The sequence below is a fragment of the Ylistrum balloti genome, unplaced genomic scaffold (genome assembly GCF_031769215.1).
Source record: "Ylistrum balloti isolate Yb309-2 unplaced genomic scaffold, AGI_CSIRO_Ybal_v1 Utg369650, whole genome shotgun sequence".
In the NCBI taxonomy this organism is placed as follows: Eukaryota; Metazoa; Mollusca; class Bivalvia; order Pectinida; family Pectinidae; genus Ylistrum; species Ylistrum balloti.
In genome coordinates this window covers 505,579-577,667 of record NW_026781906.1, presented here as the reverse complement: position 1 = coordinate 577,667, position 72,089 = coordinate 505,579, and the positions used below count along the sequence as shown (strand labels likewise).

Sequence of the window (72,089 nt, the reverse complement as noted above, 5' to 3'; positions counted from 1 at the left end):
TCCACGCCTTTTCTGGCGTTGTCGGGCGGTAGTATGCACGTAGTATATTGTAGGGAAACACTATAAATCATTGATTATATGAGTCTCCCGATACTTTGGACGGTCATGAAAATCCTCCATAGCTTTATATCTGAAACAACGTATTAAGATAGCCAACTGCAATTTGCTACAGAATGATACATGGAGACTCCCTCTGGCTTCCCGCTGACTCCGGGAATGAGCAGGACATTAGTTTTGAGAAAGTTACCGCTCAAAGGAGAATTATTTTATAACCGTGTCCAGGCTTTGTAACATTGGTCTATTGCTGGTAGCTACAATGGATTCAACATTTGTCATTGGGGAAATGTGGTAGTGTGTCACATCCACTTATTTAGACAAGCACCACGTCCTTATATACACCTTTAATGTCATATCAACTTATCGGGACAAGTACCACGTCCTTATATACACCTTTAATGTCACATCAACTTATCGGGACAAGTAACATGTCCTTATATACACCTTTAATATCAAATACATTTATCAGGACAAGTACCACGTTCTTATAGCACCTTAAATGTCACATCCACTTATCGGGACAAGCACCACGCCTTTATGTATACATTTACTGTCACATCCACATACCGGAACAGATACCACGTCCTGATATACGCTTTTAATGTCACATCCACTTATCGGGACAAGCACCACGCCCTTATATACACCTTTAATGTCACATTGACAAGAACTTGTAAAGGCACTTAATGTCACATTGACAGGACAGGTAGCTAGATCTTGTAAAGTCCCTTAATGTCACATTGACAGAACAGGTAGCAAGAACTTGTAAAAGCACTTAATGTCACATTGACAGGACAAGTAGCTAGGCATTGTCAAGTATCTTAATGTCACACTGACCGAACAGGAACCAAGACATTGTCAAGTCTCTTAATGTCACATTGACAGGACAGGAACCAAGACATTGTCAAGTATCTTAATGTCACATTGACAGGACAGGTAACAAGAACTTGTAAAGGCACTTAATGTCACATTGACAGGACAAGTAGCTAGGCATTGTCAAGTATCTTAATGTCACACTGACCGAACAGGAACCAAGACATTGTCAAGTCCCTTAATGTCACATTGACAGAACAGGTAGCAAGAACTTGTAAAAGCACTTAATGTCACATTGACAGGACAAGATATTGTCAGGCATTGTCAATTGATATCTTAATGTCACACTGACAGGACAGGTACCAAGACATTGTAAAGTCTCTTAATGTCACATTGACAGGACAGGTAACCAAGACATTGTCAAAGCATCTTAATGTCACATTGACAGGACAGGTAACAAGAACTTGTAACTGAGGCACTTAATGTCACATTGACAGGACAAGTAGCTAGGCATTGTCAAGTATCTTAATGTCACATTGACAGGACAGGAACCAAGACATTGTCAAGTCTCTTAATGTCACATTGACAGGACAGGAACCAAGACATTGTCAAGTATCTTAATGTCACATTGACCGAACAGGAACCAAGATATTGTCAAGGCATCTTAATGTCACATTGACAGAACAGACACCAATACCTTGTCAAGTCCCTTAATGTCACATTGACAAGACAAGTAGCAAGAACTTGTAAAGGCACTTAATGTCACATTGACAGACCAGGATCCAAGATATTGTCAGAATCTCTATTATCCAATTTACATGTATCGAAGTTCCAGTTTCTTTATATGCAGCCTAAACATTAAAACTTGAGAGCTATTGTACTGTTGTATGTAAATAATGGGGAAGAAAGGTAACCAAGGTTGATTAACCCGGCCTTGACCTCGTCGGGATATATTTCAATACCTTTCACACCCGTGTCCTTACAAACAGTTATTGTAACTCTTTATCTCTCTCGTATTATTCATCTTATATACACTGATGTTGTTTTCCCTTTACTCTAATCATTGACTTTAATTTGTACACATTAGCACTTTTATTGACGTATATGTGTGTGAGACTTGGGAGACTTGACATGGACCTGGGAGACTTGACATGAACTTGGGAGACTTGACATAGACTTTGGAGACTAGACAAGGACTTGGGAGACTTGCCATTAACTTGGGAGACATGACATGGACTTGGGATACTTGACAAGGACTTGGGAGACTTGACGTAGGACTTGGGAGACTTGACAAGGACTTGGGAGACTTGACAAGGGCTTGGGAGACTTGACGTTGGACTTGGGAGACTTGACAAGGACTTGGGAGACTTGACATGGACTTGGGAGACTTGACGTTGGACTTGGGAGACTTGACAAGGGCTTAGAAGACTTGGCATTATCTTTGGAGACTTGACATGGACTTGGGAGACTTGACATTGATTTGGGAGACTTGACAAGGACTTGGGAGACTTGACAAGGACTTGGGAGACTTGACATGGATTTGGGAGACTTGACATGGACTTGGAAGACTTGACATGGATTTGGGAGACTTGACATGGACTTGGGAGACTTGACATGGATTTGGGAGACTTGACATGGACTTGGGAGACTTGACAAGGACTTAGAAGACTTGACATTAACTTGGGAGACATGACATGGACTTTGGAGACTTGACAAGGACTTGGGATACTTGACAAGGACTTAGAAGACTTGACATTAACTTGGGAGACATGACATGGACTTTGGAGACTTGACAAGGACTTAGAAGACTTGACATTAACTTGGGAGACTTGACATGGACTTGACATGGACTTGGGAGACTTGACAAGGACTTAGAAGACTTGACATTAACTTGGGAGACATGACATGGACTTTGGAGACTTGACAAGGACTTGGGAGACTTGACATTAACTTGGGAGACTTGACATGGACTTGGGATACTTGACAAGGACTTAGAAGACTTGCCATTAACTTGGGAGACATGACATGGACTTTGGAGACTTGACAAGGGCTTGGGAGACTTGATATGGATTTGGGAGACTTGGCAAGGACTTGGGAGACTTGATATGGATTTGGGAGACTTGGCAAGGACTTGGGAGACTTGACATGGACTTTGGAGACTTGACAAGGGCTAAGAAGACTTGGCATTATCTTTGGAGACTTTGCGTGGACTTGGGAGACTTGACATGGACTTGGGAGACTTGATATGGATTTGGGAGACTTGACATGGACTTGGGAGACTTGACATGGACTTGAGAGACTTGACATGGACTTGGGAGACTTGACGTGGACTTGGGAGACTTGACATGAATATGGACGTAACGGCTAGTAACAGTGATAATGACAAGACGCTCTCTTTACTGTGGCACCTGGTCTTTTTTCCTTGTTGAATGTAATATTTTCTTGAGTAAAACTTAATGTTATATTTATTTTGGCCAATTTCAATAGAATAATCATGGTTTAATGATGAGGCGTTGGGCTGGTGATGAAAGGGTCACTAGTTCGACTCCTGGCACCCCGTTATTTAGCTCTCTAGTCTCCAGTCGACTCGGCAGTAAATATAATGCGTAGGTTACGAAGAATTTTACACTAGGCTTACGCCGTTTAAGCGAAATATATATTTAGGATGCATGACTAGATAGATAGCAATCAAGACACAGAGAATGAATATCAGGAAAATTCTAGACATGAAGAGATATTCGATCCGAACCCCGCGACAAGATACAAATCGGGACTATCTGTCGACAACGCCACGTTTTATTGTTTAGTTTTATTGTCAAATAAATAGCCTAATGAATCGCCGATAACAAGACACGTTATTTCATGATTGTGTAACGGACATTAACAGGAAGGCTTTCCTCACGCGACAATCATAAAGACGTGAGGGACATGCTAAGTACGTCCTTAACGTAAATCAAATCTTACATCTGTAGTACCCGACTAGTCTTCAACACGCAACAACATAATCCAGCCTAAATACCATAAACTGAGACAGATAAAAACCGCGCACATATGCTGCCTCGGGAATTAAATATAAAAAATTCGATAGTTTTTAAAAAGCAATATTGAGAACAAGCGTCTGAAATTGATGATAATATACCACATTATTTAGAAAACAACCATCAAGGGCCTATCATCCACAACTACACACCTGTTCCTCTATCATCAACTCTAAACACCTGTTCCCCTATCATCAACTCTACACACCTGTTCCTCTATCATCCACAACTACACACCTGTTCCTCTATCATCCACAACTACACACCTGTTCCTCTATCATCCACAACTACACACCTGTTCCTCTACCATCTACAACTACACACCTGTTCCTCTATCATCCACAACTACACACCTGTTCCTCAATCATCCACAACTACACACCTGTTCCTCTACCATCCACAACTACACACCTGTTCCTCTATCATCCACAACTACACACCTGTTCCTCTATCATCCACAACTACACACCTGTTCCTCTATCATCCACAACTACACACCTGTTCCTCTACCATCCACAACTACACACCTGTTCCTCTATCATCCACAACTACACACCTGTTCCTCTACCATCCACAACTACACACCTATTCCCCTATCATCAACTCTACACACCTGTTCCTCTATCATCCACAACTACACACCTGTTCCTCTATCCATCCTCTACATCCACTACACACCTGTTCCTCTATCATCCACAACTACACACCTGTTCCTCTATCATCCACAACTACACACCTGTTCCTCTATCATCCACAACTACACACCTGTTCCTCTATCATCCACAACTACACACCTGTTCCTCTATCATCCACAACTACACACCTGTTCCTCTATCATCCACAACTACACACCTGTTCCTCTATCATCCACAACTACACACCTGTTCCTCTATCATCCACAACTACACACCTGTTCCTCTATCATCCACAACTACACACCTGTTCCTCTATCATCCACAACTACACACCTGTTCCTCTATCATCCACAACTACACACCTGTTCCTCTACCATCCACAACTACACACCTGTTCCTCTATCATCCACAACTACACACCTGTTCCTCTACCATCCACAACTACACATCTGTTCCTCTATCATCCACAACTACACACCTGTTCCTCTATCATCCACAACTACACACCTGTTCCTCTACCATCCACAACTACACACCTATTCCCCTATCATCAACTCTACACACCTGTTCCTCTACCATCCACAACTACACACCTGTTCCTCTATCATCCACAACTACACACCTGTTCCTCCACCATCCACAACTACACACCTGTTCCTCTATCATCCACAACTACACACCTGTTCCTCTACCATCCACAACTACACACCTGTGCCCCTGTCATCAACTCTACACACCTGTTCCTCTACCATCCACAACTATACACCTGTTCCTCCACCATCCACAACTACACACCTGTTCCTCTATCATCCACAGCTACACACCTGTTCCTCTACCATCCACAACTACCCACCTGTTCCCCTATCATCAACTATACACACCTGTTACCTTATCATCAACTCTACACACCTGTTCCTCTATCATCCACAACTACGCACCTGTTCCTCTATCATCCACAACTACACACCTGTTCCTCTAACATCCACAACTACACACCTGTTCCCCTGTCATCAACTCTACACACCTGTTCCTCTACCATCCACAACTTTACACCTGTTCCTCTACCATCTACAACTACACCTGTTCCTCTATCATCCACTACTACACACCTGTTCCTCTACCATCCACAACTACACACTTGTTCCTCTACCATCCACAACTACACACCTGTTCCTCTATCATCCACAACTACACACCTGTTCCTCTATCATCCACAACTACACACCTGTTCCTCTATCATCCACAACTACACACATGTTCTTCTACCATCCACAACTACACACCTGTTCCCCTGTCATCAACTCTACACACCTGTTCCTCTCTCATCCACAACTACACACCTGTTCCTCTATCATCCACAACTACACACCTGTTCCCCTGTCATCAACTCTACACACACCTATTCCTCTATCATCCACAACTACACACCTGTTCCTCTATCATCCACAACTACACACCTGTTCCTCAATCATCAACATATACACACCTGTTCCTCTACCATCCACACTATCACTACGACACTGTGAGATAGATATGACCGTGATTATAGACGTTATATAGAGGGTAACACTATGACACTGTGAGATAGATCTGACTGTGATTATAGACGTTATATAGAGGGTAACACTATGACACTGTGAGATAGATCTGACTGTGATTATAGACGTTATATAGAGGGTAACACTATGACACAGTGAGATAGATCTGACTTTGATTATAGACGTTATATATAGGGTAACACTATGACACTGTGAGATAGATCTGACTGTGATTATAGACGTTATATAGAGGGTAACACTATGACACTGTGAGATAGATCTGACTGTGATTATAGACGTTATATAGAGGGTAACACTATGACACTGTGAGATAGATCTGACTGTGATTATAGACGTTATATAGAGGGTAACACTATGACACTGTGAGATAGATCTGACTGTGATTATAGACGTTATATAGAGGGTAACACTATGACACTGTGAGATAGATCTGACTGTGATTATAGCCGTTATATAGAGGGTAACACTATGACACTGTGAGATAGATCTGACTGTGATTATAGACGTTATATAGAGGGTAACACTATGACACTGTGAGATAGATCTGACTGTGATTATAGACGTTATATAGAGGGTAACACTATGACACTGTGAGATAGATCTGACTGTGATTATAGACGTTATATAGAGGGTAACACTATGACACTGTGAGATAGATCTGACTGTGATTATAGACGTTATATAGAGGGTAACACTATGACACTGTGAGATAGATCTGACTGTGATTATAGACGTTATATAGAGGGTAACACTATGACACTGTGAGATAGATCTGACTGTGATTATAGACGTTATATAGAGGGTAACACTATGACATTGTGAGATAGATCTGACTGTGATTATAGACGTTATATAGAGGGTAACACTATGACATTGTGAGATAGATCTGACTGTGATTATAGACGTTATATAGAGGGTAACACTATGACATTGTGAGATAGATCTGACTGTGATTATAGACGTTATATAGAGGGTAACACTATGACACTGTGAGATAGATCTGACTGTGATTATAGACGTTATATAGAGGGTAACACTATGACACTGTGAGATAGATCTGACTGTGATTATAGACGTTATATAGAGGGTAACACTAAGACACTGTGAGATAGATCTGACTGTGATTATAGACGTTATATAGAGGGTAACACTATGACACTGTGAGATAGATCTGACTGTGATTATAGACGTTATATAGAGGGTATCACTATGACACTGTGAGATAGATCTGACTGTGATTATAGACGTTATATAGAGGGTAACACTATGACACAGTGAGATAGATCTGATTGTGATTATAGACGTTATATAGAGGGTAACACTATGACAATGTGAGATAGATCTGACTGTGATTATAGACGTTATATAGAGGGTAACACTATGACAATGTGAGATAGATCTGACATTGATTAATGACGTTATATAGAGGGTAACACTATGACACTGTGAGATATATCTGACATTGACCGTGCGTATAGACGTTATTTAGAGGGTAACACTATGACACTGTGATATAGATCTGACATTGACCGTGATTATAGACGTTATATAGAGGGTAACACTATGACACTGTGATATAGATCTGACCGTGCGTATAGACGTTATATAGAGGTAACACTATGACACTGTGAGATAGATCTGACTGTGATTATAGACGTTATATAGAGGGTAACACTATGACACTGTGAGATAGATCTGACTGTGATTATAGACGTTATATAGAGGGTAACACTAAGACACTGTGAGATAGATCTGACTGTGATTATAGCCGTTATATAGAGGGTAACACTATGACACAGTGAGATAGATCTGACTGTGATTATAGACGTTATATAGAGGGTAACACTATGACACAGTGAGATAGATCTGACTGTGATTATAACCGTTATATAGAGGGTAACACTATGACACTGTGAGATAGATATGACATTGACCGTGCGTATAGACGTTATTTAGAGGGTAGCACTATGACAATGTGAGATAGATCTGACTGTGATTATAGACGTTATATAGAGGGTAACACTAAGACACTGTGAGATAGATCTGACTGTGATTATAGACGTTATATAGATGGTAACAATGTGACACTGTGAGATAGATCTGACATTGACCGTGATTATAGACGTTATATAGAGGGTAACACTATGACACTGTGAGATAGATCTGACCGTGATTATAGACGTTATATAGAGGTAACACTATGACACTGTGAGATAGATCTGACATTGACCGTGATTATAGACGTTATATAGAGGGTAACACTATGACAGTGTGATATAGATCTGACCGTGCGTATAGACGTTATATAGAGGGTAACACTATGACACTGTGAGATAGATCTGACCGTGCGTATAGACGTTATATAGAGGTAACACTATGACATTGTGAGATAGATCTGACTGTGATTATAGACGTGATATAGAGGTAACACTATGACACTGTGAGATAGATCTGACATTGACCGTAATTATAGACGTTATATAGAGGGTAAAACTATCACACTGTGAGATAGATCTGACGTCGTTATATAGAGGGAGAAGGATATCTGGCATTAACTACGGTTACAGTCATTATGTATTGTGACAGTTTTCCAATTTTAAGGAGACCTCGTTGACTATGGTTACAGTTGTAATGTAGAGTGTCGAGGTTAACAATATCATAATATGTATTGCGAATAATATAATAATACTGCATATCGATACCGGATGCATGACACAAAGTGAGTTCATCTTCTGATACTAGACCGTCGAATTGTTTAATTTTGTACAATTTCATTAATTAATGATAAATTCTCCGGTCATGAAAGACAATTCTAGATTAACCTAATGGCTTTCACCCTAGGGATCACACGCACTAAATGTTCCAAACCAATCACAATGGAATTCCCTGTACAATTTCATCTCTATCAATAATACATGTTGATTTCGTCACGGCATTGCGTAAACACTTAACCAATTCTAACATATAAATCATTTCATAATTCCGTTAATGAAAACACGTACAGGAAATAGGGAAGTTTTTTTCTCAATAAAGTGTAGTTTCCGCTCTACATAGAGGTGGAGACACTGTTATCTTAGATCTAACTTGTTTTTGTTCTTCATGGAACAGACATTATTATCTGATAAACTGCTAAAACGTACATTTACCTTCAATTCAATGGTGAATGGTCAATATTATATGGGATAGAGTAAAGGAACGTTAACAAAGTACAGAAACGGTAACGAAGGGAAAGAACGGTAACTTAGTACAGAAACGGTAACTGAAGAATGAAACGATAACTACGTAAAGGAACGGTAACTAAGTAAAAGGACCGGTAACGTAAAAGGACCGGTAACTAAGTAAAAGGATTGTCGAGTGCAAGGAGAATCACGCATTAATCACACATGTTAATCACTTTGTTGCATTTTTCCATTACCAGATAGTTCAAGTCCTATGAACAATTATCTGAGCAGATGTTTTATTTACAATCATATTCTAGTTTCCTAAACTATCACTCGGGTTTTTCTGTATACATACGGTGATGAAGTTCTACACGTTCTTTACACGTCACAGTACATGCATGTGCCTGACTAACCCCAGCCGTCGACAGGTGTTAGTACTATGCACATGCCTACCTTCATACCACCATACGCATTCGTTTCGTCATCGTATGATTATATCTATCTATCTATCGATATTTAAGCTCGAGGAACAATGCATACTAATGAGATAGGTAAACACTTACACATACGCTGTTTATTGGTTTAGCTTAGACATGTTTTCTGGAAGATCAATGCACGTGAGATTTGAAATCCATCCTCAAATAGTTAACAACATACAGCAGAGATATCAAGAAAGACCAATAATAGGGATATGATGATGGTCTGTGTAAGATCCATTAGCTTTCCTGTCAGATCTGGAAATAAATATCGTAAAAGAATTCTCCGTAGCTTTTGTAACACACTATACATTATCCCTCTTCTACAACACTATCTATTTCAGCAGTACCCCTACATCCTCTTACAGACTGGCTTGTGTGCATGCGGCTTTTGTGTTTAGGTGTAGGTTCGAAGTAATTTGACTGTTTTATACGTACTAAACTGCTACTGACAAAAACAAAAAACAAAAAAACAAACCAAAAACAAAAAATAAAACAACCAAGAAAAAAATCAAAAATTTTCTTCATTTCATGTATGACATCATACAATATTTTCTTTGTTAATCACGCGTGACAAACGAGCATAAGCATTTAAACAGGCATTCTTTACGCCACCTCATGCAGCCAATAGAACCAAACCTTCCCGGTTAACATGTAAGATTCCACTTCAGATTCCTCCTGTTCTCGCCTAACTTTGACATATATACACAGCTGGTATTAAATGAATTATAAGATAGCAGCCTACAATGATAAACTATTTGTCATGTAATGGTAGTAAAATTTTGGTTGTAGTTTGACGGTGTTAAACACCACAAGGATATACAATGTACCGGTACAACATACGTTAGATCAAAAAGAAAACTTAAGTTTTTTAAAGCACTATAAAAATTTTGTCTTAGAATTGACTTTAATATTCAGGTTTATCCATAATATTCTCATCTGGGGTCATTGTTGTCTCTTCTGGAGTAAGTTATCGTCTCTACTGTAATCAGTTCTTGTCTCTTCTGGAGTAAGTTGTCGTCTCTACTGTAATCAGTTCTTGTCTCTTCTGGAGTAAGTTATCGTCTCTACTGTAATCAGTTCTTGTCTCTTCTGGAGTAAGTTATCGTCTCTACTGTAATCAGTTCTTGTCTCTTCTGGAGTAAGTTATCGTCTCTACTGTAATCAGTTCTTGTCTCTTCTGGAGTAAGTTATCGTCTCTACTGTAATCAGTTCTTGTCTCTTCTGGAGTAAGTTATCGTCTCTACTGTAATCAGTTCTTGTCTCTTCTGGAGTAAGTTATCGTCTCTACTGTAATCAGTTCTTGTCTCTTCTGGAGTAAGTTATCGTCTCTACTGTAATCAGTTCTTGTCTCTTCTGGAGTAAGTTATCGTCTCTACTGTAATCAGTTCTTGTCTCTTCTGGAGTAAGTTATCGTCTCTACTGGAGTCTGTTCTTGTCTCTCCTGTAATAAGTTCTTGTCTCTCCTGTAATCAGTTATTGTCTCTTCTCGCGTCAATAACTGTCTCGTCCGTAGTCAATGACTGCTCTACTGGTTCAACAATTTATTGAGAAGTAATGAATTGTCTATTCTGGAGTCGATGTTTGCTTCTTCTGAAGTCAATGATTGTCTCTTTTTAAATCAATGATTGCCTTTTCTAGGACTAACATTTCAATATTTGTTTTTTTCGCACGTCGTGACTTTTAGGGTCGCTGTTTACCTCCTTTGGGATCAATGATTGTCTCTCCTCTTGTGTCGATGGTTATCACTTTTTGGGTCACTTTTGTCTACTCGGTGTCAATGGTCATCTCCTCTGTGGTCAATAATTGTCTCCTAGGTGAGAAATAGTTGTCTCCTCAGTTGTCAATAGTTGTCTCCTCAGTGGTCAATAGTTGTCTCCTAAGTAAGAAATAGCTGTCTCCTCAGTGGTCAATAGTTGTCTCCTCAGGGGTCAATGGTTGTCTCCTCAATGGTCAATAGTTGTCTCCTCAGTGGTCAATAGTTGTCTCCTCAGTGGTCAATAGTTGTCTCCTCAGTGGTCAATAGTTGTCTCCTAAGTAAGAAATAGCTGTCTCCTCAGGGGTCAATAGTTGTCTCCTCAGTTGTCAATAGTTGTCTCCTCAGTTGTCAATAGTTGTCTCCTCAGTGGTCAATAGTTGTCTCCTCAGGGATCAATAGTTGTCTCCTCAGTGGTCAATAGTTGTCTCCTCAGGGGTCAATGGTTGTCTCCTCAATGGTCAATAGTTGTCTCCTCAGTGGTCAATAGTTGTCTCCTCAATGGTCAATAGTTGTCTCCTCAGTGGTCAATAGTTGTCTCCTAAGTGATTACTAGTTGTTTCTTGTAGTTGTGATTTCTTACCTGAATGAATGCCTCGTTACGAGTCAATGGATTTAATGGCGTTTTCTTTAAGTAGTAAGTGATTGATTCTAAGCCGTGAAAAGTTAATGCTTGTTTGAGCAAGTCTAAGAAAGTCTTCTCAAATTCGTAAAGGCCTTATGTTTTGTTATTTTAAAGCTGACAAAAGATAAGAGACCTAGAAAGAATCAACAGCTGAATGATGCAGTTTAATTCATTATTTTGCTCCGCGGTACCTAATTCCAAATCTGTATAAAAATGTGTTATTTACTTGTGTGTATTTGTACAATTTTCAATCACAATGCACTTCCATACACAACAGCTCTCAGTCTTATCTTTCTTTCTAATTCCAGTTCTATTTTCCAATATGTCAACATGTCCTTTATACAATCTTTGTGATTGCAGATTTTAGACACCCGCGACGGACTTTAATCAGCGCAATTCGGTATTACTAGCATTCTTTTTTTTTACTTAACTTTTAGTTGTGAATGCTTCACAATACACCTATTCTTGAAATTCTTTTGAAATAAACCTAAGATGAAAGTAGTGAAATCATTTCGCTAGTACATCTAGACCCTGACATTTTGTACGGTCGATTTGGATTTCCCTCATTCGTTTCCAAGGCGTCAACAAGTTAGGCCTTATTGTCATCGCCGAATCCCAGAAAATCAAAGCTGCAATTTACTTCATAATTTGGTCCGCTGTCTCTAATTCTCAATCTGTATCGAAATGTGCCGACCTATTCATTGTGTTTCTTATGTAATCCTTTCCGAACTTTGTATTAGAGAGCAGCCATTCAGTCATATCCAGATCAACACTAGTTACAGATTAGAGATCAAGCGTGCTCAACGACGCATTTAATTCTTCGTTTTAGAGTGTTGTTCGAAAATATAAAATAAAATAAGCATGAGTTTGAAGTTTTGTGTTTTTGTTTTTGTTTTGTTTTGTTTTTTTTTTTTTTTGCAAGGATAGTTATTGAATGGAAATCATTTGTAGTAAATCTTTTAAATTACATGTAAAAACCTCAAATATCACTCGTTTCCCTGGTACAAATTCTATGCATTCTGTGGAATGTTATTGTAGACATTGCGATAATAGAGAGTGACCAAAAAGTGCGAGGAACATCGTTGGGCACGGGCACTTTTTGCGACGAATAATTGGTAAGAATGGTATAATGCATTGGGTGCAACCTGTGGAACGGGATAATTACTCTAAACAACGGACTGTCCTTCCGGACCGTTATCTTATGTAACTCCACCATAGGACCTCGAGGTCTTAGGATTTACTACGTTGCAGACGGTTCTAGGGAAACGCCATCAAGCATTCTAGACACGTGCGCTGCTGACTGGGCCACCACCGTTATATATATAGGTCGTCTCGATGATCAAATTGGTATCGAACATAATCGCCTCGAGTGACTATATCAAACAGCTCTATTCTAAAACACTATCAGCGGTTTTACCCCGACATCCTGTTATATAAGGAAGTAATTTTCAGTGTAAACGGCGATTATTTTCCCTGAACCCAGACTACTGATGTCAAAATCTGTGATTAAGTGATCCCCCTGAGGGCCCTGCTTTCTCTACAAAAATATACAAATAAGATTCATATAGCATTACCCCGATGATTGTTTTTATTTGTCTGCCATGGAGGCCCGTGTCATTGCGATAAGAATGAAATTCTCTGATGCGATTGTCATAGTAATGATGTAAGATTAATTACATCAATTACTGAAGTATATTCAATTAAACTACTCAATTAAAGATGATTAAAACATATATCAGACCGGGACGTGTTAACTTGGCGGTGACTGTCGACATTCACAGTCCGAGGGGGAATTTATTTCTACGCCAACATTCATTATGTTTATCAGAAATCAACAATTCCTCGATTTTGAGCCAGCAACATTAGTAATTGTACTGCCTGACATGGCCCTTCGTCCGACCATATCGAAGGTTACAATAACAAAAATCAATATTTATTGTTTTTAAATTTCTGCCTGAAAACAATAAAGTTTTCTACGAACCCTTTGTGATGTAACAAATCTATTAAATTTAATTCAACTTAATTTATGGGCCTTCTAGTTATTAATTACACCCGTTTACACACCAGCTGTACTAATGTCGTTTGACATAACCGAAGTTTGCCTAGAGCGTTATTGAATAAACATACGACAGAATCAAATTATGTCACAATATACATAGTGTGGCAGTCAGCTGTGAACACCATAACTGTCCATAAGGCGACCATGTTGTTACGTCATATATTCATCACAGAAAGGAGAATTCCTTTGGAAATTCCGTACCAGCAATTTAATTGGTAAAGTGCACATGGATGGTCCTGTGGTAAAGCACCATAATTAATATTACTCGGGAATTAAAGCTATATATGGCTTCGTTGATGTAAACTTGGTTCGAAATTATAGTAGTAGTATTTTTGTATTTTCAGAATTCTTTATAAGAAATATGAGAATGTATTTCACTGATGATTTCGATTTTAGAAACTTTACAAATATCAGCTGTATAGTTTCAAATTCTACAGGTTGACTCAGAAATTTGTCAATTCGCTTGGCCGTGCTGTCGTTAATACTTCATTGATCATATATAATCATCTGGGCTTAATATTGATATCATACTTATCTCGGCGGTTCATCTCAGAACCTGGCTGTAAATCTCAGCAATGCGAATAGTGACTTTTGTTCAGAAATGTTTGGTTATTATTCGAGGTGTCGAAACAGTCCCCTTTCAGACAAAAAGTGGAATCATTTGGAATTGAATATCAATTTAACAGCTTTTCGTTAATCTCAAGTCTCTTTGGAAGTTCGCGTGAAAGTTTCTCACCTTACTTGTTAGGGCGTCCATTTACACCTCTTCAGTGGGTTAGGTTGTACTTTTATAGAATGGGTCGGGGTTAAAGCAAACATTTCGATATTAAAATATAACAAATTAAAGCCACATACAGATATAAGGTTAAAAGAATCATGTTTATTCTGTGACAATTTTTTTTACTTATCAAAGCTTTGAAGAAATGATGTAAGAAAATAACGGTTAAATCCAAACGGAGATGATTTGATCAAAATTACGTCTTTCTCCTTCCATGAAGTCGCCATTTCCCTTTGATCAATGTGATTTTTGAAAGTCACACGGTACAATGTATACTTCTATCTAAAAGGACTACATATTACATAAATTATTGACACATCCCTCTCTGGTTGCAGTCATTGAATGTCTTCGTTTGATACACCGTCTTTATAAAGTGATCGAGTCAGATTGTTTGTTGCCCAAATTTCCCATCGTTCTCGCTACAGATTCTCTTTGGATCATTCTCTGGTCGGGTTCATCGAGTAAATTTGTTACCCCTCCTTTACTTCCTTCGCTGATCGGGTTCATTGAGTACATTTGTTACCCCTCCTTCACTTCATTCACTGATCGGGTTCATCGAGTAAATTTGTTACCCCTCCTTTACTTCCTTCGCTGAACGGGTTCATTGAGTACATTTGTTACCCCTCCTTTACTTCATTCACTGATCGGGTTCATTGAGTACATTTGTTACCCGTCCTTTACTTCATTCGCTGATCGGGTTCATTCAGTACATTTGTTACCCCTCCTTTACTTCATTCGCTGATCGGGTTCATTCAGTACATTTGTTACCCCTCCTTTACTTCATTCGCTGATCGGGTTCATTCAGTACATTTGTTACCCATCCTTTACTTCATTCGCTGATCGGGTTCATTCAGTACATTTGTTACCCATCCTTTACTTCATTCGCTGATCGGGTTCATTGAGTACATTTGTTACCCCTCCTTTACTTCATTCGCTGATCGGGTTCATTCAGTACATTTGTTACCCATCCTTTACTTCATTCGCTGATCGGGTTCATTCAGTACATTTGTTACCCGTCCTTTACTTCATTCACTGATCGGGTTCATTGAGTACATTTGTTACCCCTCCTTTACTCCATTCTTTTGTCGGGTTCATCGAGTACATTTGTTACCCGTCCATTCTATGATCGGGTTCATTGAGTACATTTGTTACCCCTCTTTACTCCATTCTTTTGTCGGGTTCATCGAGTACATTTGTTACCCGTCCTTTACTTCATTCACTGATCGGGTTCATTGAGTACATTTGTTACCCGTCCATTCACTGATCGGGTTCATTGAGTACATTTGTTACCCCTCCTTTACTCCATTCTCTAGTCGGGTTCATCGAGAACATTTGTTACCCGTCCATTCTCTGATCGGGTTCATTGAGTACATTTGTTACCCCTCCTTTACTTCTTCTGATCGGGTTCATTGAGGGTTACCCGTCATTCATTCGCTGATCGGGTTCATTCATTTTGTTACCCCTCCTGTACTCCATTCTCTAGTCGGGTTCATCGAGTACATTTGTTACCCGTCCATTCTATGATCGGGTTCATTGAGTACATTTGTTACCCGTCCTTTACTTCATTCACTGATCGGGGTTTATTGAGTACATTTGTTACCCCTCCTTTACTTCATTCTCTAGTTCATGGAGTACCTCCAGTTATTTATTGGTCAATATTGTAAAAGCAAGCAATAAAAGCTCACACAACTGTCAGATATTTCAATACATGTCTGTTCTGTTTCAATTGTGTGCTTGTACAAATGTTTGTTATTTAACAAGCAACAGTATCATATCAAACGCTCCGAAACCTCTACAAACAGTATAGAGGAAGGCGATCGGCTTCTGTTGCTTAGCATGTTAGTCGACCATGGACGGCAAAACAATCAACTCCCTGCGGTAAAATAAGTCTTAGAGAGGAGACAGCTAGTGGAAAACAGATGTAGAATATTTCACATTCTCAGGTTTAAAGTAATGTGCATCTTTGATCTCCAGGTACATATCATATGAGAAATCGATCGCCTTCAGTGTAGTTCTTTTTCTGTTGGAGATTGATATTGGTCGCCTCAATGAAGAAAAACCCGTAAAAAATCTTATCCCATGAAGTATGGAAACGATATGTGCACATTTCGTGTCGTTCAGCTGAATATAATTCCCTGATTTCCCATTGGTCACGTGGTATGGTCGCCCCTGGTCATATTTCCCTGATTTCCCATTGGTCACGTGGTATGGTCACCCCTGGTCATATTTCCCTGATTTCCCATTGGCCACGTGGTATGGTCATCCATGGATATGTCATGAGTTATTTTCAAGATACGCCACTTATTTTCCGGAGGGGAACATTTCCCTGATCTCGCATACATTATATTTTGCACTGGGATAATGTCCTCTGCTGGACTAATTCACTGATGTCACATAGATTATTTTACTTACATGGGTATGAGTGAAATAAAGTGAGGACAACCCGATAAGAACGATTCGTATACGGGAATACTTTCTCTCAAGGGGATTAACTGTTTTTCATTTTTCATAACCTTCTCTACCAGTAAATATTGCTGATATTGCAATGCTTAACAATCCTTAATCCCCGAGATCACGAAGTTACACCCCGGGTTTCTTAACATCTGGGGTCAAGAACGTACACCCCTCTTTCCTAAATCCCCGACGTCCCATAAGAATACCCCTCCTTTCTTAATCTCTGACATCCCTATGGAACACCCCTCCTTTCCTAAATCCCCGACGTCCCTAAGGAACACCCCTCTTTCCTAAATCCCCGACGTCCCTAAGGAACACCCCTCCTTTCTTAATCTCTGACATCCCTAAGGAACATCCCTCATTCCTTAATCTCTGACATCCCTAAGGAACACCCCTCATTCCTTAATCTCTGACGTCCCTAAGGAACATCCCTCATTCCTTAATCTCTGACATCCCTAAGGAACACCCATCGTTCCTTAATCTCTGACATCCCTAAGGAACACACATCGTTCCTTAATCTCTGACATCCCTAAGGAACACCCATCGTTCCTTAATCCCTGACATCCCTAAGGAACACCCCTCCTTTCATTATCCCTGACATCCCTAAGGAACACCTGTCCTTCCATTATCCCTGACGTCCCTAAGAAACTCCCCTCCTTCCTTAATCTTTGACGTCCCTAAAGAACAACCCTCCTTCCTTAATCTCTGACATCCCTAAGGAACACACATCGTTCCTAAATCCCAGACGTCCCTAAGGAACACCCCTCCTTCCTAAATCCCTTACTTCCCTAAGGAACATCCCTCCTTCCTTTATTCCGTACGTCCCTAAGGAACACCCCTCCTTCCTTAATCCATGACGTCCCTAAGGAACATTAATCTCTGAATGTCCCCAAGGAACACCCCTCCTTCCTTAATCTCGGACGTCCCTAAGGAACACCCCTCCTTTCTTAATCTCTGACATCCCTAAGAAACACCCCTCCTTCCTTAATTCCTTACGTCCCTAAGGAACATCCCTCCTTCCTTAATCCCAGATGTCCCTAAGGAACACCCCTCCTTCTCTAATCCCTGACGTCCCTAAGGAACACCCCTCCTTCCTTTATTCCTTACGTCCTTAGGGCCCGCCCCTCCTTCCCTAATCCCTGACGTCCCTAAGGAACACCCCTCCTTCCTTAACCCCTGATGTCCCTAAGGAACATCCCTCCTTCCTTAATCCCAGATGTCCCTAAGGAACACCCCTCCTTCATTTATTCCTTACGTCCCTAAGAAGCATCTCTCCTTCCTTAATCCCAGATGTCCCTAAGGAATACCCCTCCTTTCCTAATCCCTGACGTCCCTAAGGAACACCTCTCCTTCCTTTATTCCTTACGTCCCTAAGGCACACCCCTCCTTCCCTAATCCCTGACATCCCTAAGGAACACCCCTCCTTCCCTAATCCATGACGTCCCTAAGGAACATCCCCCTTGCTTTATTCCTTACGTCCCGTAGATATCATTCTCCCTGGGATATTTTCCTATACAGTTGGTAGCAGTGCTTTCTGTACCCCCATGGATTTATTCCAGTGACATATCGATCGTCCTTCCAAACCTCCGTCTTGGCACACAAGTCAAATTTTGATGAAAATCGGCAAACGAGTGTGAAATGAAAACATGACGGAAGATTGTTTAATATAGAGTTCTGTCAATATCTGTATCTGAATTCTGCATATATATATGACTATCTCTCCATCACGCTTGAGGGATATATATATATACATATGGTGATTAGGTCATTTCCTTACAAATAATCTGCAGTTATGACGAACCATACACGTTAGTCAATCACAGATCGTCGGCGTTTCCGATTTAGAAATTAACTATTTGTGTTTTGTATCAGACAGCATGCTGATCTGCTGCTAAAATAATATAAATATCCACGCTAGGTCGACTAAAGACAGAAACCTTTGGGCAATGACTAATGGAAAGTTTTCACTTAGATGAAGATAACCATCATAAGTTAACACAAACCAATCAATAACTCTGTTAAAGTTTAAAACCTTAGCTACCAAAGACAATTTTCATTTTGTTACCCATTAATCGTCAATTTTTTTGTAGTTACTATTAAGTAATTGATACGTGGCGAGATATCGAAGTACTACAATACGGCAAATGTGTTTCCAATAAGACGCACTACTGATGACCATCAGTTGTGTGATAGATATGTAATGCATTAGCTCACCTGTTCAGTGTGTTTTATTTTCCTGTTTAACGAGATCATCGATCGAACACATCAATAGATTTGACGGGAATGCAGACGCCGATCTACCGTTCCAATATACCATACATTACTCATATAGCGGTTGACATCTGTTGCTTGCACTCACAACTCATTCACGCCCATCCCTCCCGAGGGGGTTCCTAAAGTACCGACCATTGTATCCAGCGTGTGTTAGTATTCAGGTAGGTAACCAGCATACCATTGTGTCTGAAACACCTCAAATGGAAGAGTTCATCCAACTAAGCTTCACTCAGCTGACATCAAAATCGAAAATCGCCGTAGTGCTTAAAGGACAGAATTTCAACGGAGCTGAGAAACAAGTTGGACGTATGTTCTGGCGTGAAACTGAATTATGACATTATACGGATCTACAATCTGGAGAAAGTATTGTTAGGATAATAGAAATCAGTGAACGCCATTCACAATACTGTGTTCAGCTTTCTAACCGAGGCCATGCAATCCGTTTACTTTAATCAAACCCGTGTGAAATTAGTGTCAGGAAACGTTTAAAGACGTTAGTTGTAGCGACATGGTCAACGGTAGTGTCTGTGACGGCATTCTATACACAGATATGCTTTCAAATAATTCAATAAGATATATCGTTGATAGAAGAGTAGAGAGTATGATGTAGACTTTCGTACCCGCCACCAGCGTCATTGACAACTAGAGCAGTGTGCTATTCAGATGTACGTGCGAACGGGGTTGAGCAGGACCCTGGCTCTAGTTGTGCTTCTGTGTCGTGGTGCCGTTCACAGCAGCGCGCAACATGAAAGTACAAGTTTCGTTCTTCGTGTTTTACGTTTCAAGCTCATGCAAAAACTTATATAGCAAAAAGTATCCTTCCACGAGCTATGGAAATAACGTATTTCAACCAAAATGGCCCGCGATCTGTGTGGATTAAAACTGCTATTGGATTACATATGTATCTCTTTGGCGATCTCCGTTTGTGGTGTTTGTTCTCAAATCAGAATTCTAGGAATCTGTGATCAGAAATTAGTAAGCATGTGTTACGGAACATTTCAAAGACATTTCCAAGAGAATGTATACTCCTCCACAGGAGTAAATATTACATGGGAGGTGTTTGAGGGCAGTGATGATTTTGATTATAATTTGAGGAGTCTCGCAGGATTAAGACTACCAGGTGTTTGGGATGTAGCATTTGCGTTTGGTAATAGTTCTGTTGTCAATGCGGCGGCGACATTCGCTAAGTCTGATCAAATCCCGCTTTTCGTTTATGATACATCAAACACGAAAACGCCGGTAAGTGACTTTTTAAAAATACTTTTTAATAATTACATATTTTAATTATCTATATTTCCAGTCAGCATTTGTAATCACCATACCCCAGAATGCACTAAAGACGTTGTCGTTACCCCATAATTGGTCGCGGTGGGGGGATGTTAGATTTATATGAAGAAAGTTTTATTAATTGATATACAAAATGGTGATGTTGAATCCATCATAAAAGTTCTGAAAAAAAGAAAAGTTTAATTTTAGTTTCGTTCGCGCACTTATGATGATGAGGATACCATAAAAACATTAACATTTTTACATAACAATCATTTCACGTTCAGCTTAAGATATCTCGTGTTTGATATAGGCACATTGTCTTATACAAAAATAATATGTTTATATTTGATATTATCATTAAATTAAATCAAAACTTCAAAGCAAAAGGTATATTGGGAATTAAGAATGTTTTGAACATACATCACGATTCACAGTGTGCTTGGTGAGCTACTCGGCGAGCTTTCTGCAGTTTTACAATTTTGTCGGGTAAGAGATGTTGTCAACAGGATCATGACGTATTAAGCTTCAGACAAATCTGTGGTTGTGATAAGAATTATTTTTAAAACAAATTAACCCACAGTGTCCTTATCGGCGCCTTGACAAACATCTACGTTTTCATTGCGTTGATTGGTAGACTATAAAGTTAACATTCCATAAGACAATAGCGAGATATATGTATCACTTTAAATAAGTGTTTTTAAGTATTTGTATTACAAAATCATCAAAATAAAATACTTCACTGATAATAAAATGTAACGACTATGTTAGATCATAATTTATAATATTTTATCACGTGTTGGTATAATATAAAGACTTTGTCACAATATATCTCTCAACATTTTATCACGTGTCGGTATAATATAAAGACTTTTTCAGAATATATCTTTCAACATTTATCACGTGTTGGTATAACATAAAGACTTTGTCAGAATATATCTTTCAACATTTTATCGCGTGTCGGTATAATATGATGTTCTTGCTGTTTATTGTACAATATATTCATAAGGAATTAGTGCAAACAATTATAGTAGTCAGATTTAAAGCAGCATTTGGTGGAAACACTTTGCTACATTAGATCCGTCAGAATAAACGGTCGCATCGTCCTTTATCAAAACTATAGCACGTGAATGTATAGCTAATGAACAACTGGTGTTTGTGAAGTCTACTCACATTTTACCTGTATCCCATATTTACAACTCAGTATTGATACTGAAACGTGAACACGCCAAGTCATTCTGGTAAAAAAATTGTCTACTTAAACTTCCGTTGATCTTAAAATATATGTTTTTCGCGACACTTTGTTTGGAGATTCCAAACTCTTAAAAACCGTTCGAGACCTCTCGAGACACATGGTAACAATGACTAACGTACGTTCCTTGAGAGAAAAACTGTTGTGAAAAAAAATCTTGAAATTTTTCAGAAATTCTTTATCGGACATGGAATATCCGTTCTCTCGATCTTTCTTTTTTAAAGCGATACCGAACATTCTAAAAAAGACATTCTTTAGTTGACAACATTAAATAAACACATGTATCCGAAACGAACGCGCCCACGTCACTATCCACGTTTCTCGAGAGAAGAGGTCGGGCTGTTATCAAACGTAAGACTTCGCACTCTCTCACGTGCTGACGTTCAAATATATTTAGTACGAAACATCTGGTTTGGAAGTTCATGGAGTCTGCTAGTGTAGGTATTTAGCGTTTCAGTAAACTATCATAAAACTAACCAGAATATTTGTGATAAAACTTGTTTGCGGGAGTGGGCATGTTGTATGATGGATGTTTTCAATGTAATGTAATTTATCAAAACGGTACCCAATACGTCATTATTTGTATGGTAGGCCAAGTGTCAGGGGGATAATCGATATTTCCTGCTTTAAAGGTGTGTTAGGTTAAAAAACAACCTTCTTTAAAGTACATAATTAAAACATATCACACCTTCACGATTAATCAAACACCAAAGAATGAATTGGTTTTCCGTCAATAATTTAAGCGATATGGGAATGTAATATGCACTCGAACAGGTGTAAAACTGCTGTTAAAACTACACACTAATCATCGTTATAGCACAGTCTCCAGTGTTGACATGCCAATAAATAGACACACCTGTAATCACCAGCAGTCTGGCCTAGCGCTGAATGTTATGCGTAATGATAAGTCGTCTAGGTTATTTCTTGGTCAGAAACGAGAAGGATACTAATGGCGCTAGCGGTCAATTGGGCAAACAGTAGGCAAGTCGATCATCGCCGTATTTGTGTACATAACGGCGCCATTATCAACAGTGGTTTACACGCTGTCATTATCCTTCATCTCGGGGTTTTCTTAATAGCATCTCCTAAAATGTATAGGCTGAGATATGCTTACAGGGACCAATCTTAAGATTATGGAAGAAGTATTTCCGGGTCTGACGGACAACTGAGAATTTATGTAAATAATGGATATGATTTGCTGGATACTGTTCAGATTTATTATTCAATACGTTTGGACACAGTATTAGAGTTAGTTTTCAGAAAAAATATACTGAGTCTAACTTTAGAACATATATGTAGTATGGTGATTCTCAGGGAGATGCTATGGGTCGGTACTGAAGGAAAGAGGTTTGATATTTAGGTCAGTCTGATCCACGCTGAATCCTGAGGATGACATTTTATGTAGAGAAAAGTACCCCACTGTGTTTAGAATTTGTCAGTTATTATTTAAAGACTTATAAAGGTTTTTAAGTCTAGTCCTATTGTAAACCTCTTGATTGATAACCACGTGGCAGTGCACGGATAACTACAATGCAATGACGAGACACACCTTCGACCAGATGTAAAACGTAGCCACCAGTTATTGTAAGCTATAATTCCACCCTTTCATACATGGTTTAAGTCGGAAATTGAAAGATGGCTTTTATTCAGAGAAGATGAATGTATATTAGTGTATATATAAACGATTTTTTTCAACTACTTTTTTTTTACATTGAGATGTATAGATTTGCATCCATATCGTGCATAACAAACGTCATCACGCGTGCTGAAAGTAAAAAACAAAAACAAAAAAACCCACAAAACTGTACTTTACTAGTGAAACATTATGATCTTTGATTTGTAGATAAGGGGCATAAGATTGACGGAGGAGGGAAAAAATTACGCTGACAAGAATATATAATTTAATTTGACCTTTAAGTCTGATTAGTAGATCGAACGACGGTTTCGAAGGATTCATGGGTTTCATTACCGAAAACTGACAAAGCATCGAGTCAATAGTGTCTATCAGAAAGAAAGCAGAAACGTAGATGGGGGTCAGGGTTGAGATTGTCCGTCAGCGTGGGGCCGGACTCTCCTTCCATTAAGATGCTCCGATAAGGAACTGATGGAAGCTAATGGACACACGGAACCGCTCTGAGACGATGGGTCAGCCAGAAAAGTAATTTGACCACCGTCCATTCGTCATGCAGTGTTTCGGGATGTCTGATATCTGATTGGTGTAATCTGCCAAGCTATCGATTGTATTTTAGAAAACATTGACATACTATTTTTGCTATGAAAGTATCAGTATATATATATCCTAAACAATGAGAAAGGCTGTAGCATTATGATAATGGTCCACTTTACCTGTATATCTGTTAGCGATACGTTTGGTCCACTTTATTTTTCTATAGTATAACACGCAATAAATTCGGACCCCAAGTCATCGAGAGTATTTACTCCAGAAAGAAGGAAAATGTGCCAGCAATGATTGGCTTACTGCATAAATAACTGTATACCGAACTGCTAATGGACACTCACTATTATTCCGAAAGCTTTCGTGATAACATGTTGGTTTCCAAAACGATCTCCATGTTTTCATTGTATTGGTATTGAATAGCTTACAACGGAAAATCACAAAAAAGAGCTTCATGGGAAGAACAGACAGACTTGTGACACCGTATTTCAATAGATTGGCAAGTAAAATGAAAACGATATCTTCAAGAGGATTGGTCGACGATTTAGCGACATACTTACATCTCAGATATTCAAATGATATTAGAAGTGCTGAAGGACAACGTGAAAACATCAAAGTGCAAGACGGACATCTGATAGACATTATAACGCGGACTTTAAAGTAGAAGACTGACTTCTGACGGACAAGGTTATAACGCGGACTTTCAAGTACAAGACGGACTTCTGACGGACAAAGTTATAACGCGGACTTCCGACTACAAGACTGACTTCTGACGGACAAAGTTATAACGCGGACTTCCGACTACAAGACTGACTTCTGACGGGCAAAGTTATAACGCGGACTTCCGACTACAAGACTGACTTCTGACGGGCAAAGTTATAACGCGTACTTTCAAGTACAAGACGGACTTCTGACGGACAAAGATATGACTCGGACTTTTAAGTCCAAGACTGACTTCTGACGGACAAAGTTATAACGCGGACTTTCAAATAGAAAACTGACTTCTGACGGACAAAGTTATAATGCGGACTTTTAAGTACAAAACTAACGTCTGACTAGTAACTTTTTTTAATAGAACAATAAGAACGACATGATATGTTATTTAAAACTCTAGATAAACAGGTGTACATTCTCTCTATTTGATTTCCATAATTTTCTTGTCGCTTCCAGAACGACTTCTCTGTAAACACTCTCCATTGCGAACAAGAGAAAACTTGGCTATTTCTAAACACGCTTTACAAATACCACTACAGCCACAAATTCACGGATGTTTCTGAAACTGAAAGGTAGTATTTAAATTGAAATATGGAATTTTAGGGAAAGGTATTTGATCAAATTAATATCAACAAATAATAACACTTTCCAAGGGACGAATTTCAGTTCAGAAAATTAAAAAAGAAAAAGAAACCAACAATCGTGAAGTTGGGCCATTTGTGACTTTGAACAAATGGTACAAGAGCGTGAACCAGCTATCAATGAGTTAATAAGTTTTGACATCACTTTTTTCTTATATCAAAGGATATTTACATGCATGTTGGTATATGCTTTGCTGTATTATTTTGTGCGAACCCACCGGAATATTCTCATGCGAATCCACCGGAATATACAGCGTTGCCAAGTCGGTATTTATTCTCATGCGAACCCACCGGAATATACAGCGTTGCCAAGTCGGTATTTATTCTCATGCGAACCCACCGAAATATATAGCGTTGCCAAGTCGGTATTTATTCTCATGCGAACCCACCGGAATATACAGCGTTACCAAGTCGTTATTTATTCTCATGCGAACCCACCGGAATATGCACCGTTGCAAAGTCGTTATTTATTCTCATGCGAACCCACCGGAATATTAAAATGCGAACCCACCAGAATATATAGCGTTTTCAAGTCGGTATTTATTCTCATGCGAACCCACCGGAATATGCACCGTTGCAAAGTCGTTATTTATTCTCATGCGAACCCACCGGAATATACAGCGTTGCCAAGTCGGTATTTATTCTCATGCGAACCCACCGGAATATACAGCGTTGCCAAGTCGGTATTTATTCTCATGCGAACCCACCGGAATATACAGCGTTGCCAAGTCGCTATTTATTCTCATGCGAACCCATCGGAATATTAAAATGCGAACCCACCAGAATATATAGCGTTTTCAAGTCGGTATTTATTCTCATGCGAACCCACCGGAATATACAGCGTTGCAAAGTCGCTATTTATTCTCATGCGAACCCACCGGAATATACAGCGTTGCCAAGTCGGTATTTATATATATACGTCTCTGTGCGAACCCACCGGAATATATAGTGTTTTGAAGTCGTTATTAATTCTCATGCGAACTCACTGGGATACTTTCATGCGAACCCATCGGAGTATACAGTGCTTTAAAGTTTTTTAAGTTATGATATTGCCTGGTACTGTATTATCTCTGCTTTTAATATACATTTAAACGCTGTTTATGATACATGCTCAAACATTGAAGTCCTTAGAGGGAGCAAAATTCCAATAAATGCACGTGCGCGTGACCACACGATCGGTAGACCTACTACTTTAGTGTTTATAAATTATAACATGTTGTTCCGCTCCGGCACACAAATCTAGCTTGTTATCATATACTTTTTTATTCCTCCAGCACGTGCCTGCATGTGTTAAACACAGGCCGTGACTAATGATCTGCCACTTTTCTCGCGAGATTTCGAACCTCATCGTATAGGTTGTTCAGTACCTGTACTAGAGGGCGCTGGTTTTTTTTTGTAATATCGAGAATGACGAGAGTTCACACATTTTCAGATTTACGCGTAACAATTACACGACATTGCTTTCCCATCATCACCTTTTTTGTACTTGTAACCCTTAGCGTCATTAAAGACCCTTAGAGAAACAGTTGTGTGATAAAGTTTTAAACGTCACTGGACACAATGTTTCTGATACGAAGTTTTTATTGACATGTTTCGCTGAGAGCGAGCCTTTTCGTAGTTTTTTTTTAAAGTAAATTGGTGAGAAGATCCACTAATGAATATGCCTCCGTGTCACGCCCAATGTCTTATGAGTAATGTCTCCGGTTTTGAATACACAATTTTACTAATTGTTAAGTTAATTTTTTCCTGAACTCCTACATATTTTTTCACGCGTCTGGTCTGTAGGATCACTTAAGAAGTAATTTGTGGTAGACACTGCTGGTTTACTTTTAGTCCCTGAGGTTTACCGTAGTTTCCACGTTTTAATTCCTTGTAATGGCGGCTCGATTTAGAATATACTCATGCACGTTATGCCATGACTTCCTTACCAGCCATACACCTAATTGTTGAAGTTGTTTTGGTCTAGTACCGGACCAGAGTTACTACAGAGCAGATCTTAACATTTAACATTCCGTATCGACCATGCAGAAAACAACTGAGTAAAACAACGTTATATCTCACGTGTAACATTGTTATATCTCACGTGTAACAATATTATATCTCACGTGTAACAATGTTATATTTCATGTGTATCAGTGTTATATCTCACGTGTAACATTGTTATATCTCACGTGTAACATTGTTATATCTCACGTGTAACATTGTTATATCTCACGTGTAACATTGTTATATCTCACGTGTAACAGTGTTATATCTCACGTGTAACTGTTATATCTCACGTGTAACAGTGTTACATCTCACGTGTAACAGTGTTATATCACGTAACTATGTTATATTACATGTGTAACAATGTCATATTACAGTTGTGACAATGTCATATTACAGGTGTAACAATGTCATATTACAGGTGTAACAATATTTTAATACAGATGTAATAATGTTTTAACATCAATCAGGCGTAACATTGTGATAGTAAGATATTGGTACTGCGGCATCTAAGCCTATAGAATCCACGACTATTAGTCCAAAGGGTTTGTCGTGACCTGCATGTCACATTTTAATTCAAGTCGCCTCTTGGGTGTAAACATTTTGGTTCTTAATATCACTGACAAGTCAAAGAAGGACGAGATGGCTGAAGGATACATTTGGAATATTCTTCATTTAGCTATGCTGTATGTAATTCTAAATTTGTATTGAAATGTGCTGTTCATTTGTGTATATTTTCTATCAAACTCATTACTTTGTGTCCTTTATAGAGTCAGGGGATCTTAGCTAGTTTCTGAAAGTTCATTTCTGATATGATTGTGAACTAAAGCATGTTATTATCTCAATGAACAACCTGTTGTTCTCACTGTAACAACAGATATTCTACTGAACAACCTGTTGTTCTCATTGTAACTACACATATTCTATTAAACAACCTGTTGTTCTCATTGTAACTACAAATATTCTACTGAACAACCTGCTGTTCTCACTGTAACTACACATATTCTACTGAACAAGCTGCTGTTCTCACTGTAACAACAGATATTCTATTGAACAACCTGCTGTTCTCACTGTTACTACACATATTCTACTGAACAACCTGCTGTTCTCACTGTTACTACAGATATTGTACTGAACAACCTGCTGTTCTAACTGTTACTACACATATTCTACTGAACAACCTACTGTTCTCACTGTTACTACAGATATTGTACTGAACAACCTGCATTTCCCATTGTAATAACAAATATTCTACTGAACAACCTGTTGTTCTCACTGTTACTACAAATATTCTACTGAACAACCTGTTGTTCTCACTGTTACTACAGATATTGTACTGAACAACCTGCTGTTCTAACTGTTACTACACATATTCTACTGAACAACCTGCTGTTCTCACTGTAATAACAAATATTGTACTGAACAACCTGTTGTTCTCACTGTTACTACAAATATTCTACTGAACAACCTGCATTTCCCATTGTGATAACAAATATTCTACTGAACAACCTGTTGTTCTCACTGTTACTACAAATATTGTACTGAACAACCTGCTGTTCTCACTGTAATAACAAATATTGTAATGAACAACCTGCTGTTCTCACTGTAATAACAAATATTCTACTGAACAACCTGCTGTTCTCACTGTAACAACAGATATTGTACTGAACAACCTGCTGTTCTCACTGTAATAACAAATATTGTACTGAACAACCTACTGTTCTCACTGTAACAACAGATATTGTACTGAACAACCTGCTGTTCTCACTGTAATAACAAATATTGTACTGAACAACCTGCTGTTCTCACTGTAACAACAGATATTGTACTGAACAACCTGCTGTTCTCACTGTAATAACAAATATTCTACTGAACAACCTACTGTTCTCACTGTTACCACAAATATTCTACTGAACAACCTGTTGTTCTCACTGTTACTACAGATATTGTACTGAACAACCTGCTGTTCTCACTGTAATAACAAATATTGTAATGAACAACCTGCTGTTCTCACTGTAATAACAAATATTGTACTGAACAACCTGCTGTTCTCACTGTAATAACAAATATTGTACTGAACAACCTGCTGTTCTCACTGTAACAACAGATATTGTACTGAACAACCTGCTGTTCTCACTGTAATAACAAATATTGTACTGAACAACCTGCTGTTCTCACTGTAATAACAAATATTGTACTGAACAACCTGCTGTTCTCACTGTAACAACAGATATTGTACTGAACAACCTGCTGTTCTCACTGTAACAACAGATATTGTACTGAACAACCTGCTGTTCTCACTGTAATAACAAATATTGTACTGAACAACCTGCTGTTCTCACTGTAATAACAAATATTGTACTGAACAACCTGCTGTTCTCACTGTTACTACAGATATTGTACTGAACAACCTGCTGTTCTCACTGTAATAACAAATATTGTACTGAACAACCTGCTGTTCTCACTGTAACAACAGATATTGTACTGAACAACCTGCTGTTCTCACTGTAATAACAAATATTGTACTGAACAACCTGCTGTTCTCACTGTAACAACAGATATTGTACTGAACAACCTGCTGTTCTCACTGTAATAACAAATATTGTAATGAACAACCTGCTGTTCTCACTGTAATAACAAATATTGTACTGAACAACCTGCTGTTCTCACTGTAATAACAAATATTGTACTGAACAACCTGCTGTTCTCACTGTAATAACAAATATTGTACTGAACAACCTGCTGTTCTCACTGTAACAACAGATATTGTACTGAACAACCTGCTGTTCTCACTGTAATAACAAATATTCTACTGAACAACCTGCTGTTCTCACTGAAACTACAAATATTGTACTGAACAACTAGCTGTTCTCACTGTAACTACAGATATTCTACTGAACAACCTGCTGTTCTCACTGTTACTACAGATATTCTACTGAACAACCTGCTGTTCTCACTGTAACTACAGATATTCTACTGAACAACCTGCTGTTCTCACTGTAACTACAAATATTGTACTGAACAACTAGCTGTTCTCACTGTAACTACAGATATTCTACTGAACAACCTGCTGTTCTCACTGTAACTACAGATATTCTACTGAACAACCTGCTGTTCTCACTGTTACTACAGATATTGTACTGAACAAGCTGTTGCTGCCAATTTAACAACAACTATACACGGCATGCTACCTGGCGTCTATTGTATATCGTTGATTAATGTCAGGAGGATCATTCGAACGACACACGTTTGACAAATATATACAACTTTTCTATGGAATACAAATATACACGACTTCAAATTGAGATGTTTAGTTTTACACGGCACTGTATCGATGTAATGAGTCAACTAAGTAAATAGCAAAGTGATGCTGAAATCACCATCGACGTCAGTCATCCTACACCTGGCCACGAACATTTCAACAATTGTTCTGATCAATATATTCAACTTTAACGTCACGTTGGAACCGAACAATAGAGTATTAATGATTAGTATTCTAATCAGGTGAGATATAAGAAGACTTGTGCTTGTGTATTTAAAGTTCACATTGGCAGCGTTTACATTATCATAGATATTTTATACATTACACAGGTAACTCAGTGGTAATCTCTGTTCAACAGGTCTCGGTAGAGCAGGTATTGTAGTTCTGGTGCACAAGATTCTGGTATCTTTCACTAGTTATGTTTTATTATAATTTACACATTTAGAAGGAACGCATTTGGTTTGTTGTTGCCTCTTTAATGAATTTACGGTGTCCTTGACTTCAGCTGTAATAGAAGTTTTCAAGTCATTTTCTTGTCAAACTTCGGCAAATTCAAGAAAGTCAGGAGGGTTTGACCATGAAAATGAAAATACTCCGAATTTTACATTTGTAATAGTTTACTGTATGGAATTTTTTTATCATAAGTGTTAACATGTGCGGAAATTATTATCGATATAAAACGTATTTCTGAAAATCTCGTGCCAGTTAAAACCCAATATCAAACATACAGAAAACAATTCAGTGTGTACGTCAGGTAGATGACAAGGGTGTTAGTGACGTGTTTACACGTGTGCACGTGACGTGGATCACACGTGTGTACGAGACGTTGATCACACGTGTGTACATGACGTTGATCACAAGTGTGTACGTGACGTTGATCACAAGAGTTTAAGTGACGTTGATCACTCTTGTGTACATGACGTTGATCACAAGTGTGTACGTGACGTGGATCAAGTTTGGCGGCTTGTCAGACAGTTGAAAAACCTTCCGCTAGCATACCGTTATAATGAAGAGGTTGGCTCCGTCTTATTTTTCTCACAAGAAATTATATTCTTCTGAATAGTTTATATTTGTCTATATGCTAATGGAGGAGAGCATTCATATGGGAATCACCCGGTCCATCGTAGTTATACGGTCAGGGTTCACAGTTGCTTCAGTCTCTCGCCGTAATGAGTATCGGATCCATAGTTGATCAGTCCAAGATCTACTGGACCAGTTTGATTAGAAATCTCAAGGGCCGCTAATTTACAATTATATATGAACAATCACACTGACCAAACTTGACCAGGAATACATGAAATTGACTCAGATCGTAAGCAAAGTCTGATTAGCTTTGTAAATCTAGAAGAAAAATTTGACGTGTCATTTTTTCATGAATATATGATGTGTGCTAGACTTAAAAATGTCACAAATCATATGTATTAGACAACTATTTTTGTCCGTTCAGTATAATACATTAAAGCGTTAGCATTACGTTCTGTACTAATTACAAACCTGGGAATCCTATCGGACACTACATTGGGGATAACGACATAACTAGCATACATTGTATGTGACAGGCATCTATTGATAAGTTTCGAGCCAAATACAGCATATCGAGATAAGAATTATGACTCGCTTGAGAACTGGTGTTATGGACTACCCAGTCTCACTGAGCTTTATGATATTGTTATTGTCAGTGAAAGAGTGGGCGTGGATGTTGATAGTCCAGAAGATGTGGTTGTTCACGGTGGTTGTGGTTGTCGGTATGTTGGAGGATGTGGTTGTCAGTGTGTCGGAGGATGTGGTTGTCAATATGTCGGAGGATGTGGTTGTCAGTATGTCGAAGGATGTGGTTGTCATTACGGTGGAGGATGTGGTTGTCAGTATGTCGGAGGATGTGGTTGTCAGTATGTCGGAGGATGTTGTGGTCAGCACGGTGGAGGATGAGATTGTCAGTATGTCGGAGTATGTTGTTGTCAGAATATCGGAGTATGTGGTTGTCAGTATGTCGGGGGATGTTGTTGTCAGAATATCGGAGTATGTGATTGTCAGTAAGTGGTTCCTGTTCCTTGGCATTTGTAGTTAACAGTAAGCCCACAGAAATAGTTGCTTGTTACACAGTATTTTAAACTAAGTCAGCAGTTAGTAAAGGAGCTAAGATGGGATTTTAGAATTTGAGATACAGGGTATATATAGCTTTCTATTAAAAGGACCATTTAAATCAGGGCAGGTGTTTTACCTCGTTCACTGTAAACAATGATAACCGAACAAGTGTCTGCGCCAAAAAAGAAATATGCAGCATCGTGCCCTTTAGAATATTTTATTGTATTAAAAATTGCATTTTGATCAATACAAATTCTACAGTCTGAAGAGTGAAATCAGAAACGGCAGGTGATGCCAGAAAATTTGCTAGAATGAAATATTTGATTTCTCTCCTTCCTTTTCTCAAACCAAGCATTTGATGTTTGTAACAGGCATGTCAGACATTTATCAATGGAATGTTTTGTTAAATCCTGGCATTCTAATCACCCAATCTCATGTGGAATAGCGTTGTAGGCGATCTATAAATTATATGGCGATTGTTGCCGGGATCCAATTATCTATATTGTCGTTTATAATTAAGGCAGCTATAGGATTGTTACATTTGAATTTATATTAGATGACACCTGGAGTCACAGAGATACACATCATACACAGAATTTCTACGATCTTATTCGTCTGCTCGCCCCTCTCAGTAGAGTTTCTGTTCTAGATTAAAACCAAATATGCGTGATCAGGCCAGGATATGTTTGATATCTGACGAAGTATCAGCGCTTGTACAGAAGACCTGTTGGTGCAAAGATCTTACAAGACCGTTGAGAATCGGCTAAGCCTAGAGCTACATGCAACAAAACGGCAATGTCTACCAAATGAACGCATGTTATATTTTTCTTTCCAACAAGGCTTTGTTTCGTTACCAGTCTTTGGGAAGATTTTATTTTCTCGTAGATCCATTTAAATATCAGAAGAAACAAAGTGTGGCCGACTCGCATGACTATGTGTTGGGTAAGAATTGGTATCTTTGGAGTGGCATTGTCATTTTTTTTTAATTTAAAACGTGTGCAATGGCCAATTTATTGTGCAGCTTTCTGTGTTTAATGAATTCGAAATATCGATTTCGGCAAATTCATATCTAATTAAATGTTTGACAAAACCATACTTTGCTCAGTTGTTACAATGACGTAAAAATGTCACCGATAGCAAATATCAGTCATCAACAAGTAAACTTCCGCCGCCACAATATGGTTTATGTGATCGATTTGTTTAAATGTAAAAAGAACAAGTCAGATAAACCTGATAAGACAATAGAGATAAACTTTAAAACAATAGAGATAACACAATAGAGATAACACAATAGAGATAAAACAATAGAGATAAAACATTAGAGATAACACAATAGAGATAACACAATAGAGATAACACAATAGAGATAAAACAATAGAGATAAAACAATAGAGATAACACAATAGAGATAAAACAATAGAGATAAAACATTAGAGATAACACAATAGTTATAAAACAATAGAGATAACACAATAGAGATAACACAATAGAGAAACACAATAGAGACACACAATAGAGATAACACAATAGAGATAACACAATAGAGATAACACAATAGAGATAACACAATAGAGACCACACAATAGAGATAACACAATAGAGATAACACAATAGAGATAACACAATAGAGACAACACAATAGAGATAACACAATAAAGATAACACAATAGAGATAACACAATAATAACACAATATTACTAAAACAATAGAGATAACACAAATAGAGATAAAACACATAGAGATAACACAATAGTTATAAAACAATAGAGACAACACAATAGAGATAAAACATTAGAGATAAAACATTAGAGATAACACAATAGTTATAAAACAATAGAGACAACACAATAGAGATAACACAATAGAGATAAAACAATAGAGATAACACACAATAGTTATAAAACAATAGAGACAACACAATAGAGATAACACAATAGAGATAAAACAATAGAGATAAAACAATAGAGATAACACAATAGTTATAACACAATAGTACAAAACAATAGAGATAATACAACACAATAGAGATAAAACAATAGAGATAAAACATTAGAGATAAAACAATAGAGACAACACAATAGAGATAAAACATTAGAGATAAAATATTAGAGATAAAACATTAGAGATAAAACAATTAGAGATAACACAATAGTTATAAAACAATAGAGACAACACAATAGAGATAACACAATAGAGATAACACTAGTTATAAAACAATAGAGACAACACAATAGAGATAACACAATAGAGATAAAACAATAGAGATAAAACAATAGAGATAACACAATAGTTATAAAACAATAGAGACAACACAATAGAGATAAAACATTAGAGATAAAACATTAGAGATAAAACAATAGAGACAACACAATAGAGATAAAACATTAGAGATAAAACATTAGAGATAAAACATTAGAGATAACACAATAGAGATAAAACAATAGAGACAACACAATAGAGATAAAACAATAGAGATAAAACATTAGAGATGAAAGATAGAGATAAAACAATAGAGATTTACAATAGAGATAAAACAAGAGAGATTACACAATAGAGACAACACAATAGTAATAAAACAATAGAAATAAAAAAGTAGATATGAAATAATAAAGATGAACAGCCTGGGCCTTTTGTTGCTATCGATACTAACTGGTTTATCTGTTGTATTTATACCACTGTCAACATTACATCATGTGATTCAGCAAATGTTTAAATGTCGGATGCTGGTCAATGTGGCACAGTCCTGGCTGTTGGCGCCGCATCATCATGTCTTTGACGTATTTATTACGGTATGGAAATACCGTGAGTGCTTTACATCTTCACAATACCCTCAACGACACTGACATTGACGGTGAAAGCCAGATTATGCATGACGATACGTCAACTCATGTGATTCAAAACTCTCTTGTTTTCTCATTGTTATATGTTGGCCCAGTTTTCTTTCAGGAAGTCTAGGAGTATGGAATTCATTGTTTCCATGGCTACAAGGATCGCCATTTCGTTCTCTTGTGCGGATCTTAACACAGGAACACTTCCTTACCCTGTCACAGCCATTCTCAGCTTCCTAGAATCCGGTTTTTCTGTCAGAAAATATCAGATAGAATCTAACATACAATATACAAACATCGTTACAATATTTATAGAAATGCTAAATTTTCATTTCCTTGTGAGATTTGATGAAACGAGATTCAGAAGATTTATTTCATTTTTTGTATTTTGCGAGCCTTGACGAATTTCATTTGACATTAACTCTCATTTAAAATCCATTTTATCACATAACCCAGGCAAGTTTTTGAAGTCAACATGTGAAGGACATAATGTAATGAATCGTGACATTGTGTCGTGCAATTGTCTTTCATAACATAACGTCATTGTCCATATCATGACATCGCAATCGATTTGCGCAACCAATGAAAAACGCTGCAGGGTATATTTCACTAGTGACACGTATGCAAAATTATTCGAATGTCGAATTCACTTGATGATAGATGGGTCATGTGACAAAACTTAGTGCGCTACACGGAGAATTACTAAAATTTACATATATTCAAATAAAATATAAAATTGTATATATTACATAACAAATAAAACCATTACACTTTAGTCAGAAATATTAAAAATATATTGTACAAAACACAATAACATTGTACAGAAGATATACAACCGAACAGCGCCAGTTAATAGCCTATAGTAAGATATAACAAACCCAATCAATGAATTCAACATACAGCTGTTTGGTCCTTCTAGGTCTCGTCAGCGACGCCAGGGGTCTAAATTTTGAAGCCTGGAAGGTGTCTGAGGAACATTCAAAATGACCGAAAGAAAAAAAAAAAGTCAAGACGGGGAGGTTCAGCACCCCCACAAACAAACCGTCGTCTTTGTTTTTCTTGTTTGTTTACTGTTCAGGTAGTCTCTGTTAAGGCTCCCGTATTGCAGACGTAGCATCACTTATATTAGATAAGATTCACATGCCGGACATCGTCAATGAAGCATTGATCTTTCCGAAACTCTTGGTCTTATTTTTCTTGTACCTTTTTCAAATGTATCAATACAGATTTATTCCAATTTCTATTTTTTTTCTAGTGTCAGTTTCGAAATTGTATAGCGGTTTTTTTACGTTCAAATGTCTTTTTTCCTATTTTGAAGCGGAGTCGTTTTCTGTTGTGGCTGATGTTTTGTTTAAGTTGATGTACTCCCATTTTCCGCAGTCGAATTTCTCGGTTCTGACACAATACCAGCAGACATATCTACACGTCTTTACAGTCAGTTCTTTATGTGTACTTTATTTCCGTCTGTTTACAAACCTTTGTTACTTCCTAATCAACTCTAAATTCGTCTTTTCTTCCATTTTATCACCAATTTATCTGATGGAGGATAACATTTCTTTCTTTTGAAACAAAAGCCGATAGAGCTGATATTACTATCTACTGCCCAACTTGTCTTTTAACCTGTCAAGTTGTACTTGTACTTTGCCAATAGATTTTTGTAATTTTGATCTCTCAGAGTTACTGCCCTTTGTTTCACTATGTCAGTATAGCGATAAACTTGACAGACGGTAGGGGTCGTGGATGGTTTTTGTTATCATAGTTTTTTTTTCACTGATGCCCTACGTTGTCTGGATTGTGTACTATTGAATCCTATCTACTACACCATATTCAACTTGAATTATTTTTGTTTTACAATACCGACTCGTGACGGTCACTGACGTCGAGGGAGATATCCATTCCTAGGCATACATAAAAAGCTCAACACTTTGTAATTACCGACGGGGACACTGTGGTGGTTTCCGGCATAACCTTACAAAAATTCAGTAGTCTAGACACTTTATATGCTTGGGTGACAGTTTGACCGCTGATTATTGTTACAGTGTCGATCTAGGTACTATATCAGCTATCCGCGATACTCCAAGGGTTACGATCACTTCAGCACCCATGGAACACGTAACCCTTGAAGTATGAGGATGGCTTCACCAATTGGCGAGCAACTTCACATTGTAGGACAATACTACTGCATATCTATATCCTGACAACATTCGTCATCATCATGTTTCTTTTAGTCTCATTTTTCTCGTTAATATTTTTATTCTAAACCTCAATCATTCTCTCGGTTTTTATCACCCAATCACTCGCATGTTTGATTCTTAATGCATTCTATTACGAAACCCTATCATTATTAATCTTACATTACCATAAATATAATTTTGTTCATTAATCATCAATTCCGTTTGTTTTAAACATTATCTCTTTGTTTTATTTGGTAATTTCCTTAATGTTATTTAACACTACAACATTGTGACTTGTGATTGTATTTTTTTTTCAATTCAGACAACTTTCCTTGTTTACTTCGAATTGTTGAGAATAACAACAATGATACCTGCATCAAGACAAACAGATTTATTTCTAATTTAAGCACGTATCTTTAAAGACTCATTATATATCCATGAAACATTCTACTATAAAACACAATTGAAACATCATTAGATTGCCATCATACATTGTGTAATGGGATTTGAACAGCCAATGCCGATATCTAAAATTGTACAATTTTCAGAAAAAAACACATAAAGATTCTTTACCTAATCGGTGCAGTGTGCTGACTCGATCCGGGATGACGGAATTTCAGGGTACACCTAGAACGTATGTACTTCGGAAAATCAGTATTGATCTCGACTAGAACAACGAGAAGTAGACTCGGCGCTATCCAAAAACTCCCTAACGAGGGTCTATTATATATCTTCGGAACAGATACTCCTAAAACGTATGGGTATCACTTTACTGCCGCGTTTACAAGACTCTCACGCAAAACATCGATCAACGTTTTAAAGATATCTCCAAATGTGGGTTCCTGGAAACGTGATTTTTTTTTCTCGGAAGTTTGTTGTGATTTTGGCATTGTAAGCTGTGTCAGTATATCCGTACTGGCGCCAGTGATATGTTTATGTAACAGAACAAGATACACAGAGCCTGTGTTACCATATAGGACTCCCCATGATACCTTGTTAGAGATAGAAAAAAATCCTGATTCATTTCTCTAAGAACAGTTAGTTCGTATATATGATTTAATGAAACAGGTTCAGAATGTACACACACAAGTTCTTCTTAAGTCATCAGATTTTCGAAAATTACGAAACCTATTGATTGATTGGGCTAGCCTAACCCCATCCCCCTCTGATTATGTTTTTTACAATTCTTTCATCAATTTTCTCAATCGCTTTCTAGATTTCAAAATTTAGGCCCCTAGCATCACTGATGAGTCCTAGAGGTACGAAAGAGCTGTATTATGCAGTCTAATTTATTGATTTGTACCATCGCATCTGTTTATGAATATGTATTTAATGGTGCTACTCACTATATTGTGTGTCTTCTGTAAACTTCAGTAACTATAATTTTTTAAACTTGATATACTTATACATATGTACTACATCTGACAAGACTCAGTAAATTATAACGACGTGGAATTTTACATACCAATTCTCTCTTGACAATCACGTGATTGTGATAAATATAAAACATAGTTTTGTTGTTACCTAGATATGCTAACATCCAGCTATCATTTCACTGTATCTGTGAAAAATTAAACAAATGAAAAGACGTCAGTTCGATCTTTTGTTCAAATCTAACGAATTGGTTTTGCTCGCAACAACACCCAAACACGTTTTTTGTCGTTACACGAGCGAGATATATATGTTCAGTCATACAAGTGAAATATATAACGTAATATTAAACGCGAAACCATTTAATTTTCTTTTATTGCGTTTTTAAATGAAAAATAAAGAGGAAAAATTCAATCCAAACTCCGATACACCGTTTAATTAGTTTAGATAATATAGTGGACGCCGTACAGTCTGACGTTACCCTTCACAACCAATCGACGCCATTTTGAATTGACCGTTTAACATCGTATTCTATAAATAGATGTTATTTCCTGGTCAGAATTGTTTACAAACGATATAAAATTGGAGAAAAAAATGTGATGTGCAAGTAAATGGGAAAGATTCGACTGAAAGCCAATACTATTGTGACGTCATAAATAATTAACATCATGATTACGTCACATTGGTCCAGTAGTGAAAGCAGACCGTCAGAATAAGTCTGTGTAATGGGTAAATCGATTTTAGACTTTTCGTCCATCTTTTTTTTTTTATAAAAATATGGGTTCTATGAAAAACAGAATCTTACGCGAGTGTCGATCTACATGATAATAAAATATTTATCTATTTAAGGGATCCTAACAATTCAAAATATTGAACTTTTTAGATAAATTCCATGTCACATCGACAATTCTGTAAGATCCTGTGTTTATCACTGCAGTGATGATTCCTATATTTTACATGAAACAATATAATATAACTTATTATCCAGTTAGCAGTGGTAACCCATTACCCATCAAGCTTTTATCTACAAAGTATGAGTCCAATGACAATGAGAACGTTTCAAAGCAATTATAGCAGGCTCTTTAACGCTCTAAATTCTGTCTGGCGATTCGCCATTACGACAAAGCGGAAGATTTGTAGCCTGAAATAACAGCGGTTGAAGGGCGCTGATTTGCACGAGCCAAAAGACTACATAATAAACGAAAAGTCGATTCTTCTCCACAATCTAATGAAACTAAGGAAGAAAGATTTCTTTTTTTTTTGGAAGAGTAGAAACAAAGATACGATATAACTGAAAGAAGCCACAAAAGTGACAAGCTCCGCATTGCAATACCATGTACACATAAATTCACTCAGGGATACGTAGAAATCGACTTCCGCTGCCATGTCAGCTCTACTTGAAACATTGTCGTCGTTACATCGACGCGTGACACTGATGCCTTGTAAGACTATTAAAGGGGGATCGTCTCTCACTGGATCTCAGCACATCCTGTACTATAGCAACACTAAACATTTTATAATCCCGCTACTGTGCCCTAATTAACGGAAATAATGTTCCTTTAATTTTGATCTCACTGCACGTCCTTCTGATGCTGGATATGTGGTGATTTTCATTCACTGTATCCCAGTCTTACAAAACTAAAGACAAAAGCCTATTATAGAATGGCTTTATGTCTCGACGGTAAGTTTCCGCGATTTCGTGTGAGAGGTACATCTATATACTTTTTTGGTATGTGTACATCATGCATTTTCAACACACACTTACACACACATATTTTCAGAAAAAGATTTGATCAAACTTGTCTTAAATATTTCATTACAAAAATATTCTAATCAATTGCAATAACATAAAAACATATAGAAAGCTTTTAGAATAAGTTGTCACCAGGGAAAGTGCTATCGTAAGGCTACGGTTTCAGTAAAATGCCACAGTTCATAGTCAATGATAAAGGTATCATATTAGTTCGTTAATGCGCAGGAGAAATCGTTTTTCTTTCGAAATCATTCAATATTGATTCTTAAAAGGTTAACGAATTTGTTGAAACTAGAAATATCGGTACATTTTTCGCAGTGAAATACAAGCCTTCTATTGAAAATATTTGTGATATTTGTGATATTTTCACAGGGAAAATAATAAGTTTTTGAAATTTTCACTCATTTTTGACCAATCAGATCACGGCAGTGAATGTACAAATTTTCCTACAGTGCATTACGGATTCCAGGAACGACAACTCTGGTACATATACATAGCGTAGATTTAGCGATATTGGATGACAAGAAACTCTCGCTAATATTATTTTAATCGTTAGAGTATTTTGTGTTTTGTATTTAGCTACAAAGTACTTATGTTAAGTAATTTGGAGATTTGTATTTCAGACGTGAAGTCATTTATCTGTTATAAAGCGGCGTTCAAGCTTCTGTCGTTGTATCAACCAATACAGTTATTTACTAAATAGTCTTATTCCAAGTTTACTTATTTAAGGCTATTTTTATATTCTCGGGAATTTTGATGATGAATCTATCAAATTATTACACTATATGTCATGTTTATCCAACCATGACGTTTCCACGAGACAACCTTGATACTCTTACGGTTGAATAGCTTACCATCTCCAAGCTGTGATAACCGACACGACAGACCTCACTGCTTCTCAATCGATCAGGATGGTCGGAATTAAGGGTAGTACCAATCGAATGTATGGCGATCTATCAGTGTTCAACGCCGATGTGTTGATATTTGTCATTGTTTGACCACAATTACTTGTACAATGACCTCGTCTTAAGTCTGATTTAAGTAAAGGATTTCTGTATTAGTGCTAATGTCTGTTATGTTGTATGAAATAAAGATTCAGAGAACACGTAATCACAAAATGTAGTAATACAGTTACTTAGTAGCATGGTGTGTTGTAGACGAACACTAACGAAGGTAGCATCACCTGTAAACCCTAACTCTGTAACATGGTGTGTTGTAGACGCACACTAATGAATGTAGCACCAGTTCAATCCCTAACTCTGTAACATTGTGTGTTGTAGACGAACACTAACGAATGTAGCACCATTGTAAACCCTAGCTTTGTAACATGGTGTGTTGTAGACGAACACTAATGAAGGTAGCACCATTTCAATCCCTAACTCTGTAACATTGTGTGTTGTAGACGAACACTAACGAAGGTAGCACCATTGTAAACCATAACTCTGTAACATGGTGTGTTGTAGACGAACACTAATGAAGGTAGCACCATTTCAATCCCTAACTCTGTAACATTGTGTGTTGTAGACGAACACTAACGAATGTAGCACCATTGTAAACCCAGCTATGTAACATGGTGTGTTGTAGACGAACACAAATGAAGGTGGCACCATTTCAATCCCTAACTCTGTAACATTGTGTGTTGTAGACGAACACTAACGAATGTAACACCATTGTAAACCCAGCTATGTAGCATGGTGTGTTGTAGACGAACACAAATGAAGGTAGCACCATTTCAATCCCTAACTCTGTAACATGGTGTGTTGTAGACGAACACTAACGAGGGTACTTAGCATAACTTGCTCTTTTACTGATCAACGTGTAAGACTGAACACAGAACAACGTAAAATAACTTGTGTAAACTATTTTGACAGTAAATAGCTAAAGTAATAATGATCTATCTTGTTTTTTAAATTTACAAATGTATTTTAAAAAACAACAACAATAAAGCACCATCTACTAACGCACAATGAATGAGATTCTTTAAAAACAAAAAAATGTAACCCCCCAATGTCAATCAGACATTATCTAGATATCCATGATTATATTTGTAGCAATTGCTTCGTCTCGCCCGATCACGAATTTTTGTATTGGTGTGAGAAATTGTGTGAAAAATAACATCCTGTCTGTTCATTTTCGTTAAAAATAATATCCGGCAATTAAAACCGCTCTATTGTGGATGATGTCATCAATTGTCGGGCAATGAAAACCGCTGTATTGTGGATGACGTCATCAATTATCGGCCAATGAAAACCGATGTATTGTGGATGATGTCATCCATTATCGGCCAATGAAAACCGCTGTATTATAGATGATGTCATCGATTATCGGCCAATGAAAACAGCTGTACTGTGGATGATGTCATCAATTGTAATTGTTTACAGAATTGCATCAGTGTTTATCTCCTTCGCATCACATCATGTTCATAATTTACCAACCAAGAGATTACAATTTTGTAAATTTGTAGTTTTGAAAGCAATTTTCAAAAATAACAACTTTCAAATATACGTATCAGTAGATCAAGGTAAAAATAACGCATTTTGCTTTTTATAGACGAGTTTTAAAAAAGGTGACTTCACATAAAAATATAAAGACATGCTTTTGATGGAGCAGAGGACGTCTGCCTCACCTGACCTCTTTCTTCTTGAACCTTCCTTTACTAAAACACACTTAATGTGATCTAAGGCTGGGAGGCCCGGGTAACGTTAGTTTACTAAAACACACTTAATGTGATCTAAGGCTGGAAGGCCCGGGTAACGTTACTTTACTAAAACACACTTAATGTGATCTAAGGCTGGGAGGCCCGGGTAACGTTAGTTTACTAAAACACACTTAATGTGATCTAAGGCTGGGAGGCCCGGGTAACGTTAGTTTACTAAAACACACTTAATGTGATCTAAGGCTGGGAGGCCAGGGTAACGTTAGTTTACTAAAACACACTTAGTGTGATCTAAGGCTGGGAGGCCAGGGTAACGTTAGTTTACTAAAACACACTTAGTGTGATCTAAGGCTGGGAGGCCAGGGTAACGTTAGTTTACTAAAACACACTTAGTGTGATCTAAGGCTGGGAGGCCAGGGTAACGTTAGTTTACTAAAACACACTTAGTGTGATCTAAGGCTGGGAGGCCAGGGTAACGTTAGTTTACTAAAACACACTTAATGTGATCTAAGGCTGGGAGGCCCGGGTAACGTTAGTTTACTAAAACACACTTAATGTGATCTAAGGCTGGGAGGCCCGGGTAACGTTAGTTTACTAAAACACACTTAATGTGATCTAAGGCTGGGAGGCCAGGGTAACGTTAGTTTACTAAAACACACTTAATGTGATCTAAGGCTGGGAGGCCAGGGTAACGTTAGTTTACTAAAACACACTTAATGTGATCTAAGGCTGGGAGGCCAGGGTAACGTTAGTTTTAAAACACACTTAATGTGATCTAAGGCTGGGAGGCCAGGGTAACGTTAGTTTACTAAAACACACTTAATGTGATCTAAGGCTGGGAGGCCAGGGTAACGTTAGTTTACTAAAACACACTTAATGTGATCTAAGGCTGGGAGGCCAGGGTAACGTTAGTTTACTAAAACACACTTAATGTGATCTAAGGCTGGGAGGCCAGGGTAACGTTAGTTTACTAAAACACACTTAATGTGATCTAAGGCTGGGAGGCCAGGGTAACGTTAGTTTACTAAAACACACTTAATGTGATCTAAGGCTGGGAGGCCAGGGTAACGTTAGTTTACTAAAACACACTTAATGTGATCTAAGGCTGGGAGGCCAGGGTAACGTTAGTTTACTAAAACACACTTAATGTGATCTAAGGCTGGGAGGCCAGGGTAACGTTAGTTTACTAAAACACACTTAATGTGATCTAAGGCTGAGAGGCCAGGATAACGTTAGTTTACTAAAACACACTTAATGTGATCTAAGGCTGAGAGGCCAGGATAACGTTAGTTTACTAAAGCACACTTAATGTGATCTAAGGCTGAGAGGCCAGGATAACGTTAGTTTACTAAAACACACTTAATGTGATCTAAGGCTGGGAGGCCAGGGTAACGTTAGTTTACTAAAACACACTTAATGTGACCTAAGGCTGAGAGGCCAGGATAACGTTAGTTTACAAAAAAACACACTTAATGTGATCTAAGGCTGAGAGGCCAGGATAACGTTAGTTTACTAGAACACACTTAATGTGATCTAAGGCTGAGAGGCCAGGATAACGTTAGTTTACTAAAGCACACTTAATGTGATCTATTTCTGATTGAATAACTTTGAATATATTTTTTACACTTGACGAAGAGACATCAAAGAAACATAACGTTAACCCGATACATATTCATCGCTACCAGTACAGACTATTAGACTTATTAGCATTCAGGGATACAACACCGACAAGTGTCGGGAGTAAGATATCGGCACTCTCTGGTAATTACTCTCACAATCTGGTATTCAAAGAACAACCATCAAAGATTTAATTAACATGATAATTAAGCATTCAACTGTAGTGATATGGATTTTATTGTCGTTTTGAATGACAAAGCTTTGTCGGCAAATATCAAATTGTGTGTTATTGTACAAGTAATATGGTATGTTTGCCTGCAAAACGCTGTAATTCATTAAACCTAAGAAGCTATAAGAAGGCAGTCAAATCTTTAATTGACATTCCAAAAGCATGCTCCTGTTTTACGTCGATAATGGGTTGATTTAAGCTAAACAAGTCTTATGTATTACCGACCGTGTGTCGTTACCATCACCGTCACCATGGCAACAATAATAACGTTGCAATGGTCACCCGCTGGATGATATTTATCTTACCCAAAATCTCACCTCGTTCTGGTTTAGTTATATCGTTGAGTTTTAATGTACGTGTAAAATTTTAGTGTAAACATATTACCGAGGGATATTAACTATACTATACCGTGTGCCAGACGCTCATTGTCACGCCTGGCTGTTCGTTACAACCCTGGTTCTCTTTTGAGAACGTGACATTTCTATGTTATAACTAGATAATACCGTTAGAGATATATAGCAACTATGACGTGTTCTCAAACCGTATGTTGACAATGCAGTGTATTGTTCCTTAATAAGTTGATGACTGGGAGGATGGTTTCATTAAGTAAATGTTGCTATGTATTTTGAAGATTTGTTGTATATACATGTGTATTGTGATGACGCTATGGTGTAACCTGTAATTAATGTTGTCCTTGTATTGGTGAGTTTGCTTATGTTGCCCTAGCATTGACACTTGAGTGCATTATATTCTGGTGTGTTGACGCTGTACTGTATTGTGTTCTGGTGTGTTGACGCTGTAGTGTATTGTATTCTGGTGTGTTGACGCTGTAGTGTATTGTGTTCTGGTGTGTTGACGCTGTAGTGTATTGTGTTCTGGTGTGTTGACGCTGTAGTGTATTGTGTTCTGGTGTGTTGACGCTGTAGTGTATTGTATTCTGGTGTGTTGACGCTGTAGTGTATTGTATTCTGGTGTGTTGACGCTGTAGTGTATTGTATTCTGGTGTGTTGACGCTGTAGTGTATTGTATTCTGGTGTGTTGACGCTGTAGTGTATTGCATTCTGGTGTGTTGACCCTGTAATGTATTGTATTCTGGTGTGTTGACGTCGTAATGTGTTGTGTTCTGGTGTGTTGACGCTGTACTGTATTGTGTTCTGGTGTGTTGACGCTGTACTGTATTGCTTTCTGATGTGTCGACCCTGTAGTGTATTGTATTCTGGTGTGTTGACGCTGTAGTGTATTGTATTCTGGTGTGTTGACGCTGTAGTGTATTGTGTTCTGGTGTGTTGACGCTGTACTGTATTGCATTCTGGTGTGTTGACGCTGTAGTGTATTGTATTCTTGTGTGGTGAGGCTGTAGTGTATTGTATTCTGGTGTGGTGAGGCTGTAGTTTATTGTATTCTGGTGTGTTGGCCTGGTAGTGTATTGTATTCCGATGTGTCGACCCTGTAGTGTATTGTATTCTGGTGTGTTGACGCTGTACTGTATTGCATTCTGATGTGCTGATGCTGTAGTTTATCATATCATTGTATTGCAGATTCACCTGATAATTCAATGTTTTTTTTTTATTTTATTTAATTGGTTTTGTTGAATGAACACTTCTAGAAATGTCACATTTCGAATGTGATAGACTGCATGACAATACCCCAATTGAAAGTCCATGCCTAGTGTATCAACTACACCAGAATGCCGATACAGTAAGCACCATTCAACTGACCAAGGCTTTACCTAAGTCAATTGTCCCCCTGGAGGTCCTAATCTCGACCCGTACTCTTTGTAATTGTATTAATTCCATCAGGTTTCGGTTCGTTTGCAATAACTAGCGAGAAATATGATAAACACAATGTTGACGTATGCAGGTCCACTTGCGGTCAGTTGGCCTGACTGTTAGAGGAATACAGTGATTGATCCTGTTCGGAACCCCAATATCATTTCCTGTGTTGTCATCCTTTCCCCTTGCAGTTATTAATGACTGTCATGAAAAGACCTTTACTTTGGCCGAGCCCAAAAGTAATGAAATTCTGTCGCTTGAGGGTCGCTCGTCAATAGCCGTGCTTTGGTAGATAAACGGACGTCCGTTGACTGGACAGCATCCCAAATTAAAGGTCAGTTCTATTATGACCATGACCGAATCTAAGAGAGGAACTATATATGAAAATATGTTTCCGTGTAACATACAGCTGATTGGCCGTGTGAGGCTTCTATTCAGTTTTCTTCCGGATGTCAATCATGATAGCAGTAGCTCGACATGAATTGCTGCAATGATAACAATGACCATGTTAGGGCATGAACGATGTTTCTAGGCTTCTTAACACTCATACCTACAATCGTATTTTTTGGTGTCTGGTCGATGCTCAAACTTGCAAACTTGAAAAGTCAATTAAAGTTGGTTCCATATATGTTGGCATTGATTGATTAAATGTTCCACCAAATGTTTATGGAGGGTCTGTAGCTTGTATGTTTAACCACAAAGCAGGAGACAAATACACAGGGCCAGTATATACAGACATTTTCATTTCTTGTAAATTGAAATTTTATTATTAATACAAAAATAGGCACAAATACTTGTCTCCTTTCAGCATTTCTATCATCCTCGATACTCCAGGGGTTACGAACACTTTCGCTCTCTGCACCGCTGGAACATGTCATGGCAAAATTGAAGCCTAATTTGATTGGTTCTTGGGAAAAAACACAGGCAGATACTCTCCTTTTGAAGATTACAAAGGAGCGAAACACACGCCATACCGTTATGCGACATCGAGATTCGTTCGATATATACATCAAAGGATCAAACTAGTCTCTTCGTCTTGTCCAAAAGTTGTAGGACGTGGAAACTTCAATTTTGCCGTAACATGTTCCTGAGGTGCAGAGAGCGAAAATGATCGTAACTATTGGAGTAATGAGGATGATAAATATGGTGAAAGGAGACGAGTTTTAACTCGTAGACAAGTATCTAATGTTCGGAATCATTATACACTAATGTCAGCCTGATTTTGGTCTAAAAAGAATTAACGTAACATGCAGTGTTGAAATTATCATTTATGCATGATTGAAATATTGACCGCTGACTTGTGATTGACATAAAATATGCCAATTACTTTTCAACGATATTCATCCTAATCTTGAAAAGTAGCAAACAGGGTACAATGATCAATCGATTGCACGAAGCAGAATGTACTCTCCATCTCTGTTCGAAAGATTTTAAATTTTAAAAAATCGAGCCATGAGCATCTTTAACGCCTTTTAATGATTTTTAACGTTCCTAGATATACGTGTACCGGTATTTCGTGGATCATATATTGATTTCCTATCTCTGCTCTTTCACTGAAAATCTTGTCCTGTTGTAATTATTTCTGTCTGGCAAAAAGAGTGTATAAGTTAAGTATTCTTGTAGACACTGTTGTCATGCCTTCCTTGTCGTCCATACATCTAACTTTTAAAGTTGTTTGTGGCTGGTGTTGGACCTAACCAGGTTTACTACAAAGCAAAGCTTGTTATTTAACACCTGTTTCGACCATGCAGAAAACAACTGGGTGTATTTCTAGAAATTGATAGAAAATGATACCTGTATGATTACATGTTTAACAATTTCGTGTTTTGACTTTTCTATCGATCACTTCAGATTTTTCTCAGTCGCCTCAAACTTTTGAGAAAAAGCACTTAGTATCACGGACGAGTTCTAGAGGGAAGAAAGCCGTATAATGTCCTTTGATCATTATTTTACTCCACTCTTTCTAATTCTAAATTTGTATTGAAAGGTGATATCCACTTGTGTGCTTTTGCACAGTCTCCGCTCTGTTCAGGAACGCATGGTCCTCGTCTCCGTGTAAATCTTTCATTTGTTCATATTTTGCCCTAGTTCGATTGACCTTGAGTTTGGATTATGATTATGTTGACATGTTGGTATTTTCTTATTGTTTTCTGTACCTACCCATTCCACTTTCCCGGGTTGGTCAGTGAAAGCAAAGTCTTCAGAGGTAGACGTATATCAATATTCTACTTTAATCATTAGCAATGTTTCTCTTCATCCTTTTAGTGCATCTCTATAAAGATTATCCTGATCCAAAAATTTCCATAACTCATCATCCTAACCGCCACAACTGACAGCCATATTTATTGTTGTCAAACCCTGTGTGAGGTCAATGGAGATCTGTAACTTAAGGCCAGAAACGGCATAGTATGAGATGAACGTCGTCTCGTTTCTGTATTTCATTTCAGCGTGACTATGCTTTGAAAAATCTCCTGAGGAAAGCGTATGCAGAAAAAATATCCGATAGCAAATTACAGCATGACGAACACTAGTTGGTTTTCGGATTAAAACATCTGCCCTATGTCATTATACATGTAATATTGCTTCACAAACAAGGGCTGGATTGGAATCGATGTTGTTTGCCAATCCAATCACTTCCAACTTGACAAGAGGTGTGTTTATATAACCTGACTCCTTCCTTCCAAAGTATTCGTGGTCAGCTCGTCTCAAAGATAACAGAATTAACTTAGAACGAAGTAACTAGGTTAACTTATTAGAAATCTAGTCCAATATAAGACTTTTAAATATTTACTAACCTGTGTAAGAAAAATAGTAATCACGATAGAAAAATGCTGCTTTATAGGAAAAGTATTAAGTGTACACACCCCGTAAATGGCGACATCGCTAGCCAGGACTTAATTAAACAATAGAATAGATATGAATTATACAGACTGAGTGAGTCCTTCTCATATCTCCTACATAATTACTTTGTTTATACAAAACATCTCTGTTATAACCACAATGTCCAGAATTATTACTATCATTGATTGAACAGATGCAATGTTCTCTCAGACGTCTGTATAAATATTGACTTAGAGATAAAAACCTTGGTTCACAAAGCAATCACCACGTAACGTCGTGACGATGACACACTTACTCATAGACGTAACAATGGACGTTGTACACCACACAACGTCGTGACGATGAAACACTTACTCATAGACGTAACAATGGACGATGTACATCACACAACGTCGTGACGATGACACACTTACTCATAGACGTAACAATGGACCATGTACACCACGCAACGTCGAGACGATGACACACTTACTCATAGACGTAACAATGGACAATGTACACCACACAACGTCGTGACGATTACACAATTACTCATAGACGTAACAATGGACGATGTACACCACACAACGTCGAGACGATGACACACTTACTCATAGACGTAACAATGGACCATGTACACCACACAACGTCGTGACGATGACACACTTACTCATAGACGTAACAATGGACGATGTACACCACACAACGTCGAGACGATGACACAATTACTCATAGACGTAACAATGGACGATGTACACCACACAACGTCGTGACGATGACTCACTAACTTACACATACGTTACAATGGACGATGCAATATTGATATCTATTATGTAATACGGCTTACCAAAGAGCATTTGAAATATTTTTCATAATGATATATATAATACTATATATGTTTCAGAAGGAAAAGGTATGGTGACTGATTTTTGCCTTTTCTCATTTTTTTCTGAAGCAAAAACCTGCTTTACGGCGGGTTTACACCTTCAATTTTCTACGCGAAAATGCATCAAAATGATCGAGAGAAGATGTCGTTTTACACGTGTAAAAATCTCGCCTTTTCGCGTAATTCTTCCAGCCTTTTCATCTTTTTGCATTGTCATTACCGACCCGAAAAAACACTGAATGTTTTCTTTTCGTGTTGTGAAATTAATACGTTTAGTGTGGCAAAAAAAAATGGCACAAAGCATACTCCATAGAATAGATACGTCACACATGCTATTATTCTCAAACACGTCACAATAGGATCGCCCCATCATTTTAAGTCACATTTCTTTCGTCATTTATGGTGTATTAGCAGTATTCGATAGTCGCAACATTTGACAATTGGAAAAAAAAACCCAAACAGCTACGTGTAATGTAGACGGAGATATCACTCAAACGTTTAGAACTCGGTAAGGGGCCCAACCCTGGGTTACATTAATATTAATTTGTCTACGAAAGGGACACCAAAGTGTGAAGAGACCAGATCAGGCTTCCCTATATAGCCTTCGAGAAAGAAAATAAATATGTTACACAATAGGAGGCCATGTATGGTCTGAAACAGATATCGGCTTTGATATAACGGCGAACATTTCAGCAGAGTATTCTGTAGTTCAGAATACTGACTCTGTATGTAATAAAGTTTATTAAATATTCTGCAGATATTTGTTATACAAAAAGACTAAATTAAATTACACATAAAACAAAAAACAAAAAAACAAAACAATTCCAGAATGTCAATATAATCTTAATTCAAATTCAATAAAACCAGAGCAAATCATGATCAGGAGAAAGATTTATACGAAGATTCTGAAATAGTACAAGGAGAGGACCAGGTGTTCCGGAACAGTAAGTGGGTAAGCGTCTTCTGCTTCATCGACGATCCCGCCATGTAAACATTGGTCAATCCAATTTTATAAGATAAACAATCAATCCATCCCCACTGACCTGAACAGTCTGGCATCGACGACATGGATCTGATGAGTGTCTGTGTCTGAAACTGATGAATAACATTCCATTCCTGAACTATGTGTCGACTAATTTAATTCAGTGAAAAAGCTACAAGAATTTCACATGATTATACATGTATGTCTCGGCTTTTTCATTCTGTATGTTACTTCCAGCTATGTTCACTTTAATCAATTGTTTGTTCAGCAAAATATCGATTTTTTTTTTATTTAATTCGAATAAATAGGATGTGATTACTATATATCTATATTGTTTTTGTTTATTGGTACATTGCCAAACAAAAACTGAAAATTTTATATCGAACAGAATTTTAAGAGAAATGGTAACGACGACGACGACGAGACGACGACGATAACGACACCGTCGGAAAAGTAACTCCATAGTTCTCATCCGCGACTTTTTTCGTCGCAGTTGAGAAAAAAATAACCGGTTGAGTCAAAAATAACCGGTTGAGTAAAAAAAAACCGAAGAGGCGCTGAATGAAAAACCCAACCAATTTAACAAACTGCCACAAAACTACCAACAAAGTCAAATATCGGTTAATAAATCATTTTATATTTGAAATGTGCATTCAAAGCTGTCAATGACTTGCTTTCATTTCCCCCCGTATCGAGCAACAAAACGTAAGAACTTCAAATAAATGGAAATGTCTTCAAACGAAAGTGTTGATTCAAGAGAGCTAGATTGAAACATTTTGAAATAACTTGTAGGGGTAATTATTTGGTAAACCCTTATTACAGTACGGAATCACTAGTTGTGTTCCTGAGAACTAGTTCGTGATGTCCTGATGCTGTTAGCGGGTGATTCATTTGTAAACCAGCACAGTAAGACTAACCCAGGATGTAAAAAAGCCTACATGTGTACAGTAAGAATATAACTGGAGGCAAATCCAATTTACTCCGCTTTGAAAACAACATATCCAAAACCACAATTACGTAATTGGTTTGTGCCATAGAATGGCTACTGGTTGGATTTCTTTAATGGAAACGTGTCATCGTAACCTCTGGTTTAGAGAAGGACCAATTTTTTAAGCTGAGGGTATTGAATGAATATTTCATAGGTTCAGAGAAGGACCAATTTTTTTAAGCTGAGGGTATTGAATGAATATTTCATAGGTTCAGATAAGGGACAATTTTTAAGCTGAGGGTATAGATTGGATATTTCTTTATTTCAGAGAAGAACATAATTCCTTTGAAGAACAGATTTCATATGCTGAGGAGGGGGTTGGGGATGGGGATGTGGATATGTGTGTGTGTGGGGGGGGGGGGGGAGTAGGTGGTGGGGGTGGCGGGGGTGGCGGGGATGGGGGGATGGGGTGAGGGTGTTATCAAGTTAATATCAGAGAGGTCCTTAAAAGAACAAGTTTCATCATCCTCGATACTCCAAGGGTTACGATCACTTCCGCTCTCTGATCCCCTGGATCATGTCATGGAAGAATTGAAGGTTCCATGTGCGACACCTTTTGGACAAGACGAAAAGGCTAGTTTGATCCTTTGATGTACACAGACGAATCTGGAGCTCACATAACAGTGTATTGTTATGACTTTGAAGTTGGGTGTCGCTCTTTTGTAATTTTCGAAAGGAGCGTATCAGCCTGTGATTGGTTAGTTTTTTTTTCTCCTGGAACCAATCAAATTACCGTTCAGGAAACAGTTACCACTGAGAAGACAAGCAGCTTTATCTCGTTAGACAATCACGCCGGTTCTATGATTAATTTTGATAATCATATTTAGTTTTATTTTAAGAAAATAAATGAGAATGTATTTAGATAGGTCACTCGGGTGAACTAAATCAGACGTCATACTGGTAAAAAATGATAAGAATGAAACCGGTCTGGGCTCTGCTCCTATCGCTTTAATCAGTTCCTTGATCAGTGATGTCTCTTTATCAATTAGAAACGGCTGCAGCGGTTTGGTTTTGACTTTCTGGAAAGCCTTAAAAATAACATCGTATAATTTAATATAAGTGTAGTTATTAAATTAAAGAAGACTTTGCTGATAATCTCTACTATTCTTCTTCTGTCTTATTTTACTTAAACACAGGAATGTTAGGTTTACAGAATATACCCTCTGCAACACTCAGACTTATCACGACTTTCTAATGATGTAGTTACGCCGACAGGATATAGTGCCATCACTACACGCCTACCATTATGGGATGAAGATCATGAAAATGTGCCAGACATGTTTCATAGAGATCATTTTATTCATTCATCATCTGACTGATATGCATGTTTGTTTATGATAGCAAGGAGACGGTTGTCATAGGCTACGCCGGTTGCCCAATTCCTTTCGCCAGTAAAATCATGACAATAAAAAACTCTTAAATAAAAAGTATGTGGTAGCCAAAATGGCCATCGTATACAGATTTCGCGTGAGATACACATGATATCTTTGTCTGGTGTAAAGTGATTACCACATTCATAACCGGGGCTCCATGTTTGTTCAGAAACACGTTACGTGTTCCTGTAGATGAACATTATTTGCTGTAGTTATCCGTGGTAGAAGGTCCCACTTGAAAACGTATGATATAACAATGATAATCTATCATCGCCCTGTCTGTCTCACACCGTGTTGTCTTTTATTTAAATGGTAATATATTTTAAGAATTCCATTTCTACCCATTAATTTGGTTCGATGAGATCGTTTTTAACAATGCAAGCAATTATAAAAACAATGATTTTGTTTGCTGATTGCTTAAGTAAAAAAACCTTCTATCAACACAAAAATGCCATGTACATGATTAGTGTATGCTTAGCGCGGCCATTAATTTTAGCCTTCTCTCTGGGAAATTACAAATAATTCCCCAAAGATGCCAGAAAGATGGGGTCTTACACCGGTTTAATGAGACATTGATATCAGGACGCTTCCGATCAATACGTTAATATAGAAATAGTTTTTTTTATATGGAGACTAACACGTGAGTCCATTTTAAGCTGTCATATCATATCAAGTTATATTGCACAAACCACCGAGGGTCGACTTTTTAATGCCTTTGGTTGGCGGTTCGGATATTCAGCGTGAAATTTCATTTTAAAAAATTTGTTCAACAAGACATTTTTTCTATATATTCTTAGCTTATTAATTAATTTGATGTAAACGTCTCTCACACACAGAGTGCTGGAACTCCCCTACTAACAGCAAGACTTGTCAACCGATTCCTAGAAATGATTGGAACAGCGCTTGTTTATTATGTTTCAAACGAAATTGATTGAGTTTGCACATTTCAGAAATTAGATTCATGTCCTACTTACCTTTAATGTCTGATCTGTACAGATTTCATCTTGGCGATATTTGATTAATAGTATGTACTAGAAAATTAAACAACATTTGCTATTAACCGAAATCCTCGACAGTGAGTTTCCCTCTCGCTCGTTCATCGTCATGAAAGCAAAAGTTGCACGCACCAAATCGCTTACACGCAAAAATATACAAACCTGAAATTTCCGCAGCGTTTTTGCTTACAATATGTAGAGATGCATGCTTTCATTTGGCAATAAACACATGCTGTGAAGTAGATTACTAAATTTTCTCTATAACAGAGTCAAATTGTCATCTTTGGATATTTATGTGATAAAAACCGAAAAAAAGATATGTTCTTATATACACTGAGGCAAAAGCTTTTGATAGATTTCGAAGTACACTTGAAGAAATCCTTGTGATTAACTAATGGAAACTATCATCCATTTCAGATCAACCAAAACTATTAAAATGATGACTCTGACGTCACTAGAATATGAATAAGAAAGACTTAATCAGTTTTGAATGACAGCTACATTTATCCAATTAGGTCGGCCTTGTTATCTGCCAGCCAAGAGACATCAGTGCGAGACAGTGGTTACATACAGTTTAACCTCCTGCCGTAGGAAGTGGATTACGTAATAGTTTGGCAAACCCGCGGTTCTTTACTCAGCCGAACTGTCTTTAAAAAGGCACGTCAGCAGTGTCACAGAATCATATACCTCTAATCGCCTGCATTGCTCTGGTGTGTCCGAAAATATTCGATAAAGGAATTTACTAAAGACACGCACTTAAAGACACTTTACTTTTCAATAGTAAAGATAAGAATAAAATAGATTCAAGTTATGAATTAAACTGCATCGTTCAGTTTTTTTAACCATCTCTGACTTATAATATCTTAATTCTGAACACCACCAGGTTTTGTTATCTTCAAAGTCCTGTTAAGGAAGGTTGGTATCTCATGAAGACAGTCTGCATTTTTTTATATGAAATCCAAAAAATTCTTATATTTTATATATCGATAGCATAGTGCATTCGAAAAGAATCATTATGTTCTCATGATCTGTTTGTCAATCGCATACAATGTGTGTATGCTCTCAACAGTTGCCCTGCAGTCTCCATGTTATCAATCGCTTTCTTTCACCTTTATTTCCAACAAAACAAATTGCCCTAAAGACAGTTTGTTGAAGAGAAAAACCACTTTGCCATCGAAGGTCTGAATTTTACCTAGATCTTAAAGTATAACATTCATCGTACCGTTTTTTGTTGATATTTTTTCATATTTCCAAATTTCAAGAGGTAGGATTTTCTGTGTATTCTATGAAGTAATAGGGGAAGGGGGAGGTAGTGGAGCGGGGAATGAACCCAGGGTTCCGACTTAACATCCCTTCGAAATTTTTTTTTGAATATTTTAATAAATCTTTTTATCGTACTTTGATATATCTAATTTACACTGTGTTTGTAGAAATCTCAGGAAACACAATGTCACTCAAGAAATCTCAGGAAACACACATCAAAGTCCTTATGTTCGTTTAGTGAAACGAGCAAAGTGCTTTTACATCAAATTTGCATAGGTTTCAGAAAAAAATTATACTGTTCTGTAAAGAAAAATCTTGATCACTTCTTTTGCCAGTTTGTTGTATACCTTGTTCTCATTTGCCAGTTTGACGTTATTTAATTAGATATGACAGATGAAGTGGAAGCGGAAGACGCTTACTCTTCAGGTACTCCTGATCTTATTCTTGTACGTTTTAAGGAGTAAATCTTCCTTTCGTTCACACAGTGCCCTGACTGTACTGGTTTTTAGTTTGGATAGGGATTCTGTAAGGTTTATATCTTGTTATTCTACTGCTCCAGTAACAATGACTATTTACCACATGTAAGTTATCCAGGCGTTACATAAACATGACATTACGTTACCAGTGATCTGGCGAATTTTTACTAACGAAAACAATGTATGTTTTATTTCCTGCAATTAGAATAACGCTGATAGAAAATATTGATTCCCGATTGTCCCTGTAACAAGATGTGCTCTGATGTATGGGGCATTTGAAACGTCTCCTTTCTGAAAAAATATTATTAACGGAAAATAAATCGTCGATTAATATTGCTACTTGGGAGGATGTTGCAAATAGCGCTGGACATGAAATAAGACATGTTTATCGATCGATATTAGAAATATTGAATAAAAAAGACCAAATCGATGGACAGATTTCTTCCATGGCGAAATTGGCGCTTGAAGTTTGTTGACGATGTCATTTCCTTGTGTTTATGCAAAGTTGTTTTTAGAATAAACAAAGAGAGAACATTGATATCGTTTCACAAATATTTGGACATAACAATTTGGTGCAGGGGATTTGAACAAAGACGCAATGCCTGGTTCGCGGATTTCGATTAAAAAATACAACTCTCTCATATCTGTTATAATGATGTGTCCCAAGTCACCGGGTATTTGCTGCTGGTAGACGTGATGCATCTAATTTATCAACCATAATTGGACAAAAAGCACACAAGTGACAAGTGACAAGTGACTTCAAAACCGAAGCTTCCGTCAAACGTCATTATCTGATATCGCTTTCTGTTCAGGTTTAAAAACTAGTAACAATATTTCACCGATACCATTATTTGTACTTCAACACATTGGCATAGTTAAACGAAAGTCAAGCTAAACATCTCATTTGAATCATTAGCCCGATAGTTCATTGTCATTGTATTGTCCGGCCAACGGATTAAAACCACAGACTATCATATATCAAAGCGACAAATATGGCATCAAAGTCCGAGGCGACTAATGGGCTTCCTCTTGTAGACTAACGAAACCCGTAACACAGTCAGCTGTATGATCAAAGATATACAGACGGCTTGTGGTGTTTTGGGTTAAATAAAGATTATCTGTAGGTGATAACGAGGGAAACGGAAAGCAAAGGTCACACACCTGTACACTGACAGCGATGGTTTGGTTTTGTGATTATGATTAACAATTAATTTTTATTTTTATTTAATTTATGGTTGATAATTAGTCAATATCCTGAAATTTAACATTTTCGTTTGAAATAAGTAGATACGTGTGCACTAGACGGAGGTGTTTAATATCAGTTAAAATAAAGCAATTAATCAGCACAGTAGAATAAAAATGTACTGCATGGAAATTCACACTGGTGAATACAGATGATAACGCCTATATCTTCTAAAGCACGTGAGAGGAGGAAAGAAAGGAGCGATAAGGGGGAGGAGGGGGAGTGAAAACAATAATCCTAGCTCTCTGTTCTAGTAGTCAGATTGGAGGGAGGGGGTGCGACCACCACAATCCTAGCTCTCTGTTCTAGTAGTCAGATTGGAGGAAGGGGACGTGACGACCACAATTCTAGTTATCTCTTCTAGTAGTCAGATTGGATGGAAGGGAACGTGACGACCACAATTCTAGCTCTCTCTTCAAGTAGTCAGATTGGATGGAAGGGGACGTGACGACCACAATTCTAGCTCTCTGTTCTAGTAGTCAGATTGGAGAGAGGGGACGTGACGACCATAATTCTAGTTATCTCTTCTAGTAGTCAGATTGGATGGAAGGGGACGTTACGACCACAATTCTAGTTCTCTCTTCTAGTAGTCAGATTGGATGGAAGGGGACGTTACGACCACAATTCTAGTTATCTCTTCTAGTAGTCAGATTGGAGGGAGGGGACGTGACGACCACAATTCTAGCTCTCTGTTCTAGTAGTCAGATTGGATGAAGGGGACGTGACGACCACAATTCTAGCTCTCTGTTCTAGTAGTCAGATTGGAGGGAGGGGGCGTGACGACCACAATTCTAGCTCTCTGTTCTAGTAGTCAGATTGGAGGGAGGGGGCGTGACGACCACAATTCTAGCTCTATGTTCTAGTAGTCAGATTGGAGGAAGGGGACGTTACGACCACAATTCTAGTTATCTCTTCTAGTAGTCAGATTGGATGGAAGGGGACGTTACGACCACAATTCTAGTTATCTCTTCTAGTAGTCAGATTGGAGAGAGGGGACGTGACGACCACAATTCTAGTTATCTCTTCTAGTAGTCAGATTGGAGGGAGGGGGCGTGACGACCACAATTCTAGCTCTCTGTTCTAGTAGTCAGATTGGAGGGAGGGGGCGTGACGACCACAATTCTAGCTCTCTGCTCTAGTAGTCAGATTGGAGGGAGGGGGCGTGACGACCACAATTCTAGCTCTCTGTTCTAGTAGTCAGATTGGAGGGAGGGGGCGTGACGACCACAATTCTAGCTCTCTGTTCTAGTAGTCAGATTGGAGGGACGGGGCGTGACGACCACAATTCTAGCTCTCTGGCATTTTGTTCTAATAGCCAGATGGGAGGAGTGAATGTTTCTGTTCTAGTTGTAACATGGGAGTAAAAAAATAAGATTTGAAGGACGATAGGGCCTGTTTAATATAACTAAAACTACTCAGTGTCATTTACATGGATATAAGAAATTGGAAACGTGTTTCTGCAGGGATATCGATATCAAGTGTCTATACAATATTTAATTTACCAAACGCATGGTATTATGGACCAATTGCAACATCGTTAAGAATATTTTATCTTTACTTTTAGACTTGTCAAAATTATAGGGAAGTATTATGGTCGCCATAATGAGATCATTTTTGTTGTCCTTGTGTCCTACGGATTTGAACAAGTTTAATGCTCCGTTAAATGCTCATAGTGCCATTGGTGTTAACCTTGTTCTTATATGGGAACGTGAAATTACTTACTTGGATTTACCAACGTTTTCATGCAGAGTGCCATCGGCAGAAGATGCCTAAATGTTGACAAGTTTGCTTTTTGTCTTTGTGGATATATGGCTCTAATATCATTAAAAAGTAAAAAAGAAAAATCACAAAAAATAAACCGTCTGCCTGTTAAAGTTATATATGACATATTTGATTAAAATCATGTCTTTAGCGTCAGTATTGTGTTATCATTTCGTCGCCTCTGTACTTTATTAAAAAAGGTTAAAATGAGAATCTTTTTGGTTCAGTTTGGATTGATCAGGTTCTCAGAATGGCCCTTATCGTTTTATCCCTTTCTTCTGTTAAAAGGTACAGAATTTTTCAATCCAATTTTATTGCCACCTCAAACAGATAAGAGACCAACGACGCTCTTTGAATATTAAGACGTCAGCGATTTTTAAATCAAGATATAAATCTATCACGAAGCACTAATGTCTTTTTTCATCGCAGTAAAATTTTAAGAGATTAATGGAAATATTTAGTAGTTCGTGATCATAGCTCAGTGGTTGGTAACATCGGAATCGACTTCCTGGCAGTTATACAAAAATGTTGTCTATTAAAAACTATAACAAGACAATCAATCATAACTCGATCTATTGACAATATCACATTTTAAGGGAAATGCGATCTCTTAATCATAAACGTTTATAAAACAAGTTTGTTTCTGCGATTCACTCTAGAGTCAGCTATACAAATGTTTTTAAATCAACTCAAATTACTCGACTTAAATTATTACAAAAAATCATGAAAATGGTTTGATTACCCTGGCGTCAGCTACACAGAAGTTCTTAAAATAACACAAATTACTCTACTTAACTTCTTACGGAATTTAATGAAAATGCTTCTAACGAAGATTTTTTTTCATAGCAATATTATGTACGATATAAGACGTATTATCGTGTGGTTTCACAGACAACTATAATGACAAATACGTCATATTCTACGTGAAATGTTACGCCATTGTAGCATGGTCCTCGTTTTAACTAGAACAATTAAATATTGTATATATATATTTCATATTTTATTGTATTGCTATGTCGTTTGTTCCAGATTTTTCCGGATTCTTTCATCAAGCTGTTCCCCGATAGATATGATATAGGACTCATCACCTCCGAGTTGCTCATTCATCAGAGAGAAAATGGCGTGTGTGTTGTCATCCAGGATCAGTTTCTTGCCGACGGCTTCCTGGACGGTTTGTGGGCTTTTGATGAGGACCAAGCCGGAAACTTTTCCAAAAACATAGTTATCAGCAGCAAAGACGACTGAGGACCAAGCCGGAAACTTTTCCAAAAACATAGTTATCAGCAGCAAAGACGACTTAAAACTCTTATTTTCAAAGCTTCATCTAATTCATGAAAACGGATGTAAGGTTGTAGTAGTTCATTGTGTGCCAACATTAGCTAAGCGGGTTATTGAGATCGCAGAACTAGCAGATCTGTATACTGCTGGGTACGCGTGGATTTTATTTGAATCGAGTATCACAGAAAACGACGAAATTTTTCCCAGTGGTTTACTTATCATTTCACCGAAACAGGACACAGATCATCTGTCTGAAATTTTGAACAGAAGTCTGAACTCTTTAAAGACTGGTATCCCGTCGGTGTATTCCCATCATGTAGCAAACATTTCTTATTTCCGGGACCATCTCTATAGGTAAGTCATATATTTCCGGGACCATCCGGGACCATCTCTATAGGTAAGTCATATATTTCCGGGACCATCTCTATAGGTAAGTCATATATTTCCGGGACCATCTCTATAGGTAAGTCATATATTTCCGGGACCATCTCTATAGGTAAATCATATTTTTCCGGAAACATCTCTATAGGTAAGTCATATATTTCCGGGACCATCTCCATAGGTAAGTCATATATTTCCGGGATCTTCTCTATGGGTAAGTGATATATTTCCGGGACCATCTCTACAGGTAAATCATATATTTCCGGGACCATCTCTATAAGTAAATAAGATATTCCGGGACCTTCTCTATGGGTAAATCAGATATTCCGGGACCTTCTCTATGGGTAAATCAGATATTCCGGGACCTTCTCTATGGGTTAGTCATATATTCAATCATCTGAAAAGAGAAATAGATCATGAGTTATTCCGTTTGCAAACGACACATAAAAAGTTACTTACCACGGCGATACGTCTATGTTTTAGCTATATAACATCTCTTCAATACAACGAATCCAGTACAGGGCTCTCATTCGACGCCAGCAATAAGAGACGAACAAATATGACCTATGATCTTATCAACAAAAAGGGAGAAAACTCTTGCACCAGCTGGGCCAATGTCGGGCATTTTACCTCCTACAAAAGCGACATTAGATCAATCTTATGGCCTGGCAGTACCATTTTTGGGCCTCTAGTGAACAAAGGGCAGTTTTATCGTGTTGTCACAAGACCTGCCGAACCGATGGTATTTATAAAAAACAAAACAGATGGCGACGAACCCTGTTTGGGAGAAATTCCATGTTACAAACCATTAGGAGAAGGTTTGAAGTATCTTCATCATCCAGATTTGTCTGGCGACACTAACAGAGCGCTATTGAATGTGTCGTACGAGATGTACTGTTGTAGTGGTATCGCTGTGGACCTACTTGATGCACTTTCAAAAGATCTCAACTTCAACTATCTGTTATATTTTCATGAAGACAACGATTACGGAACGTACGAAAACGAGAGTTGGAGCGGAATGATGGGAGATATAACATCCGAACGCGCTGATATTATAATCGGAGCTTTTAGCATAAACTCAGAGCGCTCCAAAGACATCATTTTCACAGAAGCATTTCATGTATCAGGATATTCCATGGTGACTCCATCTGCACGAACGAAACCGGCCATTGACGCTTTCCTAGCGCCTTTGGACTGGTCTGTGTATTTCTGTATTTTTCTTAGTGCAACCGTAACTGGTTTTGCAACTTCCATTTTAGAATGGAACAGTCCATTTGGATTAAATCCGTGGGGTAAGAAACGCAGTAAGAATTATACATTAGGGTCGGGACTTGTGATGGCTTTCTCTGTTCTGTTCGGACACACGGTCAGTACAAAATCTCCGAAGGGATGGCCAAGTAAAGTTCTTCAAAACTTCTGGTCGGGACTCGCCATTTTTATCGTATCAAGTTACACAGCAAATCTAGCTGCTTACCTGGCAGGCAATATCGGTGAAGACCAAATCAGTAGCATCTACGACGAGAAGGTAACGTTGATAACATGAAAAAAAAATCTGTTCAATTGCCACAAAACGTCTTTTTTCAGAATTCAAAATAAACCTCAGAATTTTGTCATAGGATATCAAAGTTTACTGAACTGCATTTCTATTTTCACGCTTCATTAAGTTGCCTCCTTGACGTCGTCCTTTCTAAAGAGTAAATATAAATTTAACTGATATTAATCAGAATTCATTTTATTTCGAATTTCGAATACAGCAATTTTCCGTAATACGATAAAAAATTTTCCTCGTCATAAATTAAGATCAACCCAGCACTGCGTTATTAAACTCACTTTCAAATAATATTGTAGATGAAAACAGCTGCTTAAAGAATTCAATCAGTCCATGATTTTAGTTGTTAAGAAACATGCTGATTTTCAGATTAAGTGACTGTTAATAGCGACATTTCATTGTATTACAGATCAATTCAAAAGCAGTCTCGTCCATGAGGTCCAGCGCCGTGGTAGAGTACTTAAGTAAAATCAATACTCACCTAAGCAGACGACTGATCGAGAGAGATTTCCAATCTACCTCTGACGTCATTTATTACCTGAGGTAAAAAAAACATGAGTTAAGGTAATGAAGAATTTGATTGCTACAGGAAAAGTAAATAGTTCTTTATGTCTCCCATCTTCGTTTTCATAATATTTCCATGCTGGAAGCCGACCAAGTGTTATTACTAAATTAGGTTGACTCCAGATTTGCATGATGGATGTCGTCGATGCAGTAGAAAACGCCTATCATTCATGAACATCTGGTCTATTTCTCCGTGTACTTTCTAAAAGGTCTTTGTGTTAATTCTTTGTTCCCATTTGGCCATATTTTTTCATAATTTGAGTATGTCAACACGTCGAATTTTTCTTTGCTTTCATCCTAACATCAGTATAACGAGAATATCTTTACAATGCTGTATATTAAGTATAACGAGAATATATGTATAATGTTTTCAACGAGGGATAACGAGAATATCTATGATATATAAATACATTTTGTATGTACATTGTGACAAAGGAAATATGAAAATTGAAATATCTACGCATTCGACCATAGTGACTTTGAAACTGTGTCAAGGTCATTCATTTCAACAAACTTAAAATAATTTCACTCTAACATGCTTACAGGTGTACTAAAATGCTGCGTCGATTATCCATCATAAATATATCATACTTAATAAATACTAAATGATTTTCAGATATATGACCGAATCACACACCGCCTTAAATAAACTGAAACCGATATTATCGATGTGTATACCGTTTGTAGAGGCCAGTGTTATGTTTATTCATTAGGAAAGTGGAATCAATGTCAAACACTCTGTTACGGCTACCGGGCGGTCTATATTGACCTAGTGGAGCTCCAATCAATGCTGTATTTTCTGTAACAATCATTTTCTGGACTTTGTGTTGTAATAATATACGTTTTGTTAATGGGCTAGTCGTCTCAATCCCTCTACACACCCAACAATGCCCCTGATTCCGTTTTTGTCACACTGGGTGTTATATTGTGTAATGCATATGTACACGTTTGAAAGCCATACACACAGTACCAGTTAGTAACAACACTCTTTCATATGCGAGTATTGAGGGACACAAAATGTAACTAAAGCTCTCTGGTCAAAATTTTGACACGTGGGTGGTGAAATATACATACGGTACAAACATACTGAAGGGTATTCTCTCTCACGTTATTCTTGAGATATCCCAAAGCATGTCCCGCCTGTCTTTTCAAAGCTCGTGACACACCTAGATTTTCCACTACCGAGTCAATATTGCATCAACCCTGTATGTAAATGTACGTCTGTAATTATGTTTCTGTTTTACGACTGAAAAACAAAAATAATATATATATATATATATTCAATTAATGCGTTTAAAATGAAATCCTAATTAGTTAAGAAACATATCGTGATTTTATTTTATATCTGTCTGAAATGTTTTCTGAAAAATGGAAACCATGACTCTACAATGTATGTGTACTTCTCGACAGATGTGAATGTTTCTCTCCGGGCAGTATTACACAGGTGGACAGGTATACACGTACGCCATATGAAACGTTCACGAGAGAGCACTCGCGGCATCGCCTCACAGATAATTTGAGCACAGGCTGTCTTCTTTGATCTCGAATACAAAACGAAGAAAACAAAATTAGACCTTGCTATGGCGAAAAATGTAAGTTTTTGGCAAGCTGATGTAAAGGAGGATCTTGAGTGAAGAGCAGATTAAAGGGAGGCTACTCTGAGACTAAAACATCGCATTATTTGTTGTAGGAACGAGGGATCTGAGGTGTACTTGGATGACACTACAATCCTCGAGTACGCGCTTTCCGTATACGATACGAACTGTTCTGTCATCTTCTCCGGACGAGAGTTTGGAGAAAACCTGTATGGCTTTGGTCTAAACAAGAACGATGTCTGGCTCAGGGTAGGTATGAAAAACAGTATCAAGGTAGATATAAATTGAGACAATTTCACGGTTCATATCATAACTAATAACTAATTTATAGTTTCGTTTACGAAGATTGCACAAAAGATACACAAGTGAATAGCACTTTTCTGATACAATTTTAGAATTAAAAACTGCAGCACACAGCTGTTTAGATTCCATGTAATATGATGTTACAGCGCCGTCTCTCGGCACGCCTTATAACTTATTCTTTAGTGTCCATGTAATATGACGTGATAGGACCGCCTCTCAGCACTCCTCATGATTTATTCTTTAGATTCCATGTTATATGATTTTACAGGACCGCATCTCGGCACTCCTCATGATTTATTCTTTAGATTCCATGTGATGTGATGATACAGGACCGCCTCTCGGCACTCCTCATGATTTATTCTTTAGATTCCAGGTGATGTGATATTACAGGACCGTCTCTCGGCACTCCTCATGATTTATTCTTTAGATTCTATGTGATGTGATGTTACAGGACCGCCTCTCGGCACTCATCATGACTTACCTGGAGAGTGGATGTATTGACGATATTCAGCTGAGGTATGTCAGTCGGCGGGAATGCAGCTCCAAAAGAAACACCTACATCCAGTATGGTTTGGAACATACAGGTGGCCTTTTCATTGGTCTGGTGTGTGCCGTATTCTGTGCAGTCCTACTGATTGGACTAGAGCATATCATATACTTGTATCTCGTGCCTTACATCAGAAACAAGCGCTCCAACAGCAAGTGGAAAAGTAGGAACCTCGAGTTCATAAATCAGGTAATGTCTAAACCAAGGATATTGTAGAGAATTCCTGTGTGTGTTCACACAGGACCCTCTAGTGTGCTCCCAGCTCCTAACTTATACGTGATACGACGATGTAACTTATATATCGGAGACACGTCTGGTCAGTTAGGTAGTCAAAAGTCAAGAGAGCGCTGCCATGCGGGTTCGCGCCAAACTGTCACGGGACCTTCACGAGGTCTTGCGGTGTTCAAGTCACCTTGCGTCAGTGGTGACAACCAGGGGAGATAACTTCCCCCGTTTTTCACTACAATATTGCAAGGTATCATTTTGGTTTCAGGATCGGTTATAATTCTCAAAGACTCAATATGTACACATATTTTTCCTCTGTAGGTAAATACTCAATGTGAAAATAAGGTTTAACCTTAAGCTACGTGTTATTGCAACATAATTCGTTTCCGGTTTTTCAAACATATTGCTATAACCTTTGTAACAGTTTGAAAAAAGGCTCGAAAAATCATTTTCCGTTGTTATCTTTTTTGTTCCGAAATATTATCAAGAAATTAAGGGTAGTTGATTACCTGGCCAAATTTGAAGTATAATATCAACCTGTTATATTACACTGAAAGGGAGTGTATGTCGAGACAAATCGGTGTACAATATAGAAACAAGAAGGGACCATCAAAATGATAAATACGTGTGCTTTCGTTGCATCTGTAACATCGAGCAATGAATGAATCAATATCAACATTAATACTTTGTAGAAACACATTGAAATATGATTAGTGTATCTAAATTTCATCAATGAGAAGTTTTCATTTTCACATAGTAGTATTTACGAATTGGCTTGTAGGCTGATTCGGGGATGTCAATATCAAAACTGCGACGCCGACCATAACACTAAATGTTCTTAAACCAGGCAGTATTTGTCCATCTACATTTTATGGCCAACTATAACGTTTTGTCTACATTTGGGCCGACAGTTACGGTCTGTCTGATGTAAATGAATATTTTGATATAACAGTCTTTCTTACGTAAATCGACGCTTGGGTCAACTTAAACGATCTGTCTGATGTACATGTAAATCGACGCTTGGGTCGACTTAAACGATCTGTCTGATGTACATGTAAATCGACGCTTGGGTCGACTTAAACGGTCTGTCTGATGTACATATAAATCGACGCTTGGGTCGACTTAAACGGTCTGTCTGATGTGCATGTAAATCGACGCTTGAGTCGACTTAAACGGTCTGTCTGATGTACATGTAAATCGACGCTTTGGTCAACTTAAACGATCTGTCTGATGTACATGTAAATCGACTCTTGGGTCGACTTAAACGATCTGTCTGATGTAAATCAACATTTGGGCTGACGATCTTTCTTGGATGAATGTACATTTGTACTGATTGTTACGGTCTTTCTTGGGTAAATGGACCTTAGAGTCGCCCGTGACGGTCCCTCTGAGGTAAATAGTCATTTGGGCTAGCCATAAAGATCCTCTTGAAGTAAATGGACAATTGGGCCTACCGTAAATGCCTTTCTTGGGTAAATGGACGTTCGGGTCGACTGTGACTACATTTCTGATGTAAATAAACTATTTGGCAGTCGTAAAAGTCTTTGAGAACATTGACAGTTGGGCTGGCGGTATATGTCTTTCTAGCATAAATGAACATTTCATGGCCAACTGCTTGATCTTACTGATGTTAATGAACTACTGATCCGCCCGTAAAAGTCTTTTTTGAGATAAATGGATGGTTGTGCCGGTCGTAAAACCCATGTAAACGTTCATTTGGACCGACATCGCCGACGTAAATGGTTTTTATGATGTAAATGGGCGGTTGTTATTGAAATCAGAGAAGAATCTCTCAGAGGCTGCATATTGTGATGGTGATTAGAAATATTTTTTTGCAGATTAAAACCTCGTTTTACAGTTGCGTGTACTTATAGTTTCTTTTAAAAGTTAAAAATAATGACTTTACGAAGAATTTCTTGAAATTGGTAGAACATGATGCCGGTGTTGGATTTGTATACAGTATTTGTATCAATGACAGTGTTAACACTTTATCAATCTCTACTTCAGCGTCTCTACCGAACCATTATGAGTCACAAATTGGTATCACCCCAACAGACAGCTCGTGAGATGGTCAAACTAATGAAGGACAGACAGTTCGCTAGACTTTTTCAGAAAAACGAGCTCAGCCGGCCAGTAAGTCTCTATATCTACTGTTTGTCTCCATTCTCTACACTAGACTAGAACGGTCAATACCTGATGTTTACGATCTGCGATCTGTGTTTACTTCCGGTTCAAATAGGTTTTGATCTATGTGATCTTTCTAAAATTGAGTTCAATTTTAATTCAAATATTCAATAATAAAGTCGTGAAAGTTTTCTCTAATCATAGCCACTTCTTTCTCTCGACTTGTACAGGTAAAGTTTTTTTCCTTTCAGAGATTAATAGAATCTTTCATTCTGTTAAGGGTGAAATAGTGGATCTCAAAACGAGAGGGGATTATTAAGTTGTCAAACACGAGGCTTGCCGAATGTTCGACAGCTTAATAATCTCCCCCAATGGTTGTAATTCCCTTATTTCACCATAAAGGGAAGGATGCTTATTTTTCTCTGTCCTTGTCCTCGGCAGCATCGCGTTTTTCCAATTTCATTGTCATTTCCCTCAAGTTGAGATCCTCTTATATCACCTCAAAGGACGTTAAAGATTCTATTCATCTGCGCATGCTTTTACAATGACGACGTAATAGTATGACGTCACAGTAACAATTAGATGATGTAACTTTTCAATAACACCTCGTCAACGATGCAGAGCATTGCAAAAACAACAAATGACGTGTTAAACAGCCGAAGATGGTAAGAATAATCATTCACATCCTTGTCGGTTAGATGGGGGTGATATCTGCGCTCGAGAAAAGATTATTAAGTTGGAAATTACTCGAAAATCACAATGTTTGCCAACTTAATAACCTTTCACCTCGGGGTGAGGTCATGGTCTCTAGTGTATATGCACCTTAAACATGCTGCCTTTTATGGTTACAGAAAGGACCCCCTCAGAACGACACGACCGGCTTACGGTTTATGGATCTCACAGACAGTATAATGAGGTGATACATACTTCCTTTTCTTTTTTATCTACTTAATAACACAAATACTTAATGACATTTATTTCGTAGATTGATGAGGAAACAATTGAATATCGTTCAGTTATGGAAAAATGTGTTTTAATAATGTTTGGAAACCTTTGACTTATCAAAACTCCAATGTCTCGTACATTTTTTTCAATAAAAGTGACTAGTTGTTTAAATATATATTTTATGGTAAGAGGTTTGTGTCAGCCTTTTAATGATAACTGCACGGCAAATATTGGCATTCCTGTAGGCCCCTATACATTATTTTGTATTTTCGTCACAGATCTCATAAAAACCAGGACAAGTCTGTCTACGACACGAATGAAAACAGCGTCATCTTCAAGACCTCCACGTCCGGAGCTTTGTACCAGGTTTCAGAGGAAAATGAAGACGACATTGAAGAGGATTTATTCGATAACGTAAAATTCACCGTTGAAGACGAACAGTCATGCGAGGAACAAGAACAAACAAGTAGCGATGTTTCGTCAACGTTAGTAACTGTAGAAGTTGTGCCAAGCTCCGTGGCAACACCCAATAACCTCAAACGCCTTGAGGAAGGTGGTCAAGAATTACACCAAGGCAACAAACCGGAAACAAGTCCTGCTAATAAGGTTCAGGTTAACTGTTTATGGAAAAGACATTCATCGGCTAAGTACCCCGAGAGGGATGCAGACCCAATGATCCGTGGAGCAAGGACTAAACGGATACAATCCGAGACTTTTTCGGATAATCGAATATTCCCGACAGTTCCAGATAATAAATATTCGGATAAAAGTTTTTGTGGGAAAAAGCAATATGTAAAACAGCTTTCTGATAACAGTTATTCTGATAAAACAACGCACAATGATTTACACCGAAAGTTTGGCACATGGCCCTCTCTTCCTGCCATGGAAAACCGTCCGTCGGAAGTCTTTCAGAGGATTAAAGAGAGTCACAGAAGTAGTCCTTCTATGACGTCATCTATGCAGGAACCATCATCTTCAGACACAGCAAGACTTATCTCATCTCCCGATAATGATTTCAACGATTCAGGTGATAACGTTAACTATTACAAACATTCTTTAAAAATGAAAGATAATCGAGTAAAATCGACTATCAGACGACACGCCATTGCCAAGTTTCGTCGTCAGTCATCGTCGGTCTTGGATGAATGTGCGGTAGATGCGCTGACAAAAGAAGACCTAATGGTATTATGGAAGAGATCTGAAATTGAGCTTCAGACAAAACTCAACAAGGTGACATTACAAAATGCACATTTGAAAAAACTTCTACGGATGGTAGATAAAAGACGAACAAGTAAGGGGAGTGACGAGCACGTGGACTCGGAGTTATTGTGTACCCGACTGTGAATTCCGGAATACCGGGGGATAGACCCGGAGTATGTGTACCCGACTGTGACTTCCGGAATACCGGGGAATAGACCCGGAGTATGTGTACCCGACTGTGACTTCCGGAATACCGGGGGATAGACCCGGAGTATGTGTACCCGACTGTGAATTCCGGAATACCGGGGGATAGACCCGGAGTTATTGTGTACCCGACTGTGAATTGCGGAATACCGGACTATAGACCCGGAGTTATTGTGTACTCGAGCTTGACATCTGGAATAATTGAACGATGATTTCTAGTCCTGAAGTTATTGTGTAAGCTACCCACCGCGACCTCCGGAATACGGAGGAAGGGTTAAAATTTTTTTAGACTCGAAGATAATATTTACTCTATAGTGAATTCTGGGAGACGGACAGGAGTATTTGTGTATTCGAATGTGATATTTCAGAATGTCGGGAGGAAAATGAGCATCCTGACTTGGATTTATTTTGTACCCATTCGTGACTTCCGGAATATGAAGGAAATGATATTGGCTTATCGTGTTCATACAATTGTGTCATCCGAAATAAAACGCAATAGAGCAGGCTAATTGTGTTCCCAGCTGTGTCATTTCTGATATCACTTAAATGGTGATACTCACACCTGTGGAAATCCGAAATTTGGAGTGATATTCCAGGAGTAACCAAAACCCCAGGAGTTAATGTGTACTCGGTTGTATCATTTTAGAGCATCGAGGGAGTACAGTTCTGATGCTCACAGCTGTGTACTCGTCTGTGTTATTTCGGAATATCGAGAGAATGAGAAATTACGAAAGTTCTGTAATAGAAAGGAGACGAGATGATAAAAATGGCTCAACAGTGCTGTAGAATAACTGTGATGTGTCATCACGGTGGATACACTTCCGGGGCTGAGGAGATTTTAACGACTTCATTAATTTTGTAAGATAAGGATTATATGTTAATTGTTACATACGTAAGACTATCAGCATCTCCACAGTCCG

General features: G+C 38.0%; 2 protein-coding genes across 2 annotated transcripts; one reads left to right on the top strand and one right to left on the bottom strand.

The window, feature by feature from the left end:
• Window positions 1-2,685: 2,685 nt before the first annotated feature.
• LOC132556642 (uncharacterized) lies at window positions 2,686-3,177 on the bottom strand. The gene has a single exon (XM_060221080.1). It carries the CDS (start codon window positions 3,175-3,177, stop codon window positions 2,686-2,688), a length of 492 nt encoding a protein of 163 aa, XP_060077063.1.
• A 17,363-nt stretch (window positions 3,178-20,540) lies between these two features.
• LOC132556254 (glutamate receptor ionotropic, NMDA 3A-like) lies at window positions 20,541-71,109 on the top strand. The gene is made up of 10 exons (XM_060220641.1): window positions 20,541-20,924; window positions 61,284-61,451; window positions 61,501-61,886; window positions 62,397-63,438; window positions 63,872-64,005; window positions 65,717-65,870; window positions 66,376-66,660; window positions 68,704-68,829; window positions 69,672-69,736; window positions 70,044-71,109. Exons 1-10 carry the CDS (start codon window positions 20,541-20,543, stop codon window positions 71,107-71,109), a joined length of 3,810 nt encoding a protein of 1,269 aa, XP_060076624.1.
• Window positions 71,110-72,089: the final 980 nt, after the last annotated feature.

Excerpts from the sequence above, each read along its gene's own strand:
- LOC132556642 (XM_060221080.1), bottom strand. The coding sequence starts at position 3,177 with ATGTCAAGTCTCTCAAGTCCATGTCAAGTCTCCCAAGTCCATGTCAAG.
- LOC132556254 (XM_060220641.1), top strand. The coding sequence starts at position 20,541 with ATGGCCCGCGATCTGTGTGGATTAAAACTGCTATTGGATTACATATGT. Across the intron at positions 20,925-61,283 it reads CATCAAACACGAAAACGCCG|ATTTTTCCGGATTCTTTCAT; the intron begins GTAAGTGACTTT and ends CGTTTGTTCCAG. Across the intron at positions 61,887-62,396 it reads TTCCGGGACCATCTCTATAG|CTATATAACATCTCTTCAAT; the intron begins GTAAGTCATATA and ends TCTATGTTTTAG.